The sequence below is a fragment of the Lactuca sativa genome, chromosome 3 (genome assembly GCF_002870075.4).
Source record: "Lactuca sativa cultivar Salinas chromosome 3, Lsat_Salinas_v11, whole genome shotgun sequence".
In the NCBI taxonomy this organism is placed as follows: Eukaryota; Viridiplantae; Streptophyta; class Magnoliopsida; order Asterales; family Asteraceae; genus Lactuca; species Lactuca sativa.
The window spans coordinates 144420818-144492906 of NC_056625.2; the positions used below are offsets into that span (position 1 = coordinate 144420818).

The 72089-nt window shown below is 35.6% G+C and overlaps 2 protein-coding genes and 1 long non-coding RNA gene across 7 annotated transcripts; 1 reads left to right on the plus strand and 2 right to left on the minus strand.

The window, feature by feature from the left end:
• Positions 1–19081: 19081 nt before the first annotated feature.
• LOC122196903 (uncharacterized) lies at positions 19082–24050 on the minus strand. Of its 4 annotated transcripts, none has more exons than XR_006189378.2 (7): positions 23540–24050; positions 23285–23349; positions 22720–22857; positions 22555–22619; positions 19851–20450; positions 19669–19768; positions 19082–19557 (listed from the first exon to the last, which is right to left on the minus strand). It is a non-coding gene; the product is annotated as an uncharacterized LOC122196903 (long non-coding RNA). The 4 variants fall into 4 exon arrangements; XR_006189377.2 differs by having other exon boundaries at positions 22720–22990; XR_008230940.1 differs by having other exon boundaries at positions 19851–20163; positions 20292–20450; positions 22720–23349.
• A 13652-nt stretch (positions 24051–37702) lies between these two features.
• Positions 37703–42067, plus strand: LOC111885710 (uncharacterized). Of its 2 annotated transcripts, none has more exons than XM_023881953.2 (13): positions 37703–37864; positions 38022–38180; positions 38278–38367; positions 38551–38616; positions 38722–38787; positions 38871–38956; positions 39052–39097; positions 39166–39220; positions 39319–39576; positions 39657–39784; positions 40165–40269; positions 40910–41059; positions 41771–42067. In XM_023881953.2, exons 2-13 carry the CDS (start codon positions 38160–38162, stop codon positions 41918–41920), a joined length of 1221 nt encoding a protein of 406 aa, XP_023737721.1. In that variant the 5' UTR covers positions 37703–37864; positions 38022–38159; the 3' UTR covers positions 41921–42067. The 2 variants fall into 2 exon arrangements, with proteins under 2 accessions (XP_023737721.1, XP_023737720.1); XM_023881952.3 differs by having other exon boundaries at positions 37707–37936.
• A 2648-nt stretch (positions 42068–44715) lies between these two features.
• LOC111885716 (uncharacterized) lies at positions 44716–46967 on the minus strand. The gene is made up of 5 exons (XM_023881960.3): positions 46737–46967; positions 45700–46352; positions 45336–45615; positions 45175–45256; positions 44716–45067 (listed from the first exon to the last, which is right to left on the minus strand). Exons 2-5 carry the CDS (start codon positions 46289–46291, stop codon positions 44873–44875), a joined length of 1149 nt encoding a protein of 382 aa, XP_023737728.1. The 5' UTR covers positions 46292–46352; positions 46737–46967; the 3' UTR covers positions 44716–44872.
• Positions 46968–72089: the final 25122 nt, after the last annotated feature.

A 72089-nucleotide genomic window follows, 5' to 3' on the forward strand; every position in this document is an offset into this window, starting at 1 on the left:
AAACACAAGAATAATTAAATCCAATATGGTCTCAGAATTTATGAATATAAATAAAACACCTTTTATTTATCACCATATGATTACACATTATTCATTGCATACTGTTTCAGCTATCAACTTTATTCTTGAATTAAAAAACACTAGTTGTCCCATGCTCCGAGCATGTACAATATGTTTTTCTAAACAATAGCTTTACCATACACCAAGTATGCACACTATGTTTGTCTGTGATCTTTACTTTGTGAAATAGATCGATGGAACATAACTCCAATGATTCTCATTTCACAGTCCAAAATCCCTACCGCAAATGCAAGAATTCCAAATTCATGCCATTTGCCGAAATCTGTTAGATTCTAAACTTATATGCATTGATCCTCTTGTAATGATTATACACAAAGTCAGAAAGACTTGACAAAAAACATTACAGAGCATTCCAATGGAGATAAACTCCATGGAACATCCTTCTTGCATTAAGCTTCCTAATCTTACACAGATTTATTGAACAACTTCCACCTTCCCATATTCCCATTTTGACTATCACTTCTAAGCAAGAGTTGCCTCTTTTCAGAATATGTCAACATGGTCCTTCCAAAATTAACGATATACTTCCAACTGTCCCCGAGCAACCAATCTTTGGTAAACCTTAGATTGTTCTCGACAATTGCTTAATCATTTTAGTCATATCCAGTTCTAGACTTTTCCTTTCTTAATGCCCTGAGCATTTGGAATAATTTAGAAAAGATAAATATTATAGCACATGCAATCGATCATGTACCCAAAGCAAATGATACATGATTCATGATGTTTCACATAATGAATTGATTCTAGATCAGTCTTTTGCTACAATATTTTTTATTTGCCATGTTCTCAAAATTTTGACTATGAAGAGGGATGTTGTAATCATAATCGAATTTTGAGAACGCAATATATATGAATTTTCTTACGTTGAACCAAAACAACATAAAATTCATATATATTCTTGACTAAAGATGATTAAAATTTCAATCTAAGCCTTTTAGAATTGAAATGAAGTATAATTTCCTCTCCCTTAATTATAGCAAAACAACTTTTTCAAATCCTGCAGCCTCAAGACTTGAAATTTTCGTTTTCTATAATTAACATTGCTAACTTGCAATACTTATCATAATTATCATGCTCCCACTAACATGATGGTTATTACCATAACACTTATGCTTCCACTAGCTTTGACATGTATCCAGAAAACAGATGGACTTCTAGAAGTCAATACTTTATTGACTTTCTTACCAAAGTTCAAATTTCTGATACTAGATTGCTTTGATAAGAATTTATCAAAATCATACACCTTATTTTAGATAACTCACAGGTGTGTCTAAACAATTTCAGAATTATGAAAAGGGATGTCATAATCATAGTCTCGATTGTTTAGACTTTTGCCATTTCTCATAAGTCCATGTTAGTGTGCAGTATAACCATGCACGCTCCACTAACGACTTTGAGAATGCAAAGAATACAATTGCTATCTTACTTAAAATCTTCATGGTGGAAGTGTTTCCTCACCATCATTTTCATGAATCGGAGAAAAACTTTATGACACTTAGATTTTATGGTGTATGTGTTCTTATCCATGTGAATTTGTCAAACCATAATCACAAGACTAGGTTAGTGACAAATCCTAACTCATATGGATTGAACTTGTGCAATCTTAACCTCTTGCCACCTGGCAGCACAAGGTCCTGCCATTGCTTCCAAGTACTTATGCAAACAATTGAGAACATGTAGAACACAAATTTATATAGCCAACTTAACTGGAATGGGCATAGAAATGTCAACACGATAGGTTATAAACCTCTAGTTGTGTGCTAGTGATGAAATACAGGTTTTATTCTTGATTACTTCTTGAAACCCTTTCAGGATCTTTTAGACCCCCACTGTCTCCTTGACCTATAGGACTTTCTTGCCAAATATTCAAGAGATAGTGTGGATTCTAATCAAGACAAACACTTAACACAGTTGGCCTAAGTTGGTCTCTGTTTTATCCAAAACATCACAACTTACCAAATTCAAATGTACAAGAGTAGAAAACCTTTTACTCTTACATTGCACTAGTGTTAATAAACCTTCTTTAAGATGTGTCACTCAAGTTACATTTGTGGTGGACTTGATCACTGCACAAGAATGCGTACTCGATCCCTTAGTCCTTTACTTGACTCACACATCCATGTGAACAAGTAATTAGTCTTAATTTTCCAATGCTTCAAAGTTCTCATTCATCATACTATACAACTTGCATGATTCCAAGTTTCTATCCAACTGAAACTTGGGTGATGAAAATCTTTCCTTATTTGTAAAATTTAGACACTACCACAAATGAAAGAATCAAATTCATATTTCCACTCTTGCTATTAATGGAATCATATAAGCAACAATTTTTTTCCTTTTCGCAAATGCCATTGTAAGGATAATTTAAAATAAATAAAATCAATTTTTTTCTTTTATTTTAAAAACTTTGCGGAAAAACTATCCTTACAGTCCAAAAGCACATGAAAAACTTTGTTGGTATCTATTCCTAAGCAATATATCATAACTCCTAAGTAACAGCTCAAAATTCTGATCACAGAAACATGCGATCGAGATCCATCTTCGCGATCAGAATCATATACTTCCATTAAGTTTCTTCAGTTTTCTTTGATTCTTAAAACATCAACATGTGACCCAGCCACATCATGTAACAAGAATCTCATAATAGAAACTTAACAAAGTTAGATAGTAGACTTTACCTGAAGTATAGTCAATCTTCTTGACTTGATCAACCTTATGAACTTTCAGGTAAATAGACTGCTTCGCAATCAATGCCCCTTCCTTTGGCAAGAGAAACATAGGGACTCTTTGGGAATGCTATATGGGACTATCGCAGACTTAGCCTTTCTCTTTACCATTTGGTCAACCTAGTTGACTATGGTCAATCCCTTTCCTTGGGAAGAGAAGACTTTTCTAGATATCCAATGTTACCATTATCAATGTCCATGGTAGTTTGGGAAGTTGATCTACTAATCAAATTTTCTCTCCCAGTGCTCCAAATTATTGTTGATTCAGCAACACCAAACAAATTGATAAGATCAGTAAGGGTCATGTCATAGTCTGTTTCATAGTAGTCCCAAAGGAATTCACTATATGACTTAGAAAGTGATTGAACCACCAACTTTCTAAAGAGTTTGACACCCAACTCTCCCGGCTTGTCAATATGTGATTTCATCTCCAAGATGCGATCACACATAGACCTTGCTTGCCAATAGAGCTTGAGTGAACTTGAACTTGTGGGTTAGGGAGAATAATTGGAGGTGGTGGAGGAAGTGAAGTTCCAAGAGATTTGGGAGGATCATAGATGTCTGAACTAGACATCTTTTTGGGAGATATTCAAGATAGTTGATCTAAAGTCCTTAATATAACACCCAATCTGAAATATTAAGGCTAGGACCCAGCAAACTATTTTATAACTTGGAAGAGGGATGCCATAATCCAAGCTATAAAATATTTGAAGGTAGGTGAATGGCGATTCACCAATTTCCACCAAGATAAACGAAATGTATTATTAGGTTTTAATTGGTTTTGAAACTCCTAGATTCTTTTGAGATTCATTGAACTTTTCAAAGGCATGTTTCAATCTCGAGTGTGCCCTTCAGGTTTTGTGACTGGGATGCTGAGGATCACAAAACAAGGTGTGAAGTAACCATGCAAATTACTTGGTACCCTTAAGTGTTTACCCCTCAATCAATGTGTCGGTTAACCACACACGCTCCATCGATACTATGATAAACATTAAGTTACCCTTTACCTACCTTGTTAAATACGAGTTAGTGTGCCGGTTAACCACACACGCTCCACTAACCGACTTAAACAAAGTGCAAAGTGTAATTTCATGGATTAGCACCTTATTCACATTTTCCTAAGTAACTAAGATTGGGAATTTATAAGTGTTTAGTTACTTAGTATTTACCATTAATACTTTTAATGAAGGGAGAATTATAGTCCTTGTCCTACCCGTTCAGTTAACGACCCTCCACCAGTCAAGGAAGCGGTGGGTGCGAGTGGACACCCATTAAACTGCCATTTTATAGGCAGTAACCTTATACACCCCTTATAGACCGGCTTCATGAATAAGGCCTACTAATGGTAAGACGACTTTCTCTTATACATATAATATATTAAACTTTTAATAATATAATAGTATAAGGGTGTTTTTTAGACATTTAAAATACTTGGTGGTTTAATCTATTAATTAAACTATACTCTTAATTTAATTAAACTTAAACCATGTCATTATGGCATTATTAATTCTATTTTAATTAAACACCTTAATTATCTATTAATAAAGTCCATAAGAGTTAATTGAATTATTCAATAAAAACATCATAATTATTAAATTCAAAATTAAAACCATTTAATTAATTGTTTAAGTTATGAACCCAAGAGTTTTAGAATTCAATTCTTTTTTTTCATAAAAACTTTTTTCAAATTCCAAAACTTGAGGGCAAGTTTTGTAACTCTTGAAAACTTTTGGATTCCATAACTTATGGAGTTAAATACTTGTTTTATGATGAAACTTTTCATGTTCCATAACTTAAGAAAGTTATGGAATTCTTTAAAACATTTACACCAAAATTTGTAACTCCATAAAAACTTTGAATCATTTTTTTAAAAAAAAACTTTCAGATCCATAACTTATGGAAGTTTCAAAACTCTTAAGATCACAACTTTAAAAAAAAAACTTTTGAGCTCCAAAATTTTATGACAAAATTTGTAACTCCTTATAACATTTAGATCAAACTTTTAAAACTAATAAAATAATCATATCATTTTATCTTTTACTAAATTTGACCTAATTCAACTCATATTGCAAATGATTCAAATTTTACAAATAATTAGTTTTTCACAAAACAAGTAATTATCTTAAATTTTGAAAAAATTCATGTTTTTTTTTCTTTTTTTTTTCAACTTTGAAAATCAAGAAATTTGCATGAATATAACAGAAAACAACCCATGGCTCTGATACCACTGTTGGGTTTTGAGCATTCTAACACTCCTATGGTGTACATGCAACCCTATAAACCTTGGATCTATGTTTTCTCTATTATACGTGCAAATATTAATTATTCCAAGGTTTCATCCTAACTAGCATATTATGAAGCACCTATACTACAAAGTTCTAGTTAGATGACATACCTTTTGATGTAGCTTGATGTCTTCAAGCTTTAAGAGCTTAGCCCCAATAGCGTGGAAGCCTCAAATGGAATCACAAATCACCAAAACACCTTGGAAGAACTTGAGAGAATATGTATGCACACTAAAATTGGCCCACTCTTATTTTCACACACTTGTGCCAATTTTGTAAGCCAAGGACCCCTTTATATATTATGGAGGATTAGGGTTACATCCATGTAAACCCTAATACCCATGACCTTTCATTTACATAGGATCCATGGGTTAAATGCTCCATGGACTATCCATAAAAGCATAGCCCAACCTAAATGAACTTGGCCCATTCCATATATATAAGAGTCCATATTTAATTAGTTACTTTTGATCACTTAATTAATTCTAAATTAATTATTGATCAATACTAATTAAATAATATGATTCCATATTAATATATTAGAACTTATAATATATTAATATTAATCATAAATATACTATTCTCAAAAGACTATCCATATAAATTGTGCCGGTGAAGTGCAACCCAAATGGACCATGCCGGGTCGGGTCAAGTACATACCAAATATAGTTATGGACTTAGACATTAATCCAACAGTATTAACAAAACATAAGATTTACGAGTTTTACTTCTAAATTTAACGAGTTTATGTCGATTTAAAGTTGCATAAATTTCTTTAAGTATGGTAAAATACTTGTACACTTCGGTCTTCACTTTTAATATTACAATGCATTACATAAGAAAATATGGGATATTTCTTGAACAAACATCACTTTTAAAGGAAAAGGATTTTAACATCACCTTCAAAAGCTTATGAACTCACCAACTTAATTGTTGACACTCTTTCAAAACTACTTGTATTCTCAGGAAATCCAAAAACAGGTAACCAAGTGCTTTTGAGGATGGGACGTAAGGCGTCAAACATTTAATTTTTGTCAACAATGTAATTGATTTGGAAACATGTAAACTCATACTATGGTGTAACTTTTTCAATTTTATTTATGTTGGTTGTGTTTACTTTGATCACTATTGCAATTGTTGTTATGATACTATACATGAAGTCCTCCACCCCCGGACATTTCCGCCATCCTTGGTTTGGGGGTGTGACAAAAAGACTATTCAATAGGAAAATTGAGGGTTTTAACTTCTTTGAAGAACAAGATTAACGAGGAGATGGCAATTACAGTTGAAAGGGAAACATTTACAGTTGGCGTTGTTAAACATATTAATGATTGGTCACCATTCCACCCTGTGTCACTTAATAAATTTGAGGAAGAATCAGATGGGGATGACGTTGATGTTGACGATATAGAAGATGAGGAGGAAGATGACATCTCAGATACTTGGATGGAGGCAGGCATCAACTATTTGGAAGAAGGAGAAATCCATCTTGAAATCCCTGAGATGAGATGTCCGGTAGCGGAGGTGTAACATCCGGAATTTCAGGTATTCTTATTAGGACTAGAGTAGCCTGAATTGTGATGCCTTAGCCTAGGAATTGCTGTTATATGCGATCTGCTTTTGAGTATGTGATGAGTGAGAATATTTAGTTGGAATCCTTTAGGGGATTTGAGTAGAGGAGTAATCTAGGGGAGATACCTAGATAAGTACCGTGGTACTTTGCGAAAGAATAGTTAGAGCCCACGAGGGGAAGAGTTGCAGAGTTTGGTGGTACTTTCGAGGATGAGTAGAGCAAGTGGAGTTATCACCCAGAGTGAGTCATATATATTCTTCGATGCTTGAATGTTGCTTGCTTCGTGCTTTGTGGAACTCTCGATGATGGGAGTCAGCTACCAAGCGAATATGATGATATTCAGGAGGTAGTTGGATGGCATCATTAGGAGCTCTTCAGCAGCTGATGGCAGAGAAGTGTGGGAATCTAGGAAGAGCCTAGGGAGTAACCTTAGCCAGATGAGTGTGCTGGCAGAGTAGAGAATTTCGCTGGGGAGCGATCGTGCGACGGAATTGGTGAACGAGTTGGAGCGAGTTGTTCCGTGTTTTCGAACCAGGGGTTGAGTAACCGAGTTGGGTGATGACTCGGTGAGTCGAAAGGGATTTAGAGGAATTAGGTCCCCGTAGGGACTCGGCGAGTCCACGCCAGACTCGGCGAGTTGGGTTGACCGTTGACCATTGACCAGAGTTGACCGGTGTTGACTTGGTAGAATTAGTCAACCATAGTTGGGATAGTGTTAATTAGAGATATACTTGTGTTATAGGAGGACTATAACTCGGGAGATCGAGCACTAGTGATTTCCGGGATTTACGAGTTGCTGAGATATGCGAGGTGAGTCTTCTCACTATACTTTACCTAGTGAGGTAATAGAGTTCAGAGACAAAGTATTATAGAGTTATATGCCAATGTGATTGCATGTTATTATGTGTTGTGATTTGTTGTGATATGTGATATGCATGATTATAGAGTTACAGAGTTGGGACTTTCGGGTCACTAGAGTTAGGGCCAGAGGGCCCACAGAGAGTTGGGGCTGGAGGGCCCCACTAAGACACATTGACCAGAGGGTCAACAGAGTTACAGCCTAGAGTGGCTATTATGTGATTAGTGTGGTATTTTGGGGAAACTCACTAAGCTTATGCTTACAGTGTTCAGTGTTATGTGTTTCAGGTACTAGTGATGACCGCGGGAAGGCGCCGGCTTGATTCGTACACACATATGGGATTGGATGTATTTTGATCTTGGGAGACATTGTGATTTGAAAACTTGATGTTATGACATTTTGTGAATGAATGTTTTAATTAAAAATGTGTTTTTCAAAAGTGAAAAATTGTTTTAATTTTTATGGTGTTACAGGAGGTAAAGGAACACCGAAGTTCAGGTTGTTGTTGAATCAATGTTAGACGCAGGTGATCGGAACTCTATCATTTCTTCAACGGTAGTCCCTCCAGCTGACACGGATACATAGTGCACAATCAATGCTAATAATAATGAATTTAAATCTCCCAATAATATGGTAGAAGTTGGGGTTCCGAATACTTAGGGAGCAGAGAACATTCCTGACGATGATCCTTTTAACGAGTTATTCATTAATTCGTGGGAAAATGTTGGACAAGCCACGCTTCAACCAAATTCGGCTAGCCCGCTTAATAATCCATTTGGCCCAATTCACCGCTTGATTCCCTTTGGATGCTTTAGGACTTTCCTGAACTCATATCCACCAAAATTCACATCCAAGGCCAAGGTTTGAGACTCTAATTCTGACTTTGATTCCACCAACGGCGAGCCACTGCCTATGAAACGTAAAAAGCACGCAAGTCTTCTCAGTCCTTCAAACTCAATCCACCGGTGACTTCTCACAACCCATCCAACATCTGTGTAGATGCGATCGTCGAAATTAATGGGCCCCTCCATCAATCTTAACGCTAATCCCGTATTCAATAAGAATCAAAGCATTAGTGATGTTAGATCGGATACATTGGGTTCAAATGAATGTATTCAAACAACAGAAATTGGGGTTGAGCTTGGTTTCCATATTAAAGCATGTAATTGTATCCAGGATCAGGTTGTTAGTGAAACTGGTGCACAGCCTCTCTTCCCATGAATTGTATGTCATTAAATGTTCATGGGATTGGGGAAGACATGAAAGTTTAGTGGGTTACTGAAAGATCTAGTATGCCTAAGAGTCATGATAGAATGATATTGCTAATAATATATGATCCTATAGGGTCACACCATATAGCAAGTTACCGTCAATTGATTATTTATTAGTATAATTTGATTATTAATAAATATATCAACACTTGTATTTAATTGGAAAATTATTATTTCATGGAAATAATATTTTACTAATTGGGAATTTATTATTTGTGGAAATAATATTTAGTGGAGAAATAACAACTTATGAATGAAACATCCCAAAAATACGGTCCAAAAATTTCGTTTAGATTATTTATAAAAACCATAAATACCATTTGTCATCTCACAAAACATAAGTAATGCATCTCAAATCATCATAATAAAATATTGTATCAAAATCATGTGCCAAATATCAGAGTTTAAACATCCCAGGCTAAAAGTTGTGGTGTGTGTCATCCAGTCATCCCAAGCTCTTCCCCTTGCTAGCGGAAGTACCTAAAACCAAAACTGAAAACTGTAAGCATGAAACTTAGTGAGTCTCCCCAAACTATCACATACCATACACATATCATATAACATGCATCTAGGAGATACGGGCCTCGCCCACACTCAAGGAGATACGGGCCCTCGCCCACACTTGGCTAACTATGAGATACGGGTCTCGCCCATACTCAGCTATCACAGAGATATGGGCCTCGACCACACTCTGCTAACTAAGAGATACAGGCCTCGCCCACACTCAGTTGGCTAGGAGGTACGGGCCTCGTCCACGCTCCGTTAACCAGGAGATACAAGCCCCTGCCAACACCCCACTAACTAAACATACATACAAGTATCAGACAGACAACAAGTATAACTATAATCTACCAGTTCAATATCATACTTAAATAATAGTAAGATACGGGCCCACCCCACACTTAGCTACTAATCATAAACGAGTCTAAGATACGGGCCCAGCCCACACTTAGCCATTAAACATAAATCATTCTAAGATACAAGCCCAACCCACACTTAGCTACTCTACACGGGCCGACATTGGTTCCTTAGACCCATTCCTACTGAAGGAAACTCACCTCTCAAACTGGCTGATGAAATCTCGTGTGAGGAATCCCTGACTGCTGCTCTAACGACTCCCCGAATATCATTCACATAAATCACTTAGTCAAAAACTAAGAATCCTTCCAAGGGTAAAATGACCATTTTACCCCTGATCTAATTTGGACCATGACCTAGGCCCAATTCATTCTAATCTTTCCAAACTCACTAATGGCCCACTAAAGGCCCACTGATGGCCCAATTTTCTAAATTGGGCCCAACTCCTCAAATAGGCCTTCCCTTAAGCCCAAACATGTCCTTGGTTCATTATCTGACTTCTGATGGCCCATTTCGGCCCAACATCTACTAAGCCCAAAGATTGGCCCAAACCGAGGCGCAAATGTCGCAAAGCCCAAAATCTGATAGTAAGTTGAGCGTACTCCTATGTACGCTACGCGTACAACTTGCATGGCTTGTACATTGTGCGTACTGGTGTGTACGCCCATCGTACTACTATGTTAAGCCATTTTCTTCAAAACTGCTTAATACCTTAAGACACTATGTCCAAATTACAAATCCGAGTCCAATAACCCGTATTAACTCATAAAGCTGACTACTTGGTGGCTTGCAACCCACCAAGTGAGACCAAACTTGGAATATAGCAACTAACTTTCATAGAAATGACTCCAAACTTATGCATGGTCATAAAAGGACCTTAAAGATCGAGACTTTACTACTCATAGGACATGAATATCACTGAGAGTGGCACCTCTTGGCCTAGAAATGAACTTGGGTCAAAAGGTCCATTCTTGGAACTAAAAAGTCCCCAAAACAACACTACACTAGATCTAAGCATTCAAAAAGAAAGTTGAAAGCTTTATACCTCCAATGAATCCCAAAAGCTAATGCTATCCTGGATCCATGAGCTCAAGATACTCAAGTTCCTCTTCACTGTCTTCTCCTTCCTTCTTTATAGCTTCTAACCTCTAAACAAATTTCACAAGGCCAAAACACACACAAGAATGAGAAAGGGAGGCTATCTAGGGTTTCTGAGACTGAGGGGCTGGTAAGGAGGTTAGGGTTTGAGTCATAATGTGGTATTTATATGGATTAAACCCTAAAAATTAGGGTTTGGAATTTGCTCACGTACGTTGTGCGTACGTGCATGCGTCCCCACATCCAATGCGTCTCTACGCACCGCGTATACCAAGGCTGTGCCCAACGTACGTCTTATGGCGGCCCAAGTCTTCGGCCCACTCACTAATGGTCCAGTCAATTAATCCTTCTATTAACATTTACCCCAACAATTAATTAGGGTTTGGAATCTGCTCACATATGCTGCGCGTACGTGCATGCGTCCCCGCATCCAATGCTTCTCTACGCCCCACGTATACCAAGGCTATGCCCAACGTACGTCTTATGGAGGCCCAAGTCTTCGGCCCACTCACTAAAGGTCCAATCAATTAATCCTTCTATTAACATTTACCCCAACAATTAATTAAGAGATATTTAATAATTATTACCTTAAGTGATGGTCGTTACAATTCTCCCCCACTTAAATCAGACTTCGTCCTCGAAGTCCGCTGCATCCGGGAACAACTCTGAGTAGTGCTCCCTCATCTCCTCCTCGGGCTCCCAGGTCCACTCTGAGCCCTTGCGGTGCTGCCACTACACCTTCACCAGCTCAACCCTCTTGTTCCTCAGCTCCTTCGACTTCCTGTCGAGAATAGCTACTGGTTTCTCGATATAGTTCAGGCTGTCATCAACATGAATATCCTCTAAAGGCACAACCGCTGAATCATCCACTAAGCACTTCCGCAACTGAGAAACATGGAAAGTGTTGGAGATCTAGCTGAGCTCTACTGGAAGATCCAATTGGTACGCCACCTTGCCCACTCGGGCTATAACCCTGAAAGGCTCGATATACCTGGGGCCCAGCTTTCCCCGCTTCCGGAACCGGATGACACCATTCCAAGGTGACATCTTCATGAGGACCATGTCCCTGACCTGGAACTCTAGGTCCGATCGGCGTAGCTCTTCCGATGACTCTAAGCAGTCTGAAGCCATAACCGTGTTGGTTTTATCGTGAAACTTCAAAGAAGCATAATTCTTCACACGAAGTCGGATATCATACACATCACAAATATCATTTCATATCTTATCATTTAATTTTAAAAGATATATTTCCATATTTCATTCTGTTTATCATTAAGGGCTAATTTATGTATTAAAGCGTTGCCATTTTATATGCAGGGTACCTCCCCAGGTCTAGACCAAGGTTGTAACACCAAAATTTTCAACACAATTTTTTTCATTTAAAATCGTTTATCTCTTTAACAATTTTCATAAAAATCCTATTTTTGTTTAAATTACAATACATGACTCTTTTGTTTAATCAATTAATAAATCAGGACCCTCAAAACAACGCTTCCTCTGGTGTGTACAATCGAGCCGATGCCGTCCCGTGATCCTGAGAAAATCTGAAACACATAACACAACACTGTAAGCACGAAGCTTAATGAGTTCCTCAAAATACCACATACAACACAGATTAGCCACTCGAGGCTATAACTCTATTTGACCCTTTGGTCAATGTGTCTCGGTGGAACCCTCCAGTCCCATAACGTTGTGGACCCTCTGGTCCTAAGCTCGTTGGACCCTCCAGTCCGGTCTGCTTAAGCCTTCCGGCCTCATGAATCGTTGGACCCTCCGGTCCGGTCTATAAACTCCGCATAGCATAAATCACAAATACATAATGCATAGCATGTCACATAAAACATAATACTCAATGTAAGCACACAAGACCTTCCGGTCACACGTAACTACCACTTAAGGTAACGTATAGTGAGAAGACTCACCTCAGATGTCCCAGTAGATCTCTGACTCGGTAGAAATATGGTCTAGCCTCTGCCTAATCATATAAAGTAAATACTCTCATAAATATAACTCTCGAGACTAGGCTCAACCCTCTCCTGGCACCCTCGGAAGGGTAAAAGACCATTTTACCCCTCTCAGAACTCAAAGGCTCCATTGTTGACCAAACCCTAAAAGTCAACAAAAGTCAACGGTCAAACTTTGACCCGACTCGTCGAGTGCACTTGGGCGACTCGGCGAGTCTACACGTGTCCACTATCTCTCTAGTCTCGCATGACACGTCGAGTCTTTCCCCTGCTCGACGAGTTACACTTGGCATGAATCGCGGGGCTACCCCGACTCAACTCGTCGAGTCCCATGATGAACTCGGCGAGTTCCGCCTGGAACTCCAGTCCTCTAACTCCCTCTGACTCACCAAGTCATTCCCCCAACTCGGCAAGTTACTCATTGAGTGAACTACGGGAAACCCTAGCCCTACTCGTCGAGTCTGTTCTTGGGACTCAACGAGTTCATGCCATGCTTCAACAGAAATGACCTCCTGAGGTCAGATCTGTTCCTCTAACCCATAGATCTGCTCTCCTTGATCATAATAAATACGTAAAGTTTGGATCTTGATTCCCATGCAAAGACCCAATGGCTCTATTTGAAGAAATGGCCTCAATATGCCATCCAAAACTCATATCTCTCAATGACACTCAATAAAGATCAAGGATTTAAGGTCTCTGGACCTCTTTGGATCCAGATTCGATGCCTCAACACAAGAAGGGACCATTTGCTTCACAAATCATACTAAAAAAGGGGGCTAAAAACCCTAACTCTCAAAGCTTACACCAAAACTGAAAGAGGGTCGAATATTTACCTCAAGATGAAGTCCCTAAGCTCTGAAATCCACAGATTAGCACCCTCTTCAGTTTCCTCTTGCCTTGGCCACCTTCTTCTTGCAAAAACATCCACACAAGGATCAAAAATGGCTTCCTTTCTCTCTCAAAACGTTCACACACTCTGGGGTTTCTCTCTATCAACTGGTAGCCGCAAATGAAGGCCATAAGGGCCTTTAAATAGGTCTCAATACCCGGGAATTAGGGTTTCATTAAACAGCGCGGACTCGTCGAGTCCACTAATCGACTCGCCGAGTCCGTTCATTAACCCGGATGGAAAATCGCGACTCTACTCGGCAAGTGTAAGCATCAACTCGCCGAGTCTCTCCAAAATCTCCAAAATAAACGAATAATTAATGTAGCTGGGAATCCGGATGTTACAAAGGTGAAAGGAATAAATCGATCGACCAATGCATCGTGTTAATCAGGACATCTACTTCACAAAGGGGAGGCGACATCCCAGTAGATTCCTTTAGACCCCGTTACGGGGACATTATGGCTCGAGGAATATATTCTTTTCATTACTTTCCAATTTTTTTTCATTACTTTCCATTTCTTTTCATTACTTTTCTATTTCTTGTCATTACTTTTCATGCTTTACATATTTTATATGTTACTATCAAAATACTCATTTCCAAAATTAAATCATCTATAATTCAAAACGTTTCAAACACGTTATCAACACATTCATTCTTCCAAAATGTTCTTTTCTTTCAAAAACATTTTTGCCTTCAAGGCATTCTTTCCAAAAACATTTAACACTTTATTTTCAAAACATTTCATATATCAAAGCATTGGTATTTCATTATAATAAAATCATTTTTCCATGTACCCCAAAGTGAGAAAAATGTCAACACATACTCACCTCAACCACATGTAGGGTAACTAGTCCTCTTCTAGTTCCTTTCCCTAGAGCAACGTTACTCAATCACTACCTATATAACATGGACATAAGTCATTAAAATGACAAAAATACCCCTTATATTTTTCATTAATAATGTTTATTGCTTCAAACTATTACGCATGAAAAACTATGAACGGAGGCGAAAATCACGCGTAAATCCAAGTCTGTATGCAGAAGTTACGAAAAAAATTATGTGACATTGTTCAGGTTGATTTATGGAACGTGTAATGGTTTGCCTTGCCATTAGACAATCGTGTTTTGAGGCCTGCACACACACAAACATGATTTTTCTCAAAACAACAATGTCATATGCATAGTTGTTTAAGACCCTTTCTCTATTCGCTTTACACCACTTGTATGGGTTCTCACACATGATTAAAACACTCCATTATTTAAATCATTTTCATTTACTTAATTTATTGATTTAAGAACTTAGTCTTAAATTTTAGGATGTTACATTTTCAAAGTTGTTTTCTCATTTAAACATATTTATACGTATTATTAAATACATATATAAAAATGTTTAAATCAAAAAAGAACTTTAAAAATATTTTTATACATGTAAAGATAAGTTTTTTTTATACATTTTAAATGTTTTTATACATGTAAAAATAAGTTTTTGATGATATGAAGATTGTGTGGGCTTATGTGAAGATGGTGATGAAGATTGATGCGAAGACACTCCTGATTAAGTGTTTTGAAGATTGATCTCCATTTGTCCACCATACATAAGCTTGGCCTTGTCTGTTCATTGTACCTTTATAGTCTATAAATAGAGGGGTTAGGAGTTGTTTAAAAGTGTGTCTTGTACCCGCATATGTTCTATGTGGGGGTGGCAATTCTAGACCCAACCTGTAACCTGATACGAACCCGACACAAAAATAAGCGGGTTTGGATTGAGATTCCTGACCCGCCAACCCACCAATTTAAAAGTGCGTCTTGTACCCGCATATGTTCTATGTGGGGGTGGCAATTCTAGACCCAACATGTAACCTGATACGAACCCGGCACAAAAATAAGCGGGTTTGGATTGAGATTCCTGACCCGCCAACCCACCAACCCGTTTATTCCATGGGTTGGGTTGGTTAGGTTCGCAGGTCAACCTGCCAACTCGAATATATATTATATTTATAAATAAATAAATTCTTATTTATGAATAAATGCAATATACCCGTTAGATAGAACATATATGAGTACAAGACACACTTTTGAACAACTTCTAACCTCTCTTTTATAGACTAAAAATGTACAATGAACATACCAAGCCATGCTCAAGTATGGTGGATAAACATATCAATCTTCAAAACACTTAACATTAGGAGTGTCTATCGGTCTTCATCACCATTTTCACATAAGTCCACACAATATTCATATCATCAATAACTTATCTTTATATGTATATAAACGTTTAAAAATATGAAAAAATTCTATCTTTACATGTATGAAAAAACGTTTTTAAAGTTGTTTTTTGATTTAAATATTTTTATACATGTATGTAACAATACATATAAATATGTTTAAATGAAAAAAGAACTTTGAAAACGTTTATTCACGTGTAAAAATATATAAAATTGATATATATATATATATATATATATATATATATATATATATATATATATATATATATATATAGGGTCCGATTCCTGTGAGAACTAATTTTAAAGTGAGGACTCGTGAGGACACCTTAAAAAAATTGAAAAAAAAATCTAAAAAAAATACAAATCATAAAATCGAGCATAGATCTATGTCCGGGAGAAAAAAAATTAGAAATTTTTTTTGCATCATTAAAATTGATCTATGATTCAATTTTAATTTTTTATTTTGCATATCTATGATCCATGATTCAGTTTTAATGATCCAAATTTTTTTTCCAATTTTTTTTCTCCCGGACATAGATCTATGCTCGATTTTATAATTTGTATTTTTCTTAGATTTTTTTTTCAATTTTTTTAAGGTATCCTCACGAGTTCTCACTTTAAAACGAGTCATATATATATATATATATATATATATATATATATATATATATACATATATATATATATATAGAGAGAGAGAGAGAGAGGTTCAAATGTTTTTAGCAAATATTGTGTGCCTAAATGCTCCAATCAGAATTTAGGAAAAAAGAAATCATTAATTAAATAATAAAGGGTAGCTTAGTCATTTTACCTTTATAAACCAAAAATAAATATTGTATATTTGGAAAATCATTAAATTAGTATCACATATCCTTTTTAAATCGTTATTCATCTCACTAACTCTAATCCCTGCTCTTTTCTTTTTTTTGATCGGCAGGCACATGAGCGACCCAATTTCTTATTCCTCGCTCTCCACCATTGGCGACTTCTGTTTCCTTCATGCCATTGTTAAACGATATTTACTTGTAAGTACAAGGCTTTAATTATCCAAATCAAAGCTTGATCAAATGAACAACTCAAGTTATGGGAAAAGAGAAAAAAATGGTGCTGAAAGTATATGTTAATCGACTTTCCCAGACATCTCGTTCTATTCTCCTCTTCTACAGGTAAATTACATTCTTCATTTACATTGGGTGTTTTCTTTTTCTGTTCCAACCTTTACTTCTTCACATTTGGCAGCTTTGTTGTAGAAATGGTCTGAAAGAAAATTTGATTTCTATGTTGCACCCCAGGTGTTTGTAGAAATGCCTCGGAGAGAATTTGATGTTCAAATTCTTGAAGAACACAAAAATAATTCTAACTTAGTTATTTGTGTTACTTGGTTCTAACATGTGGTATGTTTATTTGTTAATTGTCTGAAAGAGTATTTCTTTTATTTTCTTCATTAAACCTTTTGATATGTTTTTTTTGTTAACTCCTTATTTGTTAATTACCCGAGTAGCATCAATCTTTGCTATTGGTATTTGATTTTTTTAATCAATTTAGGATGAAGATTTGATTAACGGTTTATAAGAGATTTTCACAAATTTGAGACAGTTTAAAACTTAAACATTGTATGAATGAGAAAAATCTTCTCAAAAGCATTTGTAATCACCTGATGAAATAAGCAATATGTGGAAAATATCAAAATCTAACTATCTAATATTTGAAAAATATTAAACTTAACATGTTCCACTGTTCACAATTTTATAATCTTGATTTAGTAGCAAATTTTATGTATTCTGTCAGAATGTATTCTATGTATTCTGTCATATTCTATGTATTTTTCTAGAATATATAAAATGCTAGGAATTGCAAGTAACATTCTAGTAATTCTGACAGAATATATTTATACATTCTATGCTTTAGAATGTTTATATATAGAGAAATACGATTGCAAATGGCAAATCACATGCTTTTAATTCTTTATAGTGGCATGTAAAGTTATAGCTAGCAAATTTTATTCTATGTATTCTGCGAGATTGTATTCTATGTATTATGCAAGATTGTATTCTGTATATTCTACCAGAACGTATTATATGTATTCTGCCATAATGTATAAATTGATAGGAATTGTAAGCAACATGGTTTTAACCATTATTAGTTTTTGTTGCATTTGTGATAGGAATGGTCGGAAGAATGGCTTGAAGACCTGATAAGAATGACCTGAAGAATGAGCCAAAGATTGATGACACTCACAGTTTAAGAATGTTCTTATTGTTTTAAGAATTACACTTGTATTTATTCATTAATTGTATATTCAAGAATGCTGATTTTTTATGATATTCTTTTAGAATATGTATAAATATATTTAAATGTATAAGGCTATTAGTATGTAAGAATATGTATGAATTTGTATTTAAGTTCGAATGTATATGAAGATATTAAATTGTTGTTATTTTTCAACTAGGAGTTTAAGAATTCTGTTATTCTTCATTAATATTCTAATAGAATGAAACTCTGAAAGAACATCATTCAAACAAAAATCAATTCTGATGGAATAAAATCGGTTATGTTTAGAATTAATTTAAAAAATTCAGATTTTTAAAATTAGGAGTGTTAATGATCCCTTAAAATCCGAAAATTTCTTTTTTTAAAATAAGTTAATTGACCAAAATACCTTTTTGCTGAAATTTGTGTGATTATATGGTACACGCTACTCTATTGTAATATCATAGACTCTCAGATTGTGATCATTGATTCTATTCATCCGGTGGTCTAGATCTGTGCATTCTGGCACACAATAGTTAGTAAAAACAAAATAACCTAAGCCTATATATATATATATATATATATATATATATATATATATATATATATATATATATATATAGGGTTAGGTTATTTTGTTTTTAGTAACTATTGTGTGACAGAATGCACAGATCTGGACCATTGGATGGAATATAATCAAAGATCATGATCTGATGGTCTATGATAGTAGAATAGGATAACATGTACCATATAATCACACAAATTTGAGCATAAAGGCATTTTAGTCAATTAACCTATATTAAAAAAGGAAATTTTCGGATTTTTAGGGATAATTAAATCCTTTATTTTTAAAATTCTGAATATTTTAAATTAATTTAAAACTAAAAATCCGATTTTATTCTGTCAGAATGATAAAATTTTAGTAAATATGTTTTTCGATTTTATTCTGTTAGAATGTCAGAATGTTAACCATAAACTAGTAAATACATTCTGAAAGAATACACAAAATCGATTCTTGAACTAATAATATACCAAATAATTACATTGTATGATTGTGATTCATTGAATAATAACAAACATTCTGAAAAAATAACAAGTATAATTCTTAAAAAATAACAACATTCTTAAACAATGAGTGTGATCATTCTTTAATTCATTCTTAAAGCCTTTCCCATCAGGTCTTCAAGCCATTCTTCAAGCCATTTTTATCAGAAATTCATTGCCAAGTAATTTGTAGTGATATACTTGTTTTTACATTCTGATATGAAAAAAAATAAAGAATAAAATTCGAGTTCATTCTAAAGAACAATCATTGTAAAAGAATAAAATTAAAGTTTCCCTGCCTTTTTTGGTTGTCTAGGTCTGATCAATTTGTAGGATTACATGTGAAGAATATTTCCCTTCTTCATTCTGAAAGAATAGTAGCTTTCTTCAAACTAAATCCCTCTTTATTCTAAAACAATATTGCCTGCATTCTGAAAGAATTTTCTGGTTAACATTCATTTGGTAAAGCGAACAATAAATCATCACAAATCAAGGAATGTAAATGGAATGGAATGGAAACATGGAATGGAGTAAGTCATTACCTTGAGAAAGTGCAGTAACTTAATAAGCAAGACCACCAAATTCCTTCCATTTTCCCAACATATTAACCAAGAAATTCCTACTGTACTTTCTGTGTAACAACTAAAAAGGAACAACAACAACAATATAAGTAATTATTCAATTCAACAAGTAAAGAAATAAAGAATAGATAAAAGTTTAATACCTAAGAGATGAAACTCAAGATGGTTCACAAAAGATAGGCTTTTCCATTTACCTCTGTCAAACACCAAAGCCCAAACAACCACTTAGGTATATCGATTCTGTCAAGAATCACAAAAAAAAAAATGAAGAGGAGCCACCCAAATGACTGCCATGGTTGATGATTGTCCTGCTGCCTTCGTTCTTTCTACTTTGGCTCCAATGTCTTCCCTCTTCAATCAATCAAGAACCCAGGATAACCTTCCTTTCTCCCATTCGATCGAGCAACGAAAATGCCCCATGTGAGCTGCTACTGCCGTCAGTTCCTTTCCTACTCCCTGTTCGCAGTGGGTATCCATCATCGACCCACCCTTATTATTGCATCTCGTTCGTTTTTCCCTTATGTTGATCGAGTTCTTTTTCGTTTTCTTTTCTTCCAGCCGAACTCAATAAACAAAACACTAACCTGAAGTCGCTAATCTCCTCTGATTCGCACCTCAGGGCTGAAGTAGAAGAGGAACAGATTTCGCATATCCCTTCTAAGGAAGAAGAAGCGTAGACCTGCCTAAGCAGCCTTGTTGCCTTCGTTCATCTTCTCCTTCTCGATCAGACGAGGATCGAAGTCCTTTTTCCCCAATTGACATCATTGACAACGTAATAAGAAAATGAGAGGAGGCAGAAATAGAATACGTATACATGAGAGGCTAGAGTTAAATAATTGGTCAAATAGTTTTTTATGGTCATTTCCATGAATTAAGAGATTTTATTTTAATTATCATGTTAAAGTTACATAATTACCCTTATTATAATTTTTAATTATTTAATTATTCCTAAATTCCTATTGGTGCATTCATGCACATAATAGTTGCTAGAAACATTTGAACCTAACTCTCTCTCTCTCTCTCTCTCTCTCTCTATATATATATATATATATATATATATATATATATATATATATATATATATATATATATAATAGCCGTTTACCCGCGCTAAGCGACGAGTATAAATTTTTTTTCAAGAATTAGTTTCTAGAGGCTATTAGTTTTTTTTTGTGCAAATTCTATATCTAAACTATTATCAATAAGAGTCATGCAAATTGAAACGAAACCATTAAGAATTAAAAATTAAAAGTTTGGATTCTTTACAAATAGACATGAACACGTTATTAATTTTGCATTATTAATCATGCAACACTTCTTTATACATTACAATTGATGTATAGAATTAAGGGCGTAGTCACTTACAAGCAAGGTGGGTCCTAGGACCCACCTATTTTTTTAATATTATATAGTATTTGTATAGGAAAAAAAGGAACTACTTTTAAAAGAAATTATGAACTACCTAATGCTATTTGAAAAAATAAGAAAAACAAATAAATAAAAAATAATGGCGGATTTATATTTAAATTTCAAAGCAAATGGTTAATACTTTCAAAACCTATCACACATCGGAGATAAAGAGAGTTGAAGTTGTTTGTTGTTATAAAAATAAATTATGAATAGTTATTAGGAAATTTGAAAAACAACACAACTCCTCTCATATTGTTGGTCGTACAAAATGATTATTGCAAATGAAATTTTTAAAAAGGAAAGAGATTCGGTCGTGCAAAGTAGGGCTTTTTTTGTTGCAAAAATCAGGTTTTAGGGTTGAGTTGACTGATTTTACCCGTTTTTAGCTATTCTATCGGTCCGGTTGAACTTGAGTTTTTACAAACCGGTCGTTTTTTATTGGTTCGACCCGACCCGATATGTCATATATAACGTTGACTCTTTGGTTTTTCCGTCTACACTTAATTAGGAACCACGTGCAATTCTATTCTAGATTCGTCATTGATAGAATTTACTATCGTTGAATTATTCGTCAGATTTCACTAATACTTTTTGTATTGACACGTAATATCTCTCTGAATAATAGTACATAATGTCCTCCCCAACCTGTTTCCTACATGTTATCACTCATTGCAATCTAGCCACTACCATATTGTGAAGCACTCAATATTTTCTTGGAGGACTTAAAACATTTGAACTTTATGAAATTTTATCTAAACTAATCTTCATAAATGTTATAATCGGAGATTTCTTTGCTTTTGTAAATGTTATATTACAAAAAACAGAATTAATCAGCAAATATCGTTACAACTAAAATATACCTTTGCAACTAGTACTTTCTATTAAGGTTTAGTTCTATGGTAAATAGTTTAAGTTCTTCGATTCTTCTTTTAAAGTCGTTATAAGTTTTAAATCTTAGATGATAAAAAATAAAAGAAACGTTTAGAAATAATAGATTTAGTTATGGGAGGGGCTTGTAAAAGTTTACAAAAATAAAATTCAATTAGTTAATTTTATTTAAAAATAGTTTTCTAAAATAATAATGTTTACGAAAATTGGTTTTTTCTAAAACATAAGTGGAAAAAAGATTAAGTCAAATATTTGTTAACCCATTATTAATGCTTTACGTTTAAATTGATTTATTAACTTATAGATAAATAAAATTGTATTAATAATTGAAACCAAAAAAAGTAATAAAAAGTCATTAAACCTAATATAAAATTAATATTATACTTATTCTTCTAAGTGAACAAAATTATTAATTTGATTTATGTCCGACATTGTCAAATAACGATCAAGTTTTTTTTTCTAAGATTAGATTTTAATTAATTTTATTACATTGACATATTTGAAAATATTTATCACTAAAAGCTACAAATGAGCTACACTGTGATTTACCTCGTTAACATGCTTAAAGTTGCCTTTGGTTGATCCATTGGAACCATATGACCCTCACCATGAACCTGTTTCCATTAACCATTAACCAGACAAACCATAAAACACGAATCATAAATATTTCAAAATAACCCATAACCCATATATATTTCACAAAGTGTAGTTTACCTTGAGGAAAGTGAATGGCCCATATATTGTAAGTAAACCAGCTTTAGACCGATCAACTTCAAAATGAACTTTAACAGATGCACCAAACTAATTCTTACATCTCAATTCCATTGCATGAACCCACCTTGAGTTACATATCTTATACACAAGTTTAATCAATAAAAGATTTAATTAGAAGTTATGGTGGAACATTTCAAGTACTTAGTTGATACAACATTATGAAGTTAGGTGCAAATTTGCCTTCCCTTCTAGATCTCAACAGAAATCTCACCTGGGTAACAAATGAAATATGTCATTACCCCTTAAACATTAAATAAATTGATCATATTACCCTTGACTCAATTAGGAAGTAGGGTATTTTTTTTCTTTGAGGAATTTTTACAAACAAATGGTGTTCACAAAGAATAATGGAGTTTAAAATTCATGATTTCCGACCATCAATGTAACCTAGAATATGTGTATCTTGAGTGTAAGAAACTAAAACCTTTTAGCCAAACGCCATTATCCATGAAATAAAACAACATAAAAAAACCACAAAAAAATAAAAAATAAAGAGGCAGGAAACCTGTAAAAAAAGCTTGAGTTTGCCAGCCATGGCGTTGATCAAAAATCAAGTTCGAGCTTGAAATCCTGTGACACCAAAAATTGAAAATGTTAAACGAAAAACCATAAGCGATGGTTGTATAAAAACATATCCAAAAGAAAAAGGAAACACAAACCAATACATTCAAAACGTAAGTATAAAAATATCAACCATAAATAAGATAAATAATCTGCAAGAACATGAAAAACAAAAGAATAGATAACCAATGTTTAATACCCAGGCGATTGCAAAGCTTCAAGGAGATCGTTCTCTGATTCCAATCCGTATTTCAATTAAAGATGGTTTAAATACATACCTCGATGCTGGCTACCTAATTTTTACAAACGGTTTCGTGTAAAGATAGAAAAAGTATGTCAAGATCAGAATATGAAGATGGCTATTAACGAACACATAAAATCGCTTTCTATTTAGCTGATAAATCTTGAAATTGTGATTTTTTAAACAAAACATAAAATCGAGACCTTGTAACAACAAAAATTAAGTAAACAAATGATTATGTGAAAAGAGATATTAGGGATTAAAAATCAAACAATAAATCGAAAAGAATGGGTGAAGAAGAAAGGAACGAAGCATTTAGGTCTTACTAAGAGATGTTATATAGAGAGAGACGGTAGAAAGAAATTAGAGAGACATAAGAAATTGAAGTGAGCAATTTGAGAGACATAAGAGATTTAGGAGAAACGATGACCGATGGTATGTAGATGAAATTAGGGTTTTCTACGTTTAGATATAAGGAGCAGGTATTACCGTCAGTTACAAACAAAGGAGCATGTGCAGACGATTTCATTATGCTTTAATAGGATTGTACATGATGTTATAATAGGTATACCTCTTAATTTTCAATAAATGGGCAATATCCTTTTATTTATATATATATATATATATATATATATATATATATATATATATATATATAGGGTCAGTTTACAATATAGTCCCAATATATTGGTTTTTGTAGAAAGTCCTAATATTTTGAGTCAGTTTACAAAATAGTCCAAAATTAATATGTTACCAGTTGAACCGGAAAAAGGGTCAGAATGCAACCTTTTACCTACTTTTAGGGCTTTTTTTGTAAAATAAATAATTAAAGGCTATTTTATAAACTGACCTAAAATATGAGGACTTTTCTGAAGATTCTCCTTTTGGAAAATATAAGTAAAATCTCATTAAGATGGTGTTTGGAAAAAAATTATTGCTTATTACCTTGTAACTTATTAGCTTATAAGCTAATAAACTAAAGTGAGGTAACTTATGAAAGAGTGTATTTGGGTTAGCTTTTTTAATCACAAAATTGATTTTTAAGAAAAATGCTTATTAGTTTATGGTTTTTAGGAAAAACATATTTTAAAAAGTGTTTGGATAGAAAAAACTGTTTTTAGGAGTAAAATGGCTAAAAAGGTAGAATTTTCTAGCTTTTTGAAAGCTTTATCTTTTTCTATCCAAAAAGCTGTTTTAAAAAGCGTTTTTTAAATACACAAATACTTTTTTAGCTTATTAGCATTTTAAAACGCTAAAAAGCTAATAAACTATTTTCAAAAGTTATCCCAAACACCCACAAAAAATAGTTTATTAGTGGTTTCCCACCGCTATATGTTATTTTTATTCTAACATTTTTTTAGCTTATAGCTGTGTGGAACCACAGATATATGCTATTTTTATTCAAACACTTTTTTAGCTTATAGTTGTGTGGAATAGCTAATAATTTTTATCCAGTCATTTTTTTAGCTAATAAGTTAGAGTGATGTAACTTATGAAAAAAATGCTAATAAGCTCCTTTGCCAAACACTCCTAAGCTTGTGTAATTTTCACCACTAATTAGCGATGTTAATACCCTTTGTGGCAAATACACCGACGAATAAATCATGATTTGCAATGATACTCGCGAAATGAATCTATATTTGTGATTATATTTGTATGGATTGTTGCAAATGTTTTATAATTTTCTTATAACTCTCCTATCTCTTTTGATTTTTATTTTGAGTATTGTTTTGTGAATGTCTACTAGGCCATCCCAAATGTTTGAGAAAGCGAAAGGATTTGCAAGCTCCCCGATATCATAAAAAATGATTATCATTTTGAAGACGAAGAACGTTAGTATTTCATGTTTAATCCATTCTATGATGTCGGCTAAGATCATCCAAACTTTTATCGCGACACCATTTCCATCTAAGATTCTCAATTATATTTTTTAAGCTATCTAGAGATGTAAATAAGTCCAATAAAGGAACCCAGAAGGCATATGGAATAATTGCCAATGCTGACTATAATAGTAGAGATTAAAAACATAAAAATTAATTTACGCTGTTATTTTTGCGAAAAACTGGATATCTAATACCAATATATATGAGTTTCTGGACTTCTCTAAGAGTTCCACCACATCGAACAGAAATTTGAATCAGACAAAAATTTATTGATGTCGAAAAATCATTGTATCCGTTACAATTTATAGAATCGTGAAAATAAAATTAGTTATTATGTAGTTATTTGTTAGTTGATGTAACACATAATGCAATATTTAACCACTTATTTGTAAAATAATATGAAACTTTTTATAAATCATTATAGACCACGACAAGCTCAGATAATCCATATCATATGCCTAGAATGCTCCTAACACACGGCCAATACATCATGTTTTTCCGATTTCAACTTCTTACCACTATTTAAAGCCACTAACCACATACACAAAAAAAAACCTCATAATCATAGTCGTTGTGTTGTTAGGGTATACAATTAGTAAATTGAATATTCAAATGCATGTTGGTGGGCTCATGTCAAATCTTTGGCCAATGATATACCGACTTTATATAGTAATCAACATAAGTCTTGAAAGGTTCTACATGTTGTTGGGGTAGATAAGTGGCAAATCGAATATTCACATCGTTACAATATGTGAAACCATGAATCTTTATTGAGAGCTAATCAAGAAAACAAAAGCACAAGTTCTTTTTTCAAGCCGTAATTTGAAATCAGTACACAAATAAGAAATCTTAAGCACACGTCTACATCACATGAGCCATCTCAATCGCATAAAAATCCAAGCTCTAATTTGTGTATTCTCAATTTCGAGCCCAAATTTAAGAAAAAAAAATAACATATGATATAGTTTTTCTACAAATCTATCATCAAAGAAGATTATGGAGTAACCAAATAAGAAAAATTACCAATAAGGGCATAAATATCATTTTAGTATGGGTTTAAGATTTAATGGAGACAATAGAAGGGTCTGCTATTGCCACAGATCTCATACATGCTATCACTTCAATGGTTAATTTATGGTTAGCGGGAAGATGTCAAACCATTTTGGCAGAGTTTGTTGCGTCTGCTTGTCACACCCCAAAACCGAGAACGACGGAAAACGTTCTGGGGTGGAGGACGTCATGTACAGTATCATAACAATTGCGTAATAGTAAAAACAAGCGACAACAACCATTTCATTAATATAGTGATTATAATTACAAACGTGTTCTGCACAGTTAATAGACGCCAAAAGTATAAACAAAAATAAAAGATGAATCTTGTATATGCTCCATCTTCTCAAAAGCTGCACCAGTACCTGTCTATCTTTGACCTGAGGATACAAATTATTTTTGAAAACGAGTATCAGCATAAAGCTGGTGAGTTCATAAGAATTTAGTGTTGTTGCTTGTATAAAAGTAGTTATAATCATGTAATATAAAAGTTGTAATTAACGTTTAAGAACAGTAGAAAATCCTATATTTTCCAGAATTGAGCATTTGTAAGTAAAATCTTTCGAGTGTATAAAAGTATTTCCCTTTAAACTTTCAATTATAAAAATAAGGTAATAAATTCCATTCAAGTAACGTAAGTAAAAAATAGTATTGTCGGTCGGGTGTAATAGAGTTGCAAACTTCAATTAGTAATATATGTTCATTTACTTCGGGAAGTTAGCTTAGACTTTAAGTCTTAGTTTTGTTACTTTAGATATGGATTTGATCTCTCATGTAACAAAACTGAATAATAGTAGAGGGTCTGATGACCTTCCCGGTCATACGCAGTGTAGCGATGTAGTGCCACCCCTGGGCCTAGTCGGCTCGGACTGTAGTCAACAGTCGGGATGTAATAGTGTCCGCCCTGTATAGATCTATACATGTAGTGTTGCTTTCCTTCCGGGAAGCTCTGGTTACATGGTAATTGCGCAGTAGAGTGTCGTATAGAGGGATAGTGTGTTATATTCTAGATTAGTGTATTCTTTGGTATTATAATATAGTAACTTTTAGTATAGTGTATAGAGTGTTCTCCTTAACGTGCATTAACTTGTAGTAGTAGTATTTATAGTGGGTATGGTAGTAGTAATAGAGGTAACGAGCAGTAGTCTTAACTATACATATTATAGTTAAATAGAGTGTGGGATTTGCATGCCTTTGATTTACAAAGGTATTAAATAAGATGAAGACTTTCATATCTAACACAAATATATGATATATAACTAAGAAATCAACGACAGTCGGACGGATAACAATATACCCTAAGACCACAATCATACAAGAATAGGAAATAAGGCGAGCTATCGGTCCTAAGTCCTTCAATTCTTACTTATATAAATATATTAGTATAGATATAGTTTAATAGAAAAGTAGTTTAAACACAGTTTGAAAATAGTTTAACAACAATCTAACCTTGAAAATGCGTTTGATAATTATTTAAATCAGTTTTATTGATAAATAGCTAAAAGTATAGAAAATCCATTTTAGTTGCAGGTTATAAATCACATATGATTTGATACTAACACTTGTTGCATTTAACTTGTAGCCCCCCCCCCCCCCCTAAAACATGTAAAAACATTTGGAAGATTCATTAAGGGGTATGAACTACCCTGCAGTGGGTTTAGTGAATGAAGTTGCCGGGTAGAATGTTGGATGCCAAATGAGAATATGAACACTCACACGAATCCTATGAAACATGTAGTGACACATAATGGTGTCTAATTAGTTATATAATCGCTAAATAAGTAAGTAATTACACATTAATGCATGAAAACACTTTGTTTTATGTGCTAGCAAGCTATTGAGTTGCAAGGAATTAGTGTAAGGCCTCACTATGGAGTTTACTCCTGCAATACTCACCTTAGGTGAGTTTACGGTTGAGGGACCTATTCCCCCATGAGTTTACGGCCGTAAACTCATGGGAGGAGTATATTTGTGTGCCTTAAGGTTTCTTGTGTCACTAGGAAGGGTTCTAGGGTCAAATCCAAGGCTTGAGGGGCGTTTAGGGTTCAAATGGGGCACTCCCTTGGAGTTTGCGGTATTTGGACCACTCCTTGGAGTTTACGGTAGAAAACACTAGGGTTTACGGCCATAAACCCTTTAGCACAACCATCACTTCGTGTTTTGCGGTCCTAGGCTCGATTATACAAGTTTCTAGCCCAAAAATCATGCTAAGGAAGGAGTTAGGGGCACCAAAACACCATTTATGGTGTTTACGGTTTATGTGTTTACTGTAACGCCCGCAGATCCGGGCTAGTCAATTTAGAGGCAATAGGGGTCGAAAACGACTTTTCGACAAAAAGATTATTTAGAATAAATAATCTTAACCAAGTTGTAGAAGATGTCACAGGGTTTCCGTACATATAAAGAACGCCGAAATCCGAGTTATAACGAAGAAGTTATGACCCGTCGAAGTTTCGCGTCGGAACCGGCACGGCGCCGGGAAGCGCAAATAGTAAATTTATGATAGAGCGAGATTTAGATTTAGTGCTCTAAACGAAAGTCGTAGAATATGTTAAACTAAGAACTTCGATAAAAAGAACGCCCAAATCTGACTTCGTATGAAGAAGTTACGATTTTTCGAAGTTTCGGATTAGCAGTGTACAGTCCGAAATTCGAATATTAGATCGAGCGATTTTTAGCCGACACAACCTAAACGAGAATTGAAGGTCTCATTATTAGTAGCGTAACAATAAAAAGACAGACGAAAATGGACATCGGATGAAGAAGTTATGAGATTATAACGGACCAATCCTGTCCCGGCCTGTTAAAAATATAACTTTAAAAATAAATTCAAAATTTGTAACAACCCGAAGTTGTTCATCGCCGAAAACCCGTTCTACCCGAATAACTCGTCGGAGATCGAAATGTCCCATTATCATTTTTGGGCTTAGTTATCTAAAATTTTATATTTATTTTCATTCAATGAGGGTCCAAATCATTTAGGAACTCATGAAATTAGCCCAAGACATGTATTTTATAAGTTTTAGAAATATCCTCGTCGGGTGACGAAAACTCAATCGGGTGCAACCCAAAGCATCGTTTAAGGCCGGTATCGGGTAGAATTCCACCGTGTCCAAGTTTTAGGGACTATATAAACATGTTGTAGCACTCATTTGAAGCTTTTTCCTTCTCTCTCTACTCTCTCTCTAACCTCTCTCCTAAATCCAAAGATTAAGTGTCCAAAACTCAAATTTAAGGCTTCAAATCCTTAAGGTACCTTCCTAGCCTTAATCTATAGCATGTTTAGCTTCCAAATTAGACACTTAATCATAAAATTGGACATTATATGTGAGTTTACGGCCCAGGAGGCTGCCTAGGCCGTAAACACCATTTTGAAGGGTTTTTAGCCCTTAAACTCCTTCCTTGACTCAATTGGACTTTAGATATGGCTAAGGGACTTCAAGATATGGACTTAGAACACCTAAAACTATGATTTTGAGGACTTTGAAGGAGTTTACGGCCAAGGCATAAGCTTAGGCCGTAAACTCATGAAAATGGTGTTTTACATGTCTTTAAACCCTTCCAAATCACCCCTACAGCTTAGATATGAATTATAGGACTTTGATTCTTGCATTTGGACACCTGAAACATTAATTTTGAGGGACTTAGGTGAGTTTACGGCCAAGGAGAGTTCTTGGACCGTAAACTCCACAAAACTTGGCATAAATCTCATTCTAAGGTGTTAGAAAGCCATCCAACACCACCAAAAGCCTTGGAATAAATCAAGGGACCAACCAAAAATACTTTAAGGGCCTAAAACACATCTTTTATGGGATTTCTAAGAGTTTACGGCCAAGACCTGTTCTTGGGCCGTAAACTCCAAAATTTTTGGTGTTAGAATGCAAACTACACACCCCTAAGGCCCTTAGATGAATTTTAGAAGTCCATTCATGCAAGTTTTAGACCTTGAAACACCTTGTAGCTCCCTATATTAGAGTTTACGGCCATGAAGGGGGTTTCATGGGCCGTAAACTCCATAAATGCCTCATATGTCACTTATAAACTCATTTCTAGGCTTGTGGGAATTTTTAGAATCACATGTGATTGATTTTAACTACTAAAAAACACTAAATCTTGGAGAATTGAGAGTTTACGGCCAAAGAACCCATGCCTAGGCCGTAAACTCCCTTATGTGTTGTAAATGATGTTTTTAAATTAATCCAAGCCTTAAGAAAAATTAATCCAAGCATTTCCAAGTGTCCATATCCATTTATAACCCAAATTTGCACTCTAAACCACCCTACCATGAGTTTACGGCCGTAAACTCATGGGGAATGGGTGTTTTGGACCTAAAACTCTTGTATAAGTTTACTCATGGGGAGTAAACTCAAGTCCCAAGTCCCTAGTGTCATTTCTCATCCCTAAACGCCACCTGGGTCCCTCCAAACACTCGTATCGGAGTGTTTTCGCGACTAGAAGCAATGGTCCCTATCCAACAATCAATCTAAGTCCTAATTAGATACAAATGTGTATCTTTTCATTATAATTAGGAACCTCGTGTATTTACAAGCCCCGGATCCACTCTTAGCATCCAAACCGTCTCATATCTCGTCCGGTGAGTTCATACCCCTACGCCTTTTTCACTGTTTTTAATTGTTTTCAGGGGGGAATACAAGCAAACCAAAATTGTTTTCAAATCATAATATCTATGTATTTCAAATAATATCTGGCAAACCTATAAACTCTTTTACTCCTTATGTATTATGTTGAGCATAAGGAATGATTTATTAATTACAACTAAATGGATTTTAGTTAAGAAAATAACCAAACTAATCAAATTATAATGGGAATAATTTGGGGTTCTATGTTTCTCTTTATATCACTTACTGATCTCTGTACTAAGTTATTAGATAAACTATGTCTGATTCAGTTTATCTCCGTATCATTCGAATGTTTTGCCAAATAGTCTCATTGTATGTAACTATTTTTACTGTATCATGTCTTAAAACCTTTGTATGTTTGTTATCGTATATGAATCCTGTGAATAGTTTAATACTAGTTTGTGAGATAGTCACTACCCTTTATGGATGATCAAGTAAATCCTCTCCGGAAGTGTAACCAGAGTCTCCTGGAGGGAGAGCGAAGAGTTTGTGAATAGATCTATTCGAGACTGACAATCCCACACCTTAACTGCTAGCTACAGTTGGGCGGGCACGCCTGGGGTGACGAATTCTGGATATCATTCGACGTCTGACTAACGTCAAGGAGGTCTCGTTGTCATATCAGCATGGTTACCCGACTCACAATATGTATTAATATGAACTTATTCACAGCTAGGATCTGTTTAGAATCTATATCTTGTTCGGGATGGTAATCACATGGTCTTGTAATCTATATCTCGTTCGGGATGGTAATCCCATGGTTTTATGTCTATACCTCGTTCGGGATGATAATCCCATGGTCTTGTGTCTATATTTCGTTCGGGATGGCAATCCCATAGTTTTGAAACTAAATCTTATATGGGATGTTAATCCCATGATTTTATCAAGTTATCTTATATCTAGTTTCGGGATAGTGATCCCATGGTTTATCAAACTAATTATATCTACTTTCGGGATAATGATCCCATGGTTTTTATCGAATTATCTTATAACTGGTTCGGGATGTTAATCCCAAGGTTTTCAAAATATTTTCTATCTACAGTTCGTCAAAATTATAGTTTTGTATATTAAACTATACTATGTGTTATTCTATCAATCTTGCATTTAGGAAAATATGGGATTTTCCTGGGGTTAACTTATATCTGATAACAGAACTGTAACGAAAGATAACTTAACTACTTTACATAAGAAAATATGGGATTTTCTTGGATATCAAATCTTTTCAGAAAACTAAAGGAAATCGATACATTTTCACAAAACAAAACCGCTTATGAACTCACCAGCTTTATGCTGATTTTCAAACTGCTTGTATTCTCAGGTCCAAGTTAGACAGGTACCCGGCGATATCTTTTGGTGAAGATGGAGTGCTCCGAAGACTCGTCTCTTTTGTTCATATGATATATGTATAACTTTTGTACAATTTACTTTTGAACCAAATGTAAATTTTCATATATAAGTAATGTAATGGTTGTTTACTGTGATTACTATGTACATTGGATTTGATACACAACATGGAGTCAACCCCGGGAACGTTTCCGCCTTTGGTTTTCGGGGTGTGACAAAATTAGCCGAAGGAGTCTAAACAAAAGTTGTAGAGTGCGTCTCCACCTACGCATGGATATAAAGAACGTCAAAAACGGAGTTCGTATGAACGAGTTACAAATTATAATAGCATATTTACGTATTAAAATAAAGTATAAATCATATATACGTACACATATATATACATATGTATATATCATTAGAAAGGTATCGACGATGCGGTCATTATAAGACTAATGTTGAGTTCTTTCGACATTAGTTTAGTACAAATATCTTTAAATCTATTTAAAATAGTATTATAAAGGGGTGTTTAGTTGTTTATATAACTATAAGGTCATTAAGTAATTATGGGGGGTAGTTTTTGTAAATTCAATTACTATAAATAAGAGGCTTGGGCTCTCATATTTCTTGCACCATTCTCTTGATTCAAGAGTCTTTCTCTCCTTATCCCCCGAGCATTTCGGTCCCTCGTGATTCGACTTTTCTTTCTGTAGTTTTAGTATAGTAAGGTGAGCGTTGAAGCGCTGCACGAATCTTTCTTAGAAAGATTCAGCGACGAAGTTCTGCCCCTACAGAGCCCGACTCCTAGCTAAAATCCCCTTGTAAGTAAGTTATGCTTACCCTATTTTAAATATAGTTTATATTTAAAATTAGTATTGTTATTATAAATTTATAATAAATATTTGAGCTATTATTATGACTTATATAAGTGTCGTTATAATATCTTTTTAACTACTCGCGGTACGGGGGAATCTGGTTTAAAGGGCCGCATAGGGTTGTTGGATTTCAGAAGTGCTATATGCCAAAATGGTCCTGCCCTCCGGTATTTTATGTCTGGCCCCTATCTGTACATAGTGGTTGGAAAGTATTGTTTAAACGCTTATATAATAATAATAATAATAATAATAATACTAATAATTAGTCACGGTAAATATTAGACTAAAATCTAGTGGTAATAATACTAGGTTTCGTCGAAGGAAATTATTTTAAAGTAAACGAAGCGCTGTCCGAGTACCGAGTCACCACCTTCTCAAGTGAGTGCATAGTTACTTTCATCTTACACATAGATATGAAGTATTTTATATAAACTACGTGCTATGTGTGCACATTATCTGAATACTTGCTGTCTATGCTGGTTGAACGTTTTATACATGTTTTAAAGGACTTAAACTGTATACGTATTTTATATATACGAAAATGTTGGGTATGAGATGGGTAGATGAATGATGAAATATAGAAGATGACGTGAGTATACATTGGCAGCTACAGACTTAGTGCCAATAGGACAAACACCGGTAGCTATGGACTTAGTACCTTTTAGACGTTGGTAGCTATGGATTTAGTACCTGTAGGAATTGGTAGCTATGGACTTAGTACCTGTTGAACATTGGTAGCTATGGACTTAGTACCTATTAGATAAAGACTGGTAGCTATGGATTTAGTACCCGATGAATAGACTATAGCAGCTATGGAATTAGTGCTTTATGAACGAACATTGGCAGCTATGGATTTAGTGCCAGTCCCATAACCCTGAAAGTAAGGGACTTCGGAATAAACGAATGCAGGATAGATGACTCTTAGGTTAAATCCTTAAAGATTAAAGAAGATAATGGGGATGGGTAATTGGGTTAATTGTTTGATTGAACATAATAATTATATTATTGTGGGTTGAAAACCCTATGTACTCACCAGGTTTCCCAACCTGACCCACTTAGTTTATGTATATCACAGGTAACGAAGTGAAGTGACATTACACTGAGAGATTTAAAAGAGATGTAGATCACTAGTGTAAATCATTGTAAGTCTGTTTATGCTTATGTTTCGGTATTAACGATGACATCCCAAACATTTTAAAATGAAATAAATACGTTTCTTCGAAAATGTTTTAATAACGTATTTACCATGTTTTTCTGGGAACAAATTCCGCAACCTTTTTATAAAATGAAGTACTCTGATTTTTATAAAGCATAAACAAAATCGGTCTTTTCTGGCCGTGATTTTGGGGATGCCACATTTACGGTTCATGAATATTCATGGACCGTAAACTCATGTTTACCCTCCTAAAGGTCCGATTTTTGGTTTTCTAACTTCATGCATGCATGTTTCTAAGTCAAGGATGAGTATTAGAAGTGTTTTGGAGGGATTTGGGGCTTCACACCCCCCCCAAAGGGTGTTTACGGTTTTGGGAGGTATTCCCAAACCGTAAACTCGAGTTTTTTAAGGTTTTTGAGTGATTAAATCCCGGGTTTGCATGAATGTAAAGCTAAACAACAAGTTAGGGAGCATTACTTACGATTTTGGAGCTTGAATGAGGTGATTCTTTAACAAACCCAACTTCTAGAGAGAGAAAGTAGAGAGTGACTAGAGTGATAAAAAGTTCCAAATGATGTCTACTCACCCTTATATAGGGTTCGAGTTTTGTGACCCGGTGTACATCTACCCGATTAAATGGTCGTAATTAAAAACTTTTTCCAACTAAAAGGGAGGGTAATTCACGTGTTTTTATTTATTTCATTACAACATTAATAACATAAAATAAAATAAAACATTTATTGATTTGTCCACCACAATATTAACGGAATCTTAATAAAATAGAATATTCTATTGACGGAAACAGTTATAACGATGGAATAAATTTTGGGTTGTCACATCGCTCCTCTTACGCCTTTACTTAAACTTGACAACGGGATCTGTCCGATTGCAGTAGGCACTATACGGAGACGTCTGGTTTCCAAGGTTGCCATGAAAGGCGTGGGTAAAGAAATGGTCAGGTACCTTAATGATTTTCAGTTCGGGGTTGGTGTATCCGGCGGTGCTGAGGCTATGTTACACATTGCTAATAGGGTGTTGAGTGAACACCATGCCGATGAGTCTCTTGTAATGCTGATTATGGATTTCTCGAATGCCTTTAACCTGGTGGATCGATAAGCATTGCTCCACGAGGTTAAGAAAATGTGCCTTTCCATTTCTTCGTGGGTGAATTTCTCGTACGGGCAAGCAGCGAGACTTTATATCGGAGACCAACATATATGGTCTGCCACTAAGGTGTAACAAGGTGACCCCTTGGGCCCTCTTCTTTTTGCCCTCGTTTTGCACCCCGCTTGTGCACAAGATTAGAGACAATTGTAAGCTCTTTCTCCATGCTTGATATCTAGATGATGGAACTGTCATTGAGGATTCAGAGGAGGTGGCTAGAGTGTTGAACATTATTCGGTTGCATGGTCCAGGCTTGGATCTTGAGTTGAACATCAAGAAAACGAAGATTTTTTGGCCCTCCTGTGATGGTAGGAAGCTTCGTGCTGATTTATTCCCAACGGATATAGGGATACCTTCTTTGGGGGTGAAGCTCCTCGGGGGGGTGGCGTGGCGCTGTTAGCAGAGACGCATGGTTTATTAGCGGCCTGACCATAAAGAGAGCGGTCAATGCTGTTGATTTGATGGGCCTTCTTCCACAACTATATGACCCGCAGAGTGAGCTCCTTTTGCTCCGATCATGTATGGGCATTACAAAACTTTTCTTTGGTAAAAGGACATGCCAGCCGGTACACATAGAAGAGGCAGCTTTGTTCTTTGACAAAGGATTATGTAGGTCTATCGAGGACATGGTGGTATGTGGAGGCCCCTTCTTTGGACACATTTAGTGGCGCCTGGCTTCCTTACCTATTCGTTTCGGTGGTCTGGGTTTGTACTCGGCATACGGGGTTTCCTCCTACACTTTTGTAGCCTTGAGGGCCCAATATTGGGCATTACAAGACCACATCTTACGTGACAGTGGCACATTTGGTATGGACTCAGATTACCTATGTGTTATGACTCGTCTTCGTGATACGATTATGGGATTTGACTGTAGCGGTTTCACTAATAAGGACACCGCCCCCCTAAATCCCAAAAAGCTTTGGCGTGTGCCCTTTTTAGCAAAATCGTCCAAGATATGGAAGTCGACTTCGACATGACCGTCAGACAGAAAGCAGTCTATGAGTGTCTGCGGGCACCTCATGCTCAGGATTTTCTGCTAACTATCCATATTGATGGTCTTGACTAGCATATGTCTCTTGTGGAGTATCGAACTATCATTCGCTACCGCCTCATGATTCCCCTATTCCCAATTGACGAGATATACCCAGTTTGCCGCAAGGCATGTTGGATACCTTTGGGGAACACGCAGTTCATTGTAGAGAGCTCCCTGGTTTCAAGTACAGACATGATGTGGTTCAGGATGTTCTCTTTGATGCTCGTCGGCGTGCTGGTATTTCTGTGAAGAAAGAAGCGCCAGTGAACTTTTTGACGGACCCGCATAATGGAAGGTCCACTCTTAGACCGGTTGACATTTTGGTCTTTGGATGGATAGGAGGGAAGCATGTGTGCGTGGATCTTACTGGGGTCTCTCCTCTCGTTGGTTTGGGGAGCGGGGGTTTCACAGTAGGGCATGCCGCTTTGAAAGCCGCTGCGTGCAAAGTGGTAAAGCACGAGAATGCATGTATAGAAAATCAACATGTGTTTGTACCTTTTGCATTCGATACATTTGGTTTTCTCGCACCAGAGGCGGTAGAGCTCCTCAATAGAGTCCAACAGGTCATGCATTATAATGTCATATATCCTAGATACACAAATGTTGTTTTCAAAAGAATTGATTTTGACATCCAGAAAGGGCTAACGACGCAACTTGTTGCCCGTTTGCCTTCAATCGATATATATTAAACTATTATAATCTATAAATTCATTTGATTAAAAAAAATAGATGGCATGAGAGGAAATATCTTTTCCACGATAAAATTCAAAGTTAGGAACAAAACGTTTATTAGAAAATATTAGGCAGAAAACATGACTTTTGGACAACCACAAAAGACCATTTCTATAAGTAACTCATACTTTTACTTGAAAAATATGCAAGTACTAATTTGTAAAATGAATTCAACATTAGGGTTATAAATGATGTTTAAGCTTAGTATAAGGTCCTAAATGTCACTTTCCCCATGAAGATAATATCCAAATATACGATTCCCTTTCCTGGTAAGCTCTTTTTGCAATTAGACGAGCGTAGCTGAGCGGCGCCTTGGAGAGAGAGAGAGAGAGAGCGCGCGAGAGAGATCCGAGAGTGGAGTGTGGCCCGACCCGAGGGATCTGCGATTTAGGGTTTTGAAATTCCGAACAAAACTATATAATCGAAGGTATCGGTAATCGATCGTTTAATTATTCCATTTTAGGTATACGTTTTTTCAGATGTACAGATGATAAAAATGGTGAGTTTGTATTGGAATATGATGATATTGATGATGATGATGATGGTGATTGTGTGTGAGAAAGAGGTGTGTGTATTGTGTGCAGGAGTCTCCTTCGTCTTCGTGTGTGAGAGATTAATTGAGAGAGAGGAATTTGGTGAGACCGGGAGAGCTAAAGAGAAGGAATTGAGTGTTGTTTTGTGTGATTTTCTCACTGTAAACCCTAATACTTGTTTTCTCCATTATGTCTGAGAAAAAACTCGTGGTAAGCTTCTCCTTATGCCTCCATTTTTTGTTTCTGTTTCATCGTTTCACTGAGAACTCAAATCCATGGTATGTCTGTATATATATTACCATATTAGGTATTGGGCATCCCTTGGGATGTCGATACCGATGGTCTGAAGGATTACATGAGCAAATATGGCGATTTGGAGGACTGCATCGTGATGAAGGTTAGTTACACTTTAGAATCACAACATGGTCTTTTGTATGATGAAATTTTCTTCAAAGGAATAAGCTTTAAAGATCAATGCTTGCTCCTTTCTCTCCCTTTCTTGATTAAAATGTGATAAATCAATCTGAATTTCTGTGAACAAATCCAATTTTGATGCTTAAACTGGATTTTATAATTCCAGGAGCGCTCAAGTGGTCGATCTCGTGGTTTTGGATATGTTACCTTTGCAACAGTTGAAGATGCCAAGGCAAGTTATTGTTTATTACTGTATTCAAACTTTCTTATTACATACAAGATCGATAGATCTTCATACTTATTAATTTAAATCATTTTCTGATGACAATTTTTATAGGCTGCACTTGCGAGTGAACACTTCCTAGGGAATAGAGCACTTGAAGTAAAAATAGCCACACCAAAGGTATTTTTTCAAACACTTTATCATATTCTACTTCTGAAATTTTCATAATTTTAATCAAATTTGCTATTTTTCTTCTTCTTTAGGAGGAAATGAGAGCACCTTCAAAGAAAGTCACCAGGATATTTGTTGCTAGAATTCCTCCCTCAGTTACAGAAGATGAATTCAGGAGGTAGATAATAGATTTTATACACTCTATAATTTGTTGTTGCTTTTTTTTTTGTCTCTATTAATATACAATGTGTTTGCTACTTTGTTCCTTTCCAGCCATTTTGATAAATTTGGTGAAATTACAGATTTGTACATGCCCAAGGTACATAAAATTTTATATTTTCTTCTGTTAATTTGTTTTTATAGGAACTTAATATCTAATTTCTGTAGGATCCAAGCACCAAAGGGCATCGTGGAATTGGTTTCATTACTTTTGCAACTGCTGGTAATTCCATTAAAGATTTAAATCTTTTTAATTTGATTAAAATTCAAACAATTTATCGAACTTTCAAGCAATTAACTTATTATCTTATTTGTTTACAGATTCTGTGGATGATCTCATGTCTGAAACCCATGAACTAGGGGGGTCAACTGTGGTTGTTGACCGAGCAACACCCAAAGAAGATGATTTCCGGCCAGTTAGCCGGATGTCTCACGGCGGCAGTAGCGGTGGTGGTGGTGGTGGTGGTGGAGGAGGAGGAGGAGGAGGAGGATATGGTGCATATAATGCGTATGTGACAACTAGATATGCTGCATTAGGTGCTCCTACATCATATGATTACCCGGGCCCCATTTATGGAAGTATGTTTTCATTTTCATTTTCCATAAAATTAAATTAAAATAACCAAACAATTATTTATTTAATTTCATGATTTTTACAGGAGGCGAGTCAACTCGGGGAATGGGAAAGAAAATCTTTGTTGGTAGGCTTTCTCAGGATGCTAGTGTAGAAGATCTTCGCCAATATTTTGGAAGATTTGGAAGAATTTTGGATGCTTATGTCCCAAAGGTATTTTAATTTACAATTTTGGTCCTTGATTTTATCGATCCTTTTGGTTTTGGTCCATAAAGGAATAGTTTTATAATGATTTTGGTTTCTAAAAGACCTGTTTGTATGTTTGGTCTTTATTTTAATGTTTCATATTGATGGTTTTGGTCTCTGGATCATTGAATCTAAATACTGAGATGATACTTTCTGAAAATGACCATTTTACCCTTGGACCTAGAATGAAAAAAAGATATGTTGTATTTATTGGCTGAACCAAAGCGATAAGAATATTTTGCTGATGGATGTTTGCAAGTTGATGATCATACTGTTTTTTCTTGGTCTTGGTCCAAGGGCAAGATGGTCAATTTAAAAAAATTAACAGCTTTAATAATAATATATAGGATCCAAAAAGATCTGGTCACAGAGGGTTTGGTTTTGTGACATTTGCTGAAGATGGTGTTGCAGATCGTGTGTCAAGAAGGTCACATGAGATTTGTGGACAACAGGTACTTTAAAAAAAATACATTTTTTAATTTTTTTTATATAACTTGTAATATTTTTTTAGAATAAATTACAGTTTTTTTTTTTCTATGTGTATGTTGTATACTCCGAATGAAACACAAATTTTATGTTTTTCGTTGGTTAAATCCAACTTCACATCTGTTGGTTCTTTGTAAAATGACAATTTTGCCCTTTGACCAAACCCCACAATAATATACATCAAAGACCAAATTTGTAATTTTGTTAGTAACATTTTCATAAGTCATAACGTATTTTATTTTAAATTATCTTGAAAATATAAGTTTTTAAATTATTTTCCATTTATTGAATATGATACGTTCTAACTTTTAACAAAAAACTTCTTATGTTGATGAAAAGTTATAATGGTATGATAAATTTACATATTTGGTCCCTGTAGTGTATTGTTTTTTTTTTCTCCGGGTTTGGTCTAAGGGCAATATAGTCATTCTGAAATAAACCAACAACCGTGTTAGTATTGATTGACCACAACAAAATGAAACAATGAGGACAAATTTGTAACAAAAGTAAAAGTTGGACTAAACCTGTTGATTTTAGTATACAATAGGGACCAAATTTGCAATTTATATAGTTATGTGGACTATGGAGTAATTTTTGCATTTTTAGGTTGCAATAGATTCAGCTACACCTGTTGATGATGGGGGGTCAAGTGGAGGAGGAGGAGGGGCATATTTGGAAAATCCTGAACCGTATGGAGGTAGTTATGGGCCCATGCGAGGCTATGGAAGAATGTATGGAAGCTTGGATTTTGATGATGTGAGTATTTTTTTTAAAGAGAAAAAGACAAATCTAACTTTTTATTTATTTATTCCATAATAACCACTAGTTTTGCAAAAAGACTAAAGGTTGTGTTTGACATGTCACAGCTAGCTTATTATTCGAGCTTTTTCTAAGTTGTCATGTTTGACAATCCAAAAAGTAGCTTATAAATTAGCTTTTTAAAAAGCTATAACTAGTTAATTAGGAGGTTTTTTAAAAGTTTCCAAATATACCCCATAATTATTATAGAAACGTATTTTTTTAAATGTCCTTTTAAGGCTATATTTGGCGTATTAGCTGAAAAGCTAGCTGTTAACTGAAAAGTGAAAGCTAGCTGTTAAATAAAAAGCTAGCTGATAAAAAATAACGTTTGGTAAAACTAACTGAAATGCTAGCTGAAAGATATAAAATGATATAAATGGACATTTATAAGAATGTTTTTATATAATTAATTAAGGGGTAAATTTTGAAAATTTTTAAAAAGCTCCTAAAAAGCTAGTTTAATTAGTTTTTTAAAAAAGCTCAAAAAATAAGCTAGCTTATCAGCTATCAGCTAGCTTTTTATTTAACAACTAACTTTTCAGCTGTTACGCAAAACATAACCTAAGTTTTGTCAATGTGGCTAGATTTGTTTTTATTTTGTTCTCTTTATCAAAATGAAAGATTGATGTTGAAAAATGTTTTTAATTTTAATTTTAAATTTTGTAGTGGGGTTATGGTGGGATGGGGAGGATGGGAGGAATGGGGCGGATGGGGGGAGGTATGGGCGGCTTAAGTGGCGGCATGGGCGGCTTAGGTGGAAGTATGGGCGGTGGTGGGAGATCTTCAAGGTCGGATATGAGGTATAGGCCTTATTAGACGAAGATTTGCATGTGTTTGTGTTATGTTGAATCTTTTGGTTAAAATTATAAAGTATGTGGATGTGGATTTGCCATTTGTTGATGTCCACTAAAATATTTAATGGATGGAGTTCATTTATAATATGCTTCTAATTTGGATTGTTTATTGTTGATTGTTATTGTAATTTATACATTTTGCTTGTTTGAAACTTATGTTTGATTGGAGTTAATTCGGGTATTTAGGGTTTCTGATTTTGGAGATTCAAATGGGATCTCAATTCGTAATCGAGTTTCAACTTGTATTAATACAAGTGAATTGGTTACTTATAATCAAAATTGGTAAGAATTTTATTGGTTGTAGGACAAAATATCTTTGTAGATGTCAAAAGTTAAAACAATAATTTTTTCATTCAGCAATCTTACCAAGTATTACTGAATAGTTTAGACCTCTTAATGGTTCAACAATGATTAATTTGGTTTCTACCAAATAGCCACTTTGTCATTTTTTTGGAAGAATGTCATGAAACTTAAAACAAGTTGTGGATGTAAAAGTTTGAACAAATATTATCCATTATAGGTTTTCACCATGTTAATTTTGTTTTGTTTCATTCTTAGAGGAAGAGTGTTTTGATACATTATTGTAAAAGCTTAAACAAGTATTATCCATTTAATTTTTTGTTTCATTCTTGGAGGAAAAGTGTTTTTGATAGATTATTATAAAAGTTTAAACAAGTATTATCCATTATAGGTTGTCTCTATGTTAATTTTTTGTTTCACTCTTAGGAAAAGTGTTTTTGATACATTCTTATAAAAGTTTGAACAAGTATTATCTATTATAGGTTGTGGGGACAGTTCAAATAAGACCATAAAAAAATATGAGAACCGATAGATTAATAATATTCTTTTTCAAACTTTTACATTTTTCATCATCCAAAACCATGATCAAACAAATCAAAGTTGATTTTTTTTTACTTGTACTAATTATAGATCAATATCGATAAATTCTAAGGACTATGTCACAAAAATCAACAATATTATATTGTGACTATTGTAACATAATTATTTCCTTTAAAAATGTATCGATATTGATATACAAAATAAGATCCGTAACATTGATATACTTGTAAATAAGTGTTAAAAGAAAACCGAAAAAATAATGATCACTAAATGGTTAAAGAATCCGGTTTTTATTGTTCATATATGTGAAATTTTGTTTCAAACAATTGTATTCCACGTTTCCACCTCTTCAAAATTTCACTATAGAAGAAAACCAAATACTGTTATTTATATCTTTTAAACTACTACTATTTATTTTAGGTATTTCAAAAGTAAAACGTGTTTTAAGTATTAACTTAATCTAGATAATACAATATTAGTATAAAATTATTAGAAAAAAAGTTCAAACACTAATCACTTGTAAAAAATGTTACTCATAAAAAGATAGAATGTAATCTCTAGCTAAAAAAAGGAAAGAAGCTAAGACAGACCATTACGAAAGTGTGTAAAGGTCTTTCAAAGAGAAATGTAACTGAATGTTGTTGCCGACACTTTCTACATTAAAAAGTCATTTTCAAAGACCATATTATTCCTAGGTGTCTTGTTATTATTATTTTACACTATTATTTGTTTGAGTATTTTGTTATACTAGAATATTCTAGTTGTGAGACTCATGTATTACATGGGTTAATTTAAAAAAAAATATAAATGTTAAAATATTTGAAACTTTGAATTTTGAAGAAAATAAAAAAATAATGAATTATTATAATTGAAATGTTTTTTTTTATCTTTTAAAAATTAAACAAATAATTTAAAAAATAAACAAAAGAAACTAATGAACTTTAATTTAGAAAATTTGAAATTAAAAGATAAGTTTATTAATGAGATTGATATCCATTTAATACTACATTTATTACAATTATTATATTAAAATATTATGTGAATTTAATAAAATAGAAAACTCATAAAATGATACGCGGAAAAAAATTAACTCAAAATAACCATAAAATGACATTTGACAAATTGAATGAGAGTGTGAAATATGACAAAAAAAATCTTCATTTATTAGAGTAAATATATTTTATTTTCCGATTTCTAATATATACTCAAAGTTTTCATTATTATCTAAAGGTGAATATAAATATTATTAGAAATACAAGTACGTAAATATAATAAAATTACAAACTATGTAATTTAGTACTAAATAGTTATACATCTTAATTAGATATTAATTTATTATATTAAATGTTAAACATGTTTCTCAATATCATAAACAATTATATGTTCGATTATAAACAACAAAAGAGTTCATCAATTATATGCTAGATCCAGTCAAAATCGTCTACTTTTCTATTTAATTTAATAAAAAGCATCCACAAATATTCAACAAACAACAAAAACATTCAATATTATTGTTGTTTGACAAACCGAAAACAAAAATATTACATAAAAATACTATAAATCTATAAATCCATATTTTCACAATGGAATCAATTTTTATCAAGTTGGATGGCGGATTTCATGTTTGTTAAGATGAAAAGAAAGCTCAAAAAATGTTCATTTTTTTATAGAAAAATATAGTAAAAAGTCATTAATTTTTTTAGGTCAAATTAACATATCACAAAAGACATTCTTGAGAGAACATGGACTTGAGATATGTCACTAGGTTTTCATTTTCAACCTTCACAATACAAAATAAAAGTTCTATTATGTACCTTGCTCCAATCATTCATTCATATTGGAATTTACATATTTACCCCCCTCCCTTTCCCCTTTTATCTTCGATCTAACAAAATTTTTTACTTGAGGAAAACTATATTCACTTTTCTATCACCTCATCTCATCATTTCAAGAATTTCCAAAGTCATCAACTTTTTGTTAACCTGTTGCATAATTATACAACACCATAAACCCTATCACCAAAATACAATAGAAACCCAACCCTTTGACTTTTTAAGGTCAAATTAACATGAATTCAATCATGATCATGATGATGACAATGGAAACAACCCCCAATTGAATTCTTGAAAAACCTCTTAAATTTCCAAGAATCTCTTGGAGCAACACTTTCCGACATTCTACTTCGCATTTCTTGAGCTTTCATTTGTGCATCTCTATGCTTGTTCAAGATCTTATCCATAGACGCCGACTTCTTCTTTTCCAATTTCATCTTTTTATTAAACAAACAAAAATAAAAGAAAAAAACCCACTTTTCAATTTTCATACTACCCAAATAAATAAATTAAAAATTTTAAATTTTAAATTTCATTCACACACCTCAAGTTTTCGAATCGATGCTTCCGCTTTCGCATTCTGTAAATTCTCCCACGCAGTAATTCTCGCTTCCTCTTTCTGCAGCCTAAAAATAAAAACTCTGTAATTAGTGTGTGTGTGTGTGAGAGAGAGAAAGAAAGATCGAGAGAAAGAGAGGGAGATACTTTGACAATTTCATTGCTCCTTCTGTGGTATTCCATGTCAAAGATAATTCATTATTACTCTCTTTTACCCTATTATTCTTCTTCACTTTCATCTTGTGTCTTTTTGATTTTTTTGTAATAGTGACTCCTTTATCCACCTGAACATCTCTGACTTCCGATCTTGAAGAATGGTGGCTGACGCCCTCCACAGGCGGCGGTGTATAGGTTTCCGGGCTGCTCACAGGGCTCATTTGTGTCGCCATATCTCTCCGTGACACAACTCGCGAAACACCATTTTCATCTATGTGTTTCAAGAATTCAATTAAAAACATCAAATAACATTCAATAAAAAGTCAAAAGATTGACGAAATTGTAGTTTTTGTACCTTGGGAATCAGGATATGGAGATCCAATTAACAATTCGGACCATCCAGGAATGTTAGGAGATTGAACAACTCCATGATGAAAAGGTAATGCATGATCAGGGACTAAAACCCCTGTTGTGAGAAAATTCTTGGAGCTTCCATTTTCAGGTAATAAAGCAGGTGAATAGTTTGAAAAGTAATTATGAACTCCACCAGGTGTTGTTGATGTTGTCGTTGTTCCACCTAACCCTAATGGGCCACTTTTCGCTTTGGGTCGTCTAGGTGGTGGAGCTGTAGTAGTAGAAGTAGTCGTCGTCGTCGTCTTGCAAACGCCAAAACCAGATACTGGACTTGTAATCCATCTTTCAGCATCATCCCATTTCGATGGAAGTGTTCTTCCACTATTGAATGGCATCAATGCTGCAGCACTGATATGTCTTCGGCTACTGTTGCTTGGTAACGCTACTCTCTCTGAATACCAACCCTTTTGAAAGCTTCCGACATTGTTATCCCCGTAATCTGGAGTCCCTGGGCTTGTGTAAGCACCGGAATGACGGAAGGAAGATGGATTCTTCGTTGTAGATCCTAATTGTGGTGAATAGCAGACCTGCATTGCATCCTCTGGTTCTTTCTACCTTCTACGAACTAGGGTTCTTCAATTTCTTCGGAAAAACCTGGAATTTTGAACTTGAGTTAGGATTAGATGATTGTACTCGATTGTTTAGATGTACATCTCGCATTTACAGAGAACAGTAAGCAACTAGGAAGAAAGGTATTGTATCGTATATTTGTATTTGCCTCTGTGGTCACCGATTTTTGTGGACCACTGTAACGCTCGTGAAGCTACAGATACTTCCAAGTGGAATTTCATATCATGAAAACGAAAACACGATAAAAAGAACGTTCTTTTACAGCTAGAAAAGGGGGAAACATTCAAAAAAAATACGAGGACATCATTCATCAATCGTCAGATGTTTACTTTACTTCAGTCAAACATGGTAGTTGTGATTGCACCTACTTCAGACTGAAACAATTTTAATAGAGATGAAGAGTATTACCTGAAACAAAAAGTCCTTGTTGTTAGTTTGATTGTTGGTGTGCAAGAAGATAAGATGTAGACAGGATTAGAAGAAGAATGGCGGATTTGGGGCACTGATATTATTGGTTTGAAGAAAAAGGAAGAAGCAGGGAAAGTGTTCGATGAAATGCCGAAAGGAAATGGGCGTGGAATAGATCGAAAGAGTCGCAGACAGGATCCATGTGACAATGCCCCTGAAGTACGGAAGGGGTCTGCCATACATTAATATTTGCAACACATTGGTTTATACGTCCTTATTATTATAATAAATATATTATTATTATTATTATTATTATTATTATTATTATTATGCTGCCATGTTTTCAATTGTGAATTAATTGTTTATGGTTCGTTGTTGACCGATTTACAAAACGTTAAGATACTGAAACTATAATTCTATTCGAATGATTTACAATGAGCACCTTTGAAAACAACTACGTTTTTGTTCTTACCCTTGTGATCATCGATGTCCAACAAGAAAACTTAACAAAAGATTAATTTATTTCAAGCTCTCAAATTATCTAAAATTATGGAAGAATTATATTTTAAAACTTATAACACCGACCAAAGATATCACGTATCTAATTAGTAATATAAATATCAAATTAGCCTGACATTATTTCATTTGCCTTTGTTTAAAGATGTATAATTATCCATTGTAATTATAGATAAAACTTCAACACATAACCGTAACTAATCAAGAAATCAAGAAAATCAATCATAGATGCTGGAATGTAAAACGGTCGGTGACTAAAAAATACATTGTACATTTATACGTTGGACGTGAATGCACAACATTATAACAAAAAATTCACTTTATTTTTTTAAGGGATTAATCGGTTAGAAGGAGATTAATCAAGAAATTAATCGGGGACCATTAATTGCTAATTTGTTGTATTTAAAAAAATTAAATATGACTAATATCATATAAAAGTTCATAAATACCACTAATATCATAACAAAATAGGTTATTATGATTAATAAAAGACTAATCATACCTTAAATAGTTTTTATTGAGATATAACTTTTTCGAAGTGTTAAAATTTCATCGAGTTCTACTGCTTCACTTATTGTGTATGCAAGGATTAATCTAATCGGTCGAGTAACGCCTAAGTTATATATATATATATATATATATATATATATATATATATATATATATATATATATATATATATATATATATATATATATATATATATATAGGGTTAGGATCAAATGTGAATTGCAAATATTGTATGATTGTATAACCAATTTTTATTTATTAGATCAAAACAATGAGTGGTTAAGATGATGATGACATGATGGTAATTAATTGAAAAAAAATTAATTGTTTTCATTTTTAAAAAAATCGAAAAGGGTAAATTAGACTATTCGGTTAATCACAAGTTATGGAAAGTAAGAATTTTAAGGGATATAATTTAAAATTAAAATTCAAAAAAATAAAATATTTTTTTTCATTTTAAATTAATAACGTATGACATTTAATAAACATCAACCATGTTGAATTTTTCTTAAAAAGTTTGTTAGTTTTCTTGCATTCTTTAAAAATATATATCTTTGAAAAAAAATAGCGTAGAATTCTTTAAAAATATGTGAATATAGTTTAATATATTCTTGAAGAATCTGCATTCTTTAAGAATATACTCATCCTTGAACATAATTAAATGAATTAACATCATCCATTAGTTTATATTCTTTGGGAATAACCGTTACCTTCGTTATGTTGGTTTATTTGTTGATTTTTCTTCGTTCATTTGGTTCATTTTACTGATTTCTCTGTGAACTTTATTGATTAGTTATATTCATATTCTTTAAGAATAACAGGTAAATCAAAATATCTCATTTTAATATTTTTATTTGAATCATATAAACGTTTATTTCTTCGAAAATGATTGTCACATCAAATATCTCATTTATATATACAATCGATTTGCATGTATGTAACACCATATTTTTTTTACAATTGAAGAATTCTTGAATAAGTCAATTGTTCTTGAAGAATACTTGAAGAATACGATTCTTGAAGAATTTATTCATTTGAAGATGTTTTTACCCTTTCGTTCTCTTTATTTTTTTCTGCTCCGTATGGGTTTGTAGTTAGTAGTGTTGGAATGTTGCTTGACGAGATGATAATAATGGCTGTTACACAAAAAGATGATTAACGGTTGTTGAATTAGTAATTCAATAAGCTCTAAACATAATTCGAAAATATAAAATAAGAGAGAAAACAAAAAAGCTATGATTTTCATTGGACCAGTACTCCTCAAATTGAATTTACTTGTACTCCTCAAATTGTGAATTTAATTTAAAACTAAAATGAAATAAAAATAGGTCTCAAATGGTGTTAGTGAATTTTGTCTATATACGATCACGTATCTTTTCTTAAATAGAGATTTAGGAAGCATGTCTCATTCTTCATTGAATGTTAAAAAAACAATAAACAAAAAAATTAATTATAAAAAACAGACAAGAATATGTTAATCGTGAAAACCAAAAAACCAATAAACATAAACGCCAAGAATCAATTGATTTATGAAGCAAGTAATCTAGAACCAATTACCGACAAAAAGGTATTAAACACAAATTAAATAACAAATATGAACAATTATTACTATTAAACATAAATATTTACCGGAAGAAAGAACGCGGCAGCACTCTATGATAGTTTTTATGTGTCTTGCTATTCCAACATTTTTTTCCACCATCAAAGTGTAATTTAAGAAAATTTATATGTGAATATTGGGGCACCTCTCTAGAACCCTAGAGCAAAATAAGATAGAAGAGCTAGAAACATCTATTGATCAATAGACACTGCATAGATTGAGGAGAAGTGACATGAAGATATTGCCGGCAAGTTTGTTTATAGAGATCATAATTATAGAGAACCATTACTGAGTTACCAAAATTATAGGGGATTTATAATATATAATATCTAATTTAATTAATTAAATTACAAAATTACCCCTATTAAATTATTGGTCAAGAATTAGCCATACATTCACACAATAATTAATGGTTATATATGATCCTAACTCTTTATATATATATATATATATATATATATATATATATATATATATATATATATGCTTAGGTTATTCTATTCAAACTAATTATTATGCGGGTATCGTATGCTATGAGAATTACTAAGAGAATAAGTTGTTTAGCAATGCGAATACGTTCAACCTTACAAAAATATCGTCATTTTCATGCATTCTCGTTAATTATTATTTATTTTTGTTCTCACACATCGTTTTTCACTTATTTTCATTCTGACAGAATACAACCCAATAAACCTTCTGACAGAAATGAGAATAATAATAATAAGTATATAATAACCTTATAGATGATTTAATTAGTGAGAATGTGTTAATGACAATAGTTATGTAAGATTGAACGTATTTATACGATCAAACAATATATTTTCATTATCATTCTCATAGCACACGATATCCGCATAATAATTAGTTAGAATATTTGAACTTAACTCACTCACTCACTCACACACTCTCTCTCTCTCTCTCTCTCTATATATATATATATATATATATATATATGAATGATCGCTAATCTAGATAATATCAAATTACATGCAAATTTGAACAAAAAATCACATTCATATGTGAATCTACATAAATTCACTTGATTTTTTACCATTTCAACTTGATGATCATACAAAAATAAATTTACTACTAATCATAGGGTGAATTTACTCAAATTCACATGTAAATGATCAAGATTTGGTTGAAAAATAGGTACAATAAGAATTTAAATGTGATTTTCTTTTATAAAAAAATTGATGCAATTAAGATTCACATGGTACACCTAAACTATTTAAAAAAAATTATACATCAATATAAATATCTATTTGAAAGTACTAAAAAAATATGAATTTTGATATATTTATTGTTATTTTTTTTGATAAAATAAACCCTAATTATTGAAAAAACAGAAAAAAAAAATAGATTTTTTTTGAATAATTTGCTTTTTATATATCAATATCGATATCTAATGAGAAGATGATGAAAAAACGTGATATTCAATTGTTTTGATAAAAAATGACCTAAAAAAACAAAAACAAAGTGAATATTTTGCTATGATAAATACATTTCATATTAAAATAAAAAATATACAACATTTTCCATGATCCAATACATCGTCCAAATAAGAAATACACAACATTGATTCCTTCCTACTTATGGAGTTATAGTTTTCTACTTAACATAGTCCTGTATTTGTAATCATCCATAATCAATTAAAAATCTCTCTAGTTCCTCTATACATGTAAGCCAATCATATTTGTTAGAGTAGATTTCGGTGATTATGGATTTCATGGGGTTACTTTCATATTTTTCTATAATTAGGGTTTATTTATGTAGTAAATATGTTTTAGCTAGTTGTTTAACATTGTATTTAGTTCTTTTGTAATATACATTTTTCTTAAAATCAATTACAAATTGACAACTTCACCCTTGATCAATCGATTTTCCAATCTTCCTTCTTGATCAATTATGATCCACACATAGGTCCTCCATGAGTCCTAACATGATATCAAATCAAAGCATGAGAATAAATAGCAACCCCCTAGCTATACCTACTCAAACAATCACATTCATCTCTGATTTTTCTTATTTATTGTTATAAATACCGACCCACAATACCCTTGATCACTCAACACACACCAATTCTTGAACTGACCCATGCAGTCATGCACTACACCAATAATTCCATTAACTATCCATTGTAGACCCCATATAAAATCTATTCAAATATGTGTTCTCTGTTTGATGATTCTCACATTAAAAACCCATCAAAACCCCCATATTAAACAATAGTTGTTTCATGTTTATGATTCCAATACTTGATCTCTAAACCAAATTTAGTTGTTCTTGATTTATTGTTGTGAATTTTTCAATCATATATAATCATTCTCAAACAATCATTAGAAATTTCTCCCATGAGTTTTGAAACTTTTGATATGTGGTATGCTCGCCTCGATCATATCTTTGTGTCTAAACTTAAAATACTCGCTCAGTCTAGCTTACTTGGTAATTTTAAAATTGAGGTAGTTTCTTGTTTGTCGTGTAAACTTGGAAAGCATAATTCCTTGTCGTTGCAATTTATTTTACTTATTTGGCAACCTTTGATTTAGTTCATGCAAATGTTTGGGAACAACACTTCACTCCGCTACGTGAGTGCGAGGTATTTTGTTATCTTTGTTGATAAATGATAATTTCAGTCATTTTCCATGGATTTATCTTATGTGTTATCATTTGGAGTTGCCCAAAATTTATATCAATTTTGCACAAATGATATAAATCCTATTTTCAAAATCCGTCAAACTATTTTTGCACAAATGATACAAAGAGTAGTCTTTTCTTTTTTCTTGTGACACTAGAGCATCATTCCCCAATACTCAATGCCCCATTACATCAAAATAAAATGGTCATGATGGATGCAAATATAAACACATATGAGATATATTCATATATTACTCGTCTCATCATAGGTTCTAAAAATGATTATGGGTGAGGCGTCCTATATAACTGTCTAAACCAAAAATCGTCATCGTACACCTATACTTCAAAACCAGTCAGCGTGTGAACTCCTTCATGGTATTCTCCTTGCAAATGTTTTTCTTAGAGTTTGGGTTGTGCAATTTTTTTTTGAGTCTAATGTGATGGGTTTTATAGGTTATTTTTAAAATCATGTGACGAAAAAAAACTTAACCCTTCAATCCAGATGCAACCTATTTGGATCTAAGTTTTCTCTATTGATAACTATAATCTATGAACATCAAAGAACTCTAGGAATACCCTATTATTATCAAAATACACAAAGGGATTATGGTTTACAAACCTTTTGATTATTGTTGTAAATAATCAATAAAATCCCTTGTTGAGCAAACTCTAGAAAGTAAACACCAGAAATCTCGTACCTCTGATGGTTTGTACCCAAACCCTAACAATTAGAACACTTGAGGAGAGATGAGAGGGAAGATGATTTCCGACAATCCTTCTTGGAGTAATGGTGTCCGAAAATCATAAGGCTAAGGCTCTATTTATAACTATTAGGAAAACTCTAGATAACCCTAATTTGAAATAAAATAATACTGTTATTTCAAATCTTGCATTTATCTAATTTCCTTATTATCCATATTATTTATATGGAATAGTCTAGAAACTCTAAAGAGCCTTTAAATTTTTTTTGCCTCCCTTAGAATTCTCTAGAATTTTTCTCTTGTTCAACCATTGAACAATTACAACTTAGGTCCTTGCATTTTTAATTAATCAAATTAATCCTAAAATGAGTTCTTATTAATTTCTGATTAGTTATTAATTAAATAACACTATTTCTAATTAATATACTAATATCATAATATATTAATAAATTATTTATTTCTATTTATTAATCATATAATAAACCAATAAATCAGTCTCTTTCTCCAGAAGTCATTCTAGTCAATTACTAGATTTGAGGGCAATACAAAGGACTTTACTTTTAATTCAAGTATATACCTATTTAGTTGTTGGCTTAGACACCTAATCCAACAGTCACCCACTTGGATAAGTCTACAACTACAATTGCAAGTATAACTTATAAATCAAACAACAAAATGTGCTTTCCAAAGCAACTATCCGACTCTGATTTGATCAGACATCAGTCCTCAGATAAGTGATCAAATATTCTTCCGTTCTACAATATATCATATGGAAATGAGACATAGATTACAATCAATCGCTTGTCCAAAATTCAGTTTCCCGATTTCTTGATTTGTGATGACCTCACAAGACTATTAATAGAACACATCAATTCAGTCTTGGTTGGACCCAACATTATAATGTCAACACCAAATCATCAAGCCGCCCAAAGATATCGATTTTTCCGTTAGGGAAAAAGAAATGAATAAACTTCGACTCATATGCTTGTATCTTTTACTCACCAAATCATGTGTGGCACTACGTTTTATAACATCATGTTACTGATGCGTTTTCGTAACACCAATGCACAACCGACTTGTAAATTACAACTCATATATCTCTATTTCAAGAATATAATATATTATCATCTAAGAATTACTCGTGATATAATCCATGAAGTAATTCTATGAGCGTGAGCTTATCCAATACTCAAAATCTCCATTTTTAAGTACTCTTGAATATTGTAGCAACCATTGCAATGTCTAATCTCCATAGACGATCTACAATCTATTCATGATAGTCTTGATTCACTACTTACTTCCAAAAGTATGAGCGATCGTGGAATTTTGAATAATCATTTCAGGAAGTAAAATAAAACGAAACACAAGAATAAACAATTGAAAAAGGCAGTAACCATACTCATAAATAATCTCCATTACCTAATCACCAAATTCAATTACATTTTTTTAATAAGTTTCAAAATATCAACTAACTACTAAAACTAATATCATCTCTCAAGCCTATGCTTCTAGAATGTTGGTTACGCTTAACCCTACTCATAGCCTTCGTGAAAGGATCTGCATGATTATCTTCTGAGGATACTCTCTTCACTAGAAAATGACCTTCTTCAACCCTATGTTTGATGTAATGATACTTTTTGTCAATATGCTTGGATCTACCATGATCCTTGGGTTCTTTGGTTAAAGAAATAGCGCCTTCATTATCACAGTAAGTTCCAATTGCTCTTGAATGGTCGGGACTACTCCAAGATCGCTGATGAAGTTCTTCAACCAAACCGCCTCATTCGATGCATCACTCGCTACAATGTAATCTGATTTACAAGTAGAATCAACTACTGTATCTTGCTTGGAACTTTTCCAAGTCACTGCTCCACCATTTAACACAAACACCCTCCCCGAATGAGAACAAAAATTGTAACATCCCAAGACCAGGTATGCCATATAAGCCCTTGTTCTTTTGGTAATTGTCGAGTTTGGCCCTTATGTGAGAAAAGGTGGTAAATGAGTACGCAGGGCGTACGCGTGTGTACGCTCAACATACTCGTGTGCTTGTTTTTGACGCGGAGGCCACCTAGTACGCTAGGCGTACTAGGCCCAGAGCAGAAACCCTAATTTAGAGTGTGTCCCTATTTAAAGGACGTGATGGCCTCATTTCTGGCCACCATTCCCGGATATCAACCCTCTCAAACCCTAATTTCTCATCCTTGGAGCTTGTGTGTCCATTTGTGAGCTAATAAGTGTTCTTGTGGTTTCTTTGGAGTGAAGAAGGAGCCTTGAAGAGGAAGGAGTGAGAGTCCAAGCTTTGGATCTGAGCTTATCTGTGGTTGGAGCTTCAGTTAGAGGTATAAAGCTCAAAGCTTTCTCACCTTTTTGATTTGTGCATCATTTTAGTTTATTTTAGGGTTTTGGTCCCAAAGTTGGATGTTTTACGAGATATTGAGCTCCATAGCTTACTATCAGCTTCTTTGAGTGTTTTAGTGGTGTAGAGTCAATAAAATTGAGACTTGGACGTTCAAATCAAACCATGCATGAGATATGAGCAATTTTGAGAATAGAGAGTGAGACTTTTGAGGTTTGTGACTTTTTTAGCCATGCAAATGCTTAAAGACAGACTTTATAGAGTATGAGCCTTTAGGGAGTCCAAATCTAAGATTTAAGCTAAGGTCTTAACGAATTAAGACCAAATGAGTAGGAAGAGCAAAACGGGGATGTGCGCTGAGCGTAATCCCAGTAAGCGCAACGTAGGGTCGCGAATCCCCGATGCATGCATGGTGATGGAGTACGCCCAACGTAGAGGGCTGGTACACGCAGCGTACGCACTGCCGTTGAATTTTAGTTGACTTTTAGGGTTTGGTCAGTTTGTGGACTATTAAGGCCATGGAAGGGTAAAATGGTATTTTATCATTCCGTGAGTTTGTAGAAGGGTTGGTCTAGCTTCTTTGAGAGCCGTTATTAATTAGAAATAATTATCTTATGTGTTAGGTGGAGGCTAGACTGGTGATTTGAGTTCGAGGTTATCCGATTTCGTGTGAGGTGAGTCTTCTCACTATACTTACCATGAGTGGTATTTTTGTGTGACCGAGGTGCCTTATGTGTTTACTGTGTACTGTGATATCCTGCATTATGTCTTTGTGATTTATGCTGAGTATTATTAATATGAGCTTATTGAGTTAGGACCGAGTTGTGGGACCAGAGGGTCCTCACTGAGACACATTGACCGGAGGGTCGTATTGAGTTAGACTTGAGTGGCTAATGTGATGTGTGTGGTATTTTGGGGAACTCACTAAGCTTCGTGCTTACCGTGTTATGTGTTATATGTTTCAAGTACTTCTCAGGATCACGGGAAGGCACCGACTTGATTGTACACACGAGGCGGAGTCACATTTTAAGGATCCTAGATTGTGTTTAAAACATTTTCTAATTATGTGTTTTTGAAAATATTGTCATTTGGGGTTTGTGAACTATGTTATGAGAATTACGTGATTTTAAAAATGAAAAAAATTTGTTTGAAAATTCACGGTGTTACAAGTTGGTATCAGAGCCTTGGTTTGAGGGATTCGGGTGTACTTTCGGGTATGTCTGAACTCAAACTGAGGATTTGAGAAAAATTTTCAAAAGAAAAGACTTTTCTAAAATGAGGAAGAGTTTTAAGAGAAAACGAGTTGGAGTAATGTGTACAATCAGCCAGAGCCCGAACGGTGATTTCCCAAAATACCCTCACTTATTTGTGTATGAGATATTTATGATGCATGTTAGAGGATAGGCTAGGTATTTCACATTTTAGGGATAGGGTTGCCTGATTTGTGATGCCTTAGCTTAGAAGTAGTTTTTATCTGTTATGTGCTTTGAGTATGTGCCAAGTGATAGTATCTAGCAGGATCACTTAGAGAGAGAAAGTCTTGAGTCGAAGGATAATCTCAGAGAGATACCTAGATGAGCATATGAGAGATCTTCTAAGAGGGTAGTCTATTATTCGTGAGAGATAGAGTACTTGTGAACTGGGGTCCTAGGAGGAGGACTTAGGGTGAATACAGATTGGTGTGGAAGGTAGTATTGGGCCCGTACTACTAAAAGCACCGGATCTGTATGCAGCCCAAGTAAGAATCCTTAGGATGCTAAGGAACAAGTAAGGATGAGTGATCGAGTGTGAGTATGCTCGAGCGAGTCTTTGATGATTTTTTTTTGTGTTTAAGATACATCATGGTGGGTACACGCCACAACCCCGAGGGCAGTGACACTAGTGATGATGAGATTCACAGGATGATTCACAAGGAGGTGGCCGCAGCCATTCGAGAGGAGATTCCTGAGATGTTTGGGTCTATAAAGACCAACTTGATTGAGACTTTTGATGAGCGGTATGCCACTGTTACTAAGGTCGCTGCTGCTACGGCTACCGCACCTGTTGCTGCTGCCAGGCCATAAGGAGGCGACTCGTTGCTGTTTCACAAGTTCAGCAACACGAAGCCACCAGAGTTTGATGGGACACATGATCCGATTGCTGCTATGAGGTGGATCTATGATATTAAGGGATAACTTTACACTTGTTCGTGCCCGAAGCATATGAGAGTCTGGTTCGCGCTGGAACCAGCTTTGCTTAGGAGCGAAGGACTGGTGGAAGTTTGTGACAGCTAGTTTTACTCCTATAGAGCATACTGCTGTGAGATAGGAGAGGTTTACAGTGATGTTCCGAGATGAGTATGTTCCCCCGGTGGAGAGGGAACAGTTGGCCCAAGAGTTTCTGTCTGTCAAGCAGAAGGCAGATTCAGTAACAGAGATTACGAGGATGTTTCACGAGAGGGCGTTGTTCTGCCCTGAGCACGTGTTTACCGAGAAGGCACGCATGAGCAAGTATTTGAGCATTTTGAGGAGGGATATTCAATAGTTCGTGGCGAACTCATCTTTTCGGACATTTGCCGAGCTTCAGGAAAAATCCAGGAGGAGGGAGATCGAGCTGGAGACTCAGGCCAGGGAGGAGGCGGAGTCTCAGGGGAGAAACCGGAGGTTGGTGCAGTCGTAGCCGACAGCGAAGCAGGCTAAGCCCACTGATTCGAGATCAGGAGGCCAGAAGGGCCGCACTTGTGGCAAGTGCGGCAAGAGTCATGAGGGATCCTGTCGGGCAGGGATTTGTTACAAATATGGAAAAAAAAGGGCATATGGAGAAGGATTTCCCCAAGGGATTTGCAGTTTTCTTTCACTGCAATCAGACCGGCTATCGAAAGGTCGAGTGCCTTCAGCTTGTTCGGGGATTAGCCCATGGTTCCACTCCTGCTGCTTTGTGTGCTACTGATAGTCGGTCGGTGAAGGCCGAGACTCCGAGGGCTTGTGGGAGAGCTTTTCAGCTGACAGCAGAGGAGGTCCGCGCAACACCTGATGTCGTGGTTGGTACGTATTTCCTTATTTATTTATTTTGAGATTTATTGTACTTATTCTGTGTTGTATTTAGGTACATTTTTTGTGAGTTCCATACCTGCTTTGGTGTTATTTGACTCGGGTGCGAGTCGATCCTTCGTGTCTTTAGCTTTTAGTCGTCACATCAGTATCCTGTTGGGTTATGAGCAAAACAACATTCCTATGGTGTTCATGTAAACCCTAACTACTTGGATCTAACTTTTCTATTTGTACATGAAAAATTTTCCAATACTTGCAAACCCTAATCTAGCATACAACAAAACTTTGAATCAACATAAATAAACTAGTAAGAATGTTACCTTTGATTGTTGCCTTAAGATCTTTAGCTTATGAGAACCTAGCACCTCAAATGCGATGCCTCTAATGAATCACAAACACCAAAGCAAGTTGGAAGATCTTGGAGAGAGGGGGAAGGCTCAAAATCGGCTCTTGGATCTCTAGGGTTCAAGTGGTAGCCAAAATATGAAGCATAGGGTCCTTTATATAGGTGTGAGATTAGGGTTTTAGTCAGTGTCCTTATCTGGTTACTTAGCCACCAAGCAGCCTATAAGAACCTTCTGGATCCCTACCTTGGACGAAATCTTATGGGCTATCCATAAGGATTTCGTCCAACCTATCCCTAGGGTTTCTCAGCCTTCTTTGCAACTATTCAATAATTACAATTCAGTCCCCAAAGTTTAATTAATCTCTTTTGTTTACAAAATTAATTCTTAATTAATTCTTGACCAATATTAACTAAACAAATATGATTTCTCCTTTAATATATTACTCATATAATATATTAATAAACCATAATAACCTCTTTCTCCATTAATCATCCAGTCAAGTTGCTCTGGTGAAGGCAACCCAAAAGGACCATGCTACAACCGGGTCAAATACATACAAAATATTGTTATGAACTTAGTGTTGGAATAGTGTCTAAGGCTGCAACTATATTAGGCAAGTATTTGACCAGGTTGTGCATGGTCCTTTTGGGTTGCCTTCACCATAGCAACTTGACAGGATGATTTATTATGAGAGAGGAAATATTATTAATATATTATGAGAATAACATAAAGAGTAATAATATTATTATTTGATTAATATAAGTCATAAATTATTTAAGAATTAATTTGGTGACTTAAAGAGATTAACTGAATAAAGGGGCATAAATTGTCAATTGTATGATAGTTGTACTTTGGGCTGTAAATCCCTTATGGATAATGGTGGACGGTTTTAAGGACTTTGGGTAGGCCTTGAAAATCGTACAAAGGCTTATCATGAAGGGGATTGGATTGCTTAGGGCCTAAGTTATCCAATTAGGGTTTAAGGGTGAAACCCTAGGAGCCTTACAAGTATAAATATACCCTAGGGGTCAAGGGAAATCGGCACTTGTGCTTTAGAAAGAAACCCTGGCCGATTTTCACTTCCCTCTCCTCTCTCTCAAATCATCCTCTTGCTAGTTGGTGTTTGTAAGCCATTAGAGGAGTGACAATTGTGACTCTAAAGCTCCAAGGACAAGCAGATCAAGCAAGTGATTCAAGGTAAACTTCTAATTCTAATTTCATATTGTTATTATAGTCTATTAGCCATTAGAAGTCTTGGATTGAATGCATGTTTAATTAGAGAAACCTAGATCCAAGCATTAGGGTTTGCATGTGCACATAGGAATGTTCATATGGCCAAAACCTATTTGTGGTATCAGAGCCTAGATTGGTTTCTATTGAATTGATGCATTGGTTGCTTGTTTGATGCCTTCAAAATTCGATTTTTGTGTTTCTGTCTGATGGACTCGGCGAGTCCCATAGTGGACTCGGCGAGTAGGCTCGACTCGGCGAGTCCATTGGGGTACTCGGCGAGTCCAAGCGTCAGAAAGAGGAAACTTCGGGATTTCTTGCTGTTTATCTTTGAGATACTTGCCTTAATCATATTAGATCAATATAAATCTGATTTTATGATATATATGAGTATATTTTGATCTAATTGAAGATATTTATCAATTAATAAAATATTTATTTCCTTATGTGATAATTGATTAATTATTTTAATTTAATTGGTAAATTGTTTTGCAAGAAATCATTAAATAAATCAAATATGGATAATTATGTGATTAATTGTTAATTTGGATTATTTGTTATTTGATCCTCTATGTTTTGAAAAGTTTAAAACTTGCCCTCAAGTTTTGAAATTTATGTTTTGTGATTAAAAGTTTAATTTAGACAATTTAAATTTCAAACCCTAGAATTTTACAAGTTAAAATTGAACCCTATACTAATATAATATTACAAGATTAATATATATATATATATATATATATATATATATATATATATATATATATATATATTTATATATATATATATATATATATATATTTATATATATATATATATATATATATATATATATATGTATGATTAAAATGCTAGTCTTACCGTTAGTAGGCCTTATTCACGAAGCCGGTCTATAAGGTGGGTATAAGGTTTCTGCCTATAAAATGACGCTTAATGGGTGTACACTCACACTCACCGCTTGCTTGATTGGTGGAGGGTCGTTAGCCGAACGGGTAGGATAAGGCAACCTCATCTCTTCATTAAAATTATAATTTGAAATACAAAGTAACTACATGTTTTAAAAATTTCCCAATCCTAGTTACTTTAGGAAAAGTGAATTGATGTAATCCCATGAAATTACACTTTGCACCCTTGCTAAGAAGTTAGTGGAGCGTGTGTGGTTTACTGGCACACTAATTGGTTCTAAGCAAATGTGGCAAAGGGTGATTCATTGTTTATCATAGTTCGATGGAGCGTGTGTGGTTTACTGGCACATCGAATAGGTGATCGTTACAATGAAGGCACCATGTGAATTTGCATGGTAATTTACACCCACTTTGTGATCCTCGGTATCCCAGTCACAAACGAGAGGGGCATATCGAGATTTAAACATGCCATTGAAAAGTTTCAGTGAATCTCATCCAAACCTAGGAATTCTCAATACATTTAGAACTTAAAGTTATGTTTTCATGGTGGAGAATTAGTGAATCGTCATTCACTTACCTTTATATTACTTGCATGTTGGATTACGGCATCCCTTTTCTAATATGTAAATATTGTTGTTGGATCCTAGCCCTAATTTTCTTATTGGTGATAATTAGGGATTCAAATTCTAATCTATCTTTGTCCTTTCTATTTGTAGATGTCGAACGCAAACAACGCCGCTGCTAGTTCATTCACATTGATGAGCCTTTGTCAAAAGGTGACTTTCGATGGGACGAACTTTAGCGAATGGATAAGATACATTCGCATAATTTCTCACTACGAGGACAAGGAGTATGTCATCGATGAGAAGCTCGAGAAGATCAACCCATAAATCGCTACTCCGGCTAAAATGACTGCGTTTGAGACTCATGAATGTGATGCAACGAAGGTACATTGCATCATGATAGCCATGATTAACGCCGAGTTCCAAAAGTCCTATGAGGACATGTATCCGTACGAAATGCACCAAGATTTGTTGGAGAGATACCACCAAAACGCGAGGCAAGAGCGTTACGAGATTTTCACTAACATGATTTCCGCCAAAATGGGTCATGGAGAATCTCTTACCGTGCACCTGCAAAAGATGCAAAGGTATGTCGATCGTCTTCGCAAGTTGAATGTTGACTTTGGGGAAGACTTGGCGATCGACATGGTGCTTCACTCTTTGCCTCCGTGTTACAATTAATTTAGGATGACCTACCACATGAACAAAGAAGAGGTCACCCTAAGTAAGCTCCAAGGTCTCCTTAGGGTTAATGAAAGCAACCTCAAGGACAAATCTATTGCACCCACTCCCAATCCACCTGCTACTCTTGTTTTGGCGATTGGGCAAGGTAGAGGCGAGAAGAGGAAGGCTCCATCTAAGAGCCACCATAAGGGAAAGTCTCGAGATGGTTCCTCTTCTAGTGGGACCAAAGTTGATCCCGCTAAGCCTAACCCTAACCCAAAGGAGGCAAAGTGCCATCATTGCCATAAAATAGGGCATTGGAAGAGAAGCTGCCCAGACTACCTGCAAGCCATAAGGGAAGGAAAGATCAAGCCATCTTTCGCAGGTATATAAATAATTAAATCTAATGATTCATCTCATGCTATTTCTTGGGTCCTTGATACCGGTTGTGGTTACCACATTTGTTCTGAATTGCAGGGACTAAGAAGAAATAGGGATGTGGAGCATGGAAGAATAAATCTAATCATGGGGAACAGAAGATCGTCGCCTGTAACCAAGATTGGAGTGTATTCTTTAGTTCTTAGGAATGGTTTATGTTTAGATTTGAACAATTGTTGCTATTCGCCAGAAATGGCAAGAAACATCATTTCATTTCATGGTTTGTTTAGACAAGGTTTTAGATTTTCTTTTAATAATGAGAATGGTTCTATTCTTGCTTACCTAAATGGTGTCTTATATTTTGAATCAATACCGTGTAATGGAATTTATGAAACTGTTATGATTGTAGATAACTTAGGAAATGATGTTTTATGCGTGGATTCTTCCAATGGTATGGATAGGGCATCCTTGTGGCATTGTTGTCTTGGACATGTCAACAAGAAGCGCATAACCCAACTCCAAAAGGATGGAGTGTTGGAGTCATTCGACCTTAGGGAAGATGACACATGCGAGTCTTGTTTGCTTGGAAAGATGACTAAGTCACCCTTCACTAGTACATGTGAAAGGGGTGAGGGTCTATTGGACCTAATACATACCGATGTATGTGGATTGTTTAGATCAACCACGAAGGATGGGAACCGCTTCTATGTGACTTTTACCGATGACTAGTAGATATGGGTATATCTACCTAATCAAGCAAAAGTCAAAAACGTTTGAAAAGTTCAAAGAGTTCAAGAATGAAGTGGAGAATCAATTGGGCAGGAAAATCAAGATGCTTCGATCCGATTGAGGAGGAGAGTACCTAAGTCTTGAATTCCACGACTACCTCAAGGAATGCGGAATAGTTTCGCAATTGACGCTGCCTAGGACACCGCAGTTGAACAGTGTGGCTGAGAGGCATAATCGAACCCTGTTGGACATGGTTCATTCCATGATGAGTCGTGCTTCACTACCTATCTCATTCTGGGGGTATACCTTAGAGACTGCCGCCGATATCCTTAACTTAGTCCCTTCAAAGAAGGTTGCCAAAACAACTCACGAGATGTGGACAGGGAAGGCTCCCTCGTTAGCACATATCAAGGTTTGGGGTTGCGAGGTTTTCGTAAGACGAGATACTCATGACAAGCTCGAACCTCGTAGTGAGCGATGTATTTTCATCGGATAACCGCAAAAATCCTTTGGATATCTCTTCTATAGACCGAAGGACAATGTTGTCTTTGTTGCGAGGAGAGGAGTTTTTCGAGAGCGAGAACTCATAAGCCAAGGAGACAGTGGGAGGCAAATCGAGCTTGAAGAGATTCAAGAGTCGATAGATGAAGGAACCTCTACCGCTGGCACTCAACCTGAGGAGGAAACTCCGGTTGAACCGATTGACGAGTCCTTACCTCTTAGATGTTCCGAAAGAGTTAGAGCTCAATCCCAGTTTTATGGTTTTCATATTACTACCGAAGGGGATACGTATATTAGTGATGGTAAACTAATAAATCTAGATGAACCTAATAGCTATAAGGAAGCCATGGCAGGCCCGGAGTCTACGAAATGGAAAGAGACAATGGACAGCGAGATCCAGTCCATGTATGCCAACCAAGTTTGGAATTTGGTTGATAATGTGCCCGGACGTAAGACCGTTGGGTGCAAATGGATCTTCAAGAAGAAGACCGACGTGGATGGAAATGTACACACATATAAGGCGTGATTGGTTGCGAAGGGATTTACTTAAACTCCCAGAGTTGACTATGATGAGACCTTCTCACTAGTTGCGAAGATAAAGTCTATTAGAGTGATGCTAGCCATTGCCGCATTTCATGATTATGAGATTTGACAAATGGATGTCAAAACCGCTTTCCTTAATGGGAAGTTGGCTGAGGATGTTTACATGGCTCAGCCAGAGGGTTTTGTCAATCCGAAGCATCCAAATAGAGTGTGTAAGCTTGAGAAGTCCATTTATGGACTTAAGCAAGCGTCCCGCAGATGGAATATTTGCTTCGATGAGAAAGTCAAAGAGTTTGGATTTGTACGAAGCGAAGATGAATCATGTGTATATGTCAAAGCCAGTGGGAGTATAGTAAGCTTCCTCGTTTTGTATGTTGATGACATACTACTCATAGGAAACGACGTCCCGACTCTGCAGGAGGTTAAGTCCTGGCTCGGGAAGTGCTTCGCTATGAAGGACCTCGTAGAGGCTTCCTATATTCTGAGAATAAGGATAGTGAGAGAGCGAAGTAAGAGACTAATAGGACTTAGTCAGAACACTTACTTAGATAAGGTACTAAAACGTTTTAGTATGGAAAACTCGAAGAAGGGAGAATTACCGATACAAAGTAATTCCAAATTGAGTAAGACTCAAAGTCCGAGTACCGAAGCTGAAATAGCAGAAATGAGCTGAGTACCATACGCTTCCGCAGTTGGCTCAATCATGTATGCTATGACTTGTACTCGCCCTGATGTAGCCTTTGCTTTGAGCATGGTTAGCAGATATCAAGGGAATCCTGGTAGAGCTCATTGGATTGCGGTTAAGAATATCCTTAAGTACCTTCGGAGGACGAAGGAATGGTTCTTAGTCCTCGTAGGGAGTGATGACTTGAAGGTGCGAGGGTATAGTGACGCCAACTTTCAGAACGACAGAGACAACTACCGTTCGCAGTCGGGCTGGGTCTTTACCCTGAATGGAGGAGCAGTAACTTGGAAAAGTTCCAAGCAGGAAACCGTAGCTGATTCAACGTGTGAATCAGAGCATATTGCAGCGAGCGAAGCGTTGAAGGAGGCAATATGCTTAAAGAACTTCATCGGTGATCTTGGAGTTGTACCTGCCATAAAGGAGCCCATGGAGATTTTCTGTGATAATGGAGTGGTTGCCTTGACCAAGGAACCGAGGGATCATGGTAGATCTCGACATATCGACAGAAAATATCACTTTATTAGACATCGTGTAGAAGAAGGACAACTTGTAGTGAAGAGGATATCATCAGAAGATTACCCAGCAGATCCGCTTACGAAGGGACTGAGTAGGGTTAAGTACTTGCAGCATGCTAGGAGTATTGGGCTGAAGGATGATATTAGTATAGATTAGATAGTAGCAGAAACGTGTAATAGATAAATGTAATTAACATTTGATGATTAAATAAAAGAGTATTATTTATGTGTAATGTTACTGTCTTATGTTAATTGTTTAGCTATTGTTTCATTTTGCATGTTTTGACTTCCAGAATAATTGAGTTTATTAAGAATAATCGAATTGTTCAAATTGTCCACAATCGTTCATATGTTGGAAGTAGGTATGAATGAAGATTGTCATGAATTGGTGTGTAGATTGTCTAAATGGTATTAGACATAGCAAAAGTTTGTTGCAACGTTCATGAGTGCTTATGAACCAGTTTTGAGCATTGGAACAAACCCGCGCTTGCTGGAATCACCTTATGGAATGTGATAAAAAGGGTGATCGCAAGATGATAATATCATATAGTCTTAAAACCAAGATATATGGTTTGTTATTTGTTAATTGGTTGTACATTGATAATGCGAAACCGCATCAGTAACTTGATGTTATAAAACGCATTGTTGTGTATAGTTGATTAATGAATAAGTAAATGCATATAAGTCAAAGTTTATCTGTTACTTTTATCCTAAGAGGATAAAAGCGATATCTCGGCCGCTCGATGATTTGATTTGACTTATGTGTTGGGCCCGGTCAGAACTGAATTGATGTGTTCGATTAAGTTCTATGTCAAATGAATCGGAGATCGAGAAACCAAATGCTAGACAAATTGATTCCATAGAATTGTCAGCATGATATCTAAACAGAGGACTGTACGATCCCTTATCTAAAGGACAAGATTGAATAGATCAGAGTTTGACAGCGTCTTTGAGAGATACGATTGCTAATCAGATTATACTTGTATATAGTTATTAGACTTATCCAAGTGGGAGACTGTTGGAACAGTGTCTAAGGCTGCAACTATATTAGGCAAGTATTTGACCCGGTTGTGCATGGTCCTTTTGGGTTGCCTTCACCATAGCAACTTGACAGGATGATTTATTATGAGAGAAGAAATATTATTAATATATTATGAGAATAACATAAAGAGTAATAATATTATTATTTGATTAATATAACTCATAAATTAATTAAGAATTAATTTGGTGACTTAAAGAGATTAATTGAATAAAGGGGCATAAACTGTCAATTGTATGATAGTTGTACTTTGGGCTGTAAATCCCTTATGAATAATGGTGGACGGTTTTAAGGACTTTGGATAGGCCTTGAAAATCGTCCAAAGGCTTATCATGAAGGGGATTGGATTGCTTAGGGCCTAAGTTATCCAATTAGGGTTTAAGGGTGAAACCCTAGGAGCCTTACAAGTATAAATAGACCCTAGGGGTCAAGGGAAATCGGCACTTGTGCTTTAGAAAGAAACCTTGGCCGATTTTCACTTCCCTCTCCTCTCTATCAAATCATGCTCTTGCTAGTTGGTGTTTGTAAGCCATTAGAGGAGTGACAATTGTGACTCTAAAGCTCCAAGGACAAGAAGATCAAGCAAGTGATTCAAGGTAAACTTCTAATTCTGATTTCATATTGTTATTATAGTCTATTAGCCATTAGAAGTCTTGGATTGAATGCATTTTTAATTAGAGAAACCTAGATCCACGCATTAGGGTTTGCATGTGCACATAGGAATGTTCATATGGCCAAAACCCATCACTTAGACACTATTCCAAAATATCCGACGTGAGGCATTGAGTCAACCTATGAGGGTTTCCATAGCCAACGAGCATGTGGTTTTTGCTACTGATGTATTCCGAGGATGTATGTTGGAGATTTTTGGTGTCGAGTTCTCGATAGATTTGGTGCCGATTGCGATGGGTGATGTATGTGTTATCGTGGGCATGGAGTGGTTGAGCCGTTTTGGAGCGGTGATCGACTGCGAGTGTCAGTTGGTGACTATACGAGACCCTAGTGGGGGAGTGCTTACAGTGTATGGCGAGGGTACCAGATCTGGATCAGCTTTCTGCTCTGCTGCCAGTGCGAGAAAAAGTTTACAGTAGGGTTGTAGGGGCTTCTTGGTGTACATGATGGATATGCGGGTTGTTTCAGAGAGGTCGAGTTCTATCTCTGAGGTTCCGATAGTGTGCGAGTTCCCAATTTTTTTTCCCGGGGAGTTCCGGATTGATTTGGTTCCGAGAGCGGCACCCATTGCCAAGGCACCTTATCACCTTGCGCCACCATAGATGCAAGAGTTATCCTCACAGCTCCAGGAGCTGCCGGGGAAGGGTTTTATCAGACCGAGTAGCTTACCGTGGGGAGCGCCGATCATTTTTGTCTAAAAAAAGGATGGTTCACACCAGATGTGTATTGATTACCTGGAGTTGAACAAGCTGACGGTTAAGAACCATTATCCACTTTCGAGGATCGACGATCTGTTTGATCAGTTGTAGGGGGCGTCTTGGTTTTCCAAGATTGATTTGAGGTCTGGATATCATCAGATGAGATTTTGCGAGGAGGATATCCAGAATACGACCTTCAGAACTCCTTATGGGCATTACGAGTTTGTGGTGATACCTTTCGGACTCACCAACACACCAGGGGCGTTCATGGATCTCATGAACCCGGTGTGCAGTTCCATGTTGGATCAGTTGGTGATCGTGCTCATCGACGACATTCTGATACTCGAGGTCCAGAGATCAGCATGAGGAGCATCTTCGAGAGATTCTTGGAGTACTGAGGGTGGAGAGGTTTTATGCCAAATTCTCCAAGTGTGATTTCATGTCAAGAGAGGTCCAGTTCCTGGGCATCTCGTTAATCAGAATGGGATATTGGTCGACCCAACCAGGATTGAGGCAGTTATGAGATAGGAGGTGCCGAGATCCCAGTCCAAGATCAAGATTTTTCTGGGTTTGGCCGGCTACTATCGGAGATTCATCATAGATTTATCCAAGATTACTGTTCCTCTTACTAGATTGACCCGGAAAGGTGTTACTTTTGCCTGGCGGCCCGAGCAGCAGGCCTCATTTGAGACTCTTCACCAGAGATTATGCGAAGCCTTGGTGTTAGCCCTTCTCGAGGGAGTGGAGGACTTTGTAGTCTTCTGTGATGCATCTATATCAGAATTGGGTGCAGTGTTGATGCAGAGAGGGAATGTGATAGCTTATGCATCGATTCAGTTGAAGCCTCATGAGACGAGGCATCCCACCCATGATTTGGAGCTGGGGGAGGTGGTGTTTGCCCTCAATATCTGACATCATTATCTGTATGGAGTCCGGTGTACTATATACATAGAACACAAGAGTCTGAAGTACCTCATGGATCAGCCAACCTGAATATGAGACAGAGGAGGTGGTTGGATGTAGTGAAAGACTATGAATGCGAGATATTATATCACCCCAACAAGGCTAATGTGGTAGCTGATGCCTTGAGCTGTAGAGCAGAGAGTGATCCGATTCGAGACGTATGTATGAGGATGACGGTGATGACTCTAGTCCTAGATACCATCTGAGAGGCTTAGGTGGAGGCTGTGAGGCCTGAGAACCTAAAAAAGGAGCGAGTGATTGGACATGTTTCCAAGTTTGAGACGGATAGTCGGGGGCTTATGACTTTCCATGGGTGAATTTGGGTGCCCTATACGGGTGGAGCTCGGCGTATACTGATGGAGGAGGCACATAGATCGAGATTCTCGATTCATCCAGAAGCCACTAAGATGTATTTGGATCTGAAGAGAGATTACTGGTGGCCCTGTATGAAGAGGGATGTGGCATGGGTAGTTAAGAGGTGCTTGACCTGTCGTCGGGTTAAGGTGGAGCACCAACGTCCTCATGGCCTGTTACAACCTCTGGAGATTCCCCGGTAGAAATGGGAGCGGATTTCCATGGATTTTATCACCAAATTACTGAGGACCGCGTAGGGTGTCGATGCGATATGGGTGATTGTGGAGCGGTTGATGAAGAGTGCTCACTTTCTTGCTATCAGTGAGAGCTCTTCCGCAGAGAGGTTGGGCAAGATTTATGTGAGAGAGGTGGTGGCGCGACATGGGGTGCCGACTTTGATAGTGTCAGATCGGGATGTGAATTTTACTTCCAGGTTCTGGTTTCATGAGGAGTTGGGCACCCGATTGCATTTCAGTACCACTTACCACCCGCAGACAGACGAGCAGAGCGAGCGGACGATTCCGACGCTCGAGGACATGTTACGTGCACGTGTTATGAATTTTGGAGGAATTTGGGACACCTATTTGCCCTTGGCAGAGTTGTCTTACAACAACAACCACCATTCCAGTATTGGCATGCCTCCCTTTGAGCTCCTATATGGGAGGAGGTGTCGGACTCCCATTTGTTGGGGAGAGGTAGGGCAGCGAATGATGGGTGGTACTAAGATAGTGCTGAAGACGACCGAGCAGTTTCACCAGGTCAGACAGAGGTTATTGACAGCCCATAGTCGCCAGAAGAGTTACGCAGATCGACGACGATCCGAGCTAGAGTTCCAGGTTGGAGATATTGTCCTCCTGAAGATATCCCCATGGAAAGGGGTGATCCGATTGAGGAAAAATGGCAAGATGGGGCCCCGATACATTGGTCCTTTCAGAGTAATCGCCAGAGTAGGTAATGTAGCTTACCGGTTAGAGCTACCTACGTAGTTGAGCCAGATTCATAACACCTTCCACGTGTCTCAATTGAGGAAGTGTGTAGCCGATGAGACGACAGTGGTGCCATTATAGGACATTCAGGTGGATGCGATCCAGAATTATATTAAGAGGCCGATTGCGATTTTGGACTGGAAAGTGAAGGTCCGAGGAACAAGGAGGTGCCCTTTGTTTAGGTCCAGTGGCAACATCGGAAGGGGTCCGAGTGCACTTGGGAGCCAGAGTCCAAGATGCGTGAGCAGTATCCAGAGTTATTTTCAGAGTCTGACTTCGAGGGAGACTTCCGATTCTAGTAGGGGAGAATTGTAACATCCCAAGACCAGGTATGCCTTATATGCCCTTGTTCTTTTGGTAATTGTCAGGCATGGCCCTTATGTGAGAAAATGTGGTAATTGAGTACGCGGGGCATACGCGTGTGTACGCTCAGCGTACTCATGTGCGTGTTTTTGACGTGGAGGCCACCTAGTATGCTGGGCATACTAGGCCCAGAGTAGAAACCCTAATTTAGAGTGTGACCCTATTTAAAGGACATGATGGCCTCATTTCTGGCCACCATTCCCAAATATCAACCCTCTCAAACCCTAATTTCTCGTCCTTGGAGCTTGTGTGTCCATTTGTGAGCTAATAAGTGTTCTTGTGGTTTCTTTGGAGTGAAGAAGGAGGCCTTGAAGAGGAAGGAGTGAGAGTCCAAGCTTTGGATATGAGCTTATCTGTGGTTGGAGCTTCAGTTAGAGGTATAAAGCTCAAAGCTTTCTTACCCTTTTGATTTGTGCATCATTTTAGTTTATTTTAGGGTTTTGGTCCCAAAGTTGGATGTTTTATGAGATATTGAGCTCCATAGCTTGCTATCAGCTTCTTTGAGTGTTTTAGTGGTGTAGAGTCATAAAAATTGAGACTTGGACGTTCAAATCAAACCATGCATGAGATATGAGCAACTTTGAGAATAGAGAGTGAGACTTTTGAGGTTTGTGACTTTTTCAGCCATGCAAAGGCTTAAAGTCACAGACTTTATGGAGTATGAGCCTTTAGGGACTCTAGATATGAGATTTGAGCTAAGGTCTTAACGGATTAAGACCAAATGAGTAGGAAGAGAAAAACTGGGGCGTACGCTGAGCGTAATCATAGTACGCACAACGTAGGGTCGCGAATCCCCAATGCATGCATGATGATGGAGTACGCCCAACGTAAGGGGCTGGTACACGCGGTCTACGCGCTGCCGTTGACTTTTAGTTGAATTTTAGGGTTTGCTCAATTTGTGGACTATTAAGGCCTTGGAAGGGTAATATGGTCTTTTATCCTTCTGTGAGTTTGTAGAAGGGTTAGTCAAGCTTCTTTGAGAGCCGTTATTAATTAGAAATAATTATCGTATGTGTCAGGTGGAGGCTAGACCGGTGAGTGTGTAGAGGGGTTGGTCTAGCCTCTTTGAGAGCCATTATTAATTAGAAATAATTATCTTATGTGTTAGGTGGAGGCTAGACTGGTGATTTGAGTTCGAGGTTATCCGATTTCGTGCGAGGTGAGTCTTATCACTATACTTACCATGAGTGGTATCTTTGTGAGACCGAGGTGACTTATGTGTTTACTGTGTACTGTGATATCCTGCATTATGTCTTTGTGATTTATGCTAAGTATTATTATTATGAGCTTATTGAGTTAGGACCGGAGGGTCCACCCAAGTTGTGGGACCGGAGGGTCCCCATAGAGACACATTGATCGGAGGGTCGTACTGAGTTAGCCTTGAGTGGCTAATGTGATGTGTGTAGTATTTTGGGGAACTCACTAAGCTTCGTGCTTGCTGTGTTATGTGTTCTGTGTTTCAGGTACTTCTTACGGTCACGGGAAGGCGCTGGATTGATTGTACACACGAGGCGGAGTCACATTTTGAGGACCTTGGATTTTGTTTAAAACATTTTATGATTATGTGTTTTTGAAAATATTTTCATTTGGGGTTTTGTGAACTATGTTATGAGAATTACGTGATTTTAAAAATGAAAAAAATTTGTTTGAAAATTTACGGTGTTACAAGTAGGTATCAGAGCCTTGGTTTGAGGGATTCGGGTGTATTTTCGGGTATGTCTGAACTCAAACTGAGGGTTTGCGAAAAAATTTCAAAAGAAAAGATTTTTATAAAATGAGAAAGAGTTTTAAGAGAAAACGAGTTGGACCCGTGTGTACAATAAGCCAGAGCCCAAACGGTGATTTCCCAAAATACCCTAACTTATTTATG

Coding starts and splice junctions, on each gene's coding strand:
- LOC111885710 (XM_023881953.2), top strand. CDS start 38,160: ATGTCTGAGAAAAAACTCGTG. Junction 38,181..38,277: donor TGTCTGAGAAAAAACTCGTG/GTAAGCTTCTCC, acceptor TTACCATATTAG/GTATTGGGCATCCCTTGGGA. Junction 39,221..39,318: donor CATTACTTTTGCAACTGCTG/GTAATTCCATTA, acceptor ATTTGTTTACAG/ATTCTGTGGATGATCTCATG.
- LOC111885716 (XM_023881960.3), bottom strand. CDS start 46,291: ATGCAGGTCTGCTATTCACCACAATTAGGATCTACAACGAAGAATCCA. Junction 45,257..45,335: donor GGAGCAATGAAATTGTCAAA/GTATCTCCCTCT, acceptor TTTTATTTTTAG/GCTGCAGAAAGAGGAAGCGA. Junction 45,068..45,174: donor CATCGATTCGAAAACTTGAG/GTGTGTGAATGA, acceptor TTTAATAAAAAG/ATGAAATTGGAAAAGAAGAA.